The sequence below is a fragment of the Medicago sativa genome, chromosome 6 (assembly GCF_051527215.1).
Source record: "Medicago sativa cultivar Bolivia chromosome 6, Bolivia_mono, whole genome shotgun sequence".
Lineage (NCBI taxonomy): Eukaryota > Viridiplantae > Streptophyta > Magnoliopsida > Fabales > Fabaceae > Medicago > Medicago sativa.
Genome location: NC_140754.1, coordinates 65,506,108 through 65,578,196, shown reverse-complemented (window position 1 = coordinate 65,578,196; position 72,089 = coordinate 65,506,108). Strand labels below are relative to the sequence as shown.

General features: G+C 35.2%; 3 protein-coding genes, 1 non-coding gene and 1 pseudogene across 17 annotated transcripts in view; 2 read left to right on the top strand and 3 right to left on the bottom strand.

The window, feature by feature from the left end:
- Positions 1–21,878: 21,878 nt before the first annotated feature.
- LOC146916377 (factor of DNA methylation 4-like) lies at positions 21,879–25,332 on the top strand (annotated as a pseudogene).
- A 1,631-nt stretch (positions 25,333–26,963) lies between these two features.
- TRNAS-GCU (transfer RNA serine (anticodon GCU)) lies at positions 26,964–27,054 on the bottom strand. The gene has a single exon. It is a non-coding gene; the product is annotated as a tRNA-Ser (tRNA).
- Positions 27,055–61,019: 33,965 nt separating this feature from the next.
- LOC146916375 (uncharacterized) lies at positions 61,020–62,942 on the bottom strand. Its single transcript, XM_085718518.1, has one exon. The coding sequence runs from the start codon at positions 62,819–62,821 to the stop codon at positions 61,184–61,186; it is 1,638 nt and encodes a 545-aa protein (XP_085574644.1). The 5' UTR covers positions 62,822–62,942; the 3' UTR covers positions 61,020–61,183.
- A 4,337-nt stretch (positions 62,943–67,279) lies between these two features.
- LOC146916374 (uncharacterized) lies at positions 67,280–68,159 on the bottom strand. The gene is made up of 2 exons (XM_085721610.1): positions 67,935–68,159; positions 67,280–67,834 (listed from the first exon to the last, which is right to left on the bottom strand). Exons 1-2 carry the CDS (start codon positions 68,157–68,159, stop codon positions 67,280–67,282), a joined length of 780 nt encoding a protein of 259 aa, XP_085577736.1.
- A 1,414-nt stretch (positions 68,160–69,573) lies between these two features.
- Positions 69,574–72,089, top strand: part of LOC146916373 (protein SEMI-ROLLED LEAF 2-like) — a 3,199-nt gene continuing 683 nt past the window's right edge. For 3 of the 14 annotated variants that reach the window (XR_015015023.1, XR_015015021.1, XR_015015022.1), the window contains exons 1-4: positions 69,574–69,744; positions 70,215–70,299; positions 70,415–70,539; positions 71,821–71,944. Coding sequence is in view for 8 of the 14 variants with exons in the window: in XM_085718510.1 (XP_085574636.1) it covers positions 69,607–69,744; positions 70,215–70,299; positions 70,415–70,539; positions 71,852–71,995 (492 nt within the window). In the remaining 6 variants the exon portion in view is untranslated. Of the gene's footprint in view, positions 69,745–70,214; positions 70,300–70,414; positions 70,540–71,441 lie in introns of all 14 variants that reach the window. The other 11 variants (XR_015015020.1, XR_015015018.1, XR_015015019.1 and 8 more) reach the window with 7 other exon arrangements.

The following is a 72,089-nucleotide window of genomic DNA, read 5'->3' as shown; positions in this document are numbered from 1 at the left end:
TGCAACGAATTCTCTAAGTTAATGCAGGATGAATTCGAAATGAGCATGATGGGAGAGCTGAAGTTCTTCCTTGGCATTCAAATCAATCAATGCAAAGATGGAGTTTATGTTCATCAATCAAAGTATACAAAGGAGCTTCTGAAGAAGTTCAAGCTTAAAGATTGTAAAGTGATGAACACTCCAATGCATCCTAGGTGCATCTTAAGTAAAGAGGATGAAGGAGCTAAAGTAGATCAGAAGTTGTAAAGAGGTATGATTGGTTCTTTGTTATACCTCACTGCATCTACGCCAGATATTTTATTCAGTGTATGCTTGTGTGCAAGGTTCCAATCAGATCCTAGAGAATCTCATATGACTGCTGTCAAGAGAATCTTCAGGTATTTGAAGGGAACAACTAATCTTGGACTCCTTTATAGGAAATCCTTAGATTATAAGCTAATTGGATTCTGTGATGCTGACTATGCTGGTGATAGGATTGAAAGAAATTCAACCAGTGGCAATTGTCAATTTCTGGGTGATAATCTTATATAGCAAAAGACAAACAACTATTGTTATGTCTACAGCAGAAGCAGAATACATTTCAGCTGCAAGTTGTTGTACACAACTACTTTGGATGAAACATCAGTTGGAAGACTATCAGATAATTGTTAATAGTATTCCCATTTATTGTGATAATACTGCTGCTATTTGTTTGTCTAAAAATCCAATTTTGCATTCAAGAGCTAAGCATATTGAAATCAAACATCATTTTATCAGAGACTATGTTCAAAAAGGAATTTTAGATATACAATTCATTGATACTGAGAGTCAATGGGCTGATATATTTACTAAGCCATTAACTGCTGAAAGATTTGATTTTATAAAGAAAAATTTGAACATGCACTTTGAGTCTGATTAAATGCTCGCTTGCTCCTGAATAGGATTTTAGGTTCTAAAGTTCGTTCAGAAGTTATGGTCCATCAGAAGCTCTTTATTGAGGTTCTGAGGAAAATACGCTTCTGATGATGATGTCAGCATCTGAAATTCAGAAGCTGGATTTTATGCTCCTGAATAGTGGAGTTAGTGGAAACGCTGGAAGTTACTTTTGTAGTAACACTGGCCCATTAACTTGGCAGTTACTCTGAGAACTTCTGACGTGGCTTATCTGTATTGGTGTATAACTTAAAAGGGCAATGATGATTTAATAGCTTTGAAAAGTACTTTCACATGCCCCCAATGTCATTAATGTTATGTTTGTTTGTCTCTTTTGAATTGCAATCGTTTTTACTCTTAACACTTTGTCAATTCACACACTACTCACTCACAACAAACACTTCTTCTTTCAAACCTCTTGCGAAGTAAGCGCAATCTTCAAAACCCTAGAACCCTAAATCTTCTTCATCATCATCAATGGCATCCTCAAGCTCGAATCAACAAGATATTCCAGAATCCACTGCATAAGAGGCCCCTTCCTATGATATCAAAGGAAGAACCATGCAACTAGAAGAATGGGATTTAATGGTTCAAATAGAGAATCCTGTAGATTTTGCATCTCTAGCTTTTCATAAGTGTTGGATCAGAAGTTACTACGAAGAACAAGGTCTTATACCATATTTCAGTATGTTGAATGGACCAACATACGAAGCCTTGGTTAGGCACTTCTGGGTGAGAGCATCAGTTTATGACAAAGCTGCATCAATAGCTGAAGAGAGGGAGAAGGTGTTACTTTATCCGAGTCTAAAAGGGAAGACCAGAAAAGAAATGGGTCTTAAACCATTTACTTGCACAGAAATCAGGTCAAGCATCTATAGTATTCCAGTTGTCATTGTTGAATGGCAGATAGCTTCTATACTTGGAGTAGAAGCTTCTGGGAAATATTCAGGGATTGATATTTCAAGTTCTGAAGAAGGCTTCTGGAAAGAAAAAGTGAACCTGGCTATGTACAACTCCACGCGGGCAGGAAAGTATGCTGACTTAAGCATTGACAAGAAGCTGCTTCTGAAGATTCAGAATGAGAATTTGCTTCCAAAAGGTGGAGGTGATAAACCTGCATTGGCACAGAAAGTTCTTCTTCAGCACTTCATCAAGAAAGAAAAGGTGAATATGCCCAAATACATGTTCAAGTATTTGATTGATAATCTGAAAAAGAGTCAGTTGCAAAAGAGACCCTGGGTACCTTATGGAAGGCTCTTATCAGAAATGTTCTATCAACGAGGGATTTTGGACCGACTTAGTAATGTTGGAACCTACACAGATGAACTGCTTGACACTAAGACTGGGAAGTTCATTAATGCTCATACACTCAAGCATATGAAGCTGATCACCTCTGTCACCAAACTTGAAACTGACTTGAGTGAATCCAGAGCTAAGTCTGATCTCGTGAAGGACTTTCCACCCATCTGCAAAAAGGATCCTCTTGATGTGCAGATGTATTTCATCAAGGATCCTTTTGAAGCAACTAATAAGGTCATCAGGTTGGAAGATGTACCTGAGGAAATGTATGGTGGTGCTCTGCCACTTGCTAGAGGGAGAAAATCCAAGAGGAAATTGACTGCAGAAGAATACTTGGAAGCTGAAAAACCTGCAAAGAAGGCAAAAGCTGCTTCTGACAAGCTTAAGATTGGTGGTTCTGCAATGCCATCTATTGAAGAAGCGGCTACTTCCTTAGTTGCTCCTGATCAACCTACAATACCAAAGAAGAAGAGGAAGCCAGCAGTAAGGAAAATCAAGGCATCTCCTCATGATATTAAGGAAGTAGAAGCTACTGCTGCTACATCTGGAGTTGTTGGAGCAGCTGAAAAAGTTTTGGAGATCGCTACTGAACTACAAGAAACTGTAATGTCAGAAGCTTCACAACTTATTATGACTCTTGGTACTGCTGAAGATGGTCAGAAGAGAACAACTGATTGCTCAGAAGCTTTTACAACAGGTAATGTTTCCTCTCACATAGAACCCGTAATACATGAGATATCCAGCAACTCTTCATCAACCTCTTCATCATCATCATCATCATCATCATCATCTGATTCTGATGATGATAAACCCATAGGTCATCGCTACCCTAATCTAGTAAAAAGCCATCCAACATCAACCAAAACCCACAAAAAGCCCTTTCAAACAAACTCCTATGAGCCGGTTGGTCATGTGATTAATCAAAAGTTAGAAGAAATTTCTGAGAGAAGAAACCTATTCATTGATAGAATTCTCCTCCATCACCCTTAACCTCTAAACATCCAACCCCTCAACATGATTGTATCTGATAATGTTGAGTTTGACTTACAAACAACCTCTGAAATGGCTCATGAAGCATCTGCTTCTGAAAAGGTCATTTCAGAAAGCCCCCAACACCATGCACTTGAACCAGAAAACGCCTCTTCACCACAACAACAATCATCAATACACAATCTGAACCACAAACGACCTCTTCACCACAACATCCACCAACTGTTCCTGAACCAACTGTTCCTGAACAAACCAGCACAAAACACAATGTTCCTGAACCTACTGTTCCTGAACATAACACACCTGAACCAGTTGCTCCTGAACAACCTGTTCCTGGGCCAACCTTTTCATCTACCATTCCTTTACCTGTATAAATAGTCAAGGTAACCCACTATGATGTTGTGTCTGATATGGACTTCGACTCTGAGGATGATCAAGATGATCATGCCTCTGATATGGTTATAGACACTGACTCTGTCCAACCATCAACCAGTCAACCTTTAACTACAAATGGCCAATCACCAACAAACCTAGCCATTGTTCCCACAGCCCCACCTAAACCCTCTAGACAACCTTCACCACCCACCATTTTCCTGGATTCTCAGATTTTACAAGATGTGTGGGAATACATTGCTTCTGAGGTACTCAAGCTGATAGGAGGAAGAAGTGACTTGGGTCACAAGGTCAGTTATCAGAAGCAGTGGAGGAGGCTGAAGGAGAGAGTAATCAATCTTATTACAGCTCTGCATGATTCCTGTATTGAAGCTCAAGAGCAAGCTAAGCAGAAGCTGGAAGACTGGCTGAATGGTGTGGACGAAATCCGTAATGAAGTAGAGGTCCTTGGTACCTGGGTGAAGAATCCATTGAGTATAAGAGGAAGAGAACCTGAGGACTTCCTTCGTAAATTTATTCACCCCAAGGATCTAGACTTGACATTCCTTTCCAAAGTGAATCTGAGCAATGTTGCACCTGATCTGGCTCTAGTTCAGAAAAACAAGGTGTTAGAGGAAAGGAACAAGGAATTGGAACAATAGCTACAAGAGCAGAAATTGAAGCTGATCAAGTTTGAAGCTGAAATGAAAGAAGCAAGAATCAGAGAAGAGCAGTACAAGTGAGAGATGGACCGGAAATTTGCAGAAACACAAGAGAAGCTAAAGCAGATCTTAGAGAACCAAAACAAGCCCAACCCTTAGTTGCACACCTATAGCTTGATTGTGTTATTTATGTTTCTAATATATTATCTTGCTTCTGACTTAGCTCTTGCTTCTGACTTAGTTTTTGCTTCTGATTGTCATTTGGTTCTGAACCCTGTGTATATTGTTTATATTATTTAGTTTTTGCTCTGATAATCTTGATTGATTTTTATGCTCTGTTTTTTTTTTTTAGTTTATATGCTTATATAATGCTCTGAACCTTTATTCTATGTTTTTCTCATCTCTTCTTTTTGTTTATTTCTTTTTGTTAATGACAAAAGGGGGAGCAAAAGTGCTCCTGAAGGTGATATCATACAAAGGTTCTGAATAAGCAAATAAAGAGCAAAAGAAATCAACGAAATTGAAGCTTAGATGCTCCTGAAGGCAAAGTGCTCCTGAAGACTAAAGCGCTCCTGAAGGAAAAAGTGCTCCCGAAGACTAAAGCGCTACTGAAGTCAAAGTGCTCCTGAAGATTAGTGCTCCTGAAGACTAGAAGTCCTGAAACGCCACGTCATCAGAAGCTATATCATCAGAAGCTGCCTCATCAGAAGCCATTTCACCAGAAGCTAAAGATCAACTGGATTTGCAAAATTCAAGGATTCAAGAGTTGTTTCATGGATCGAAATTCATCTAAAGACAGCAGAAGACTAGTGCAATTTTGCGACGGTCATTTCAAAGGTGTTTGAAGGCATGTGCTTGCAAAAAGAATGAAAGCGTTGACATTGTACTTTTTACGAACTGTACAACCACCTTCTCCACTACTCTGTTTTGTGTCCAAGCTACAAGACAAGAAAACAGCTCTAGAATACGGCTATGCCTGCAAATATGTTCCTTCACAATGGGAATGGATTTCAAATTGGTTCTTCATAGGACAACAACCAAATCATGCAAATGATCATTTGTGAAAGATCAAGCTTCAAGAACGACTCTTTTGATGTGCTGGCAATTTCACAACGTCTCTTTCACACCTCTATATAAAGGAGTGAAGACATAGATATTGGCATACGACTCTACTACAATTTACAAGCGCTAAACCTCTGCTTGAATTGTTTTGCTATCAAAGTCACTTAGAATTTCTGTTTTCAAGTTCTTATCTTAGAAATTCTTAAGTCTTAGAGTCTGTATCTGATTGTATTGTGAGCACCTCTGATTGTATATCAAGTGTTCATCCTCATACATTATTCTTTGTAATCTTGTTTGTTTTAGAAGTCTCTTGCAGTTGTGCTTGAGCATAGAAGTCTCTTGATTGTTTTCTTGAGCATAGGACGACTCTGGCAAAGTGTGCTTGAGCAAAGGAAGTCTCTTGCTGTGTGCTTGAGCAATTGTAAATAGATATTACATTTTAGTGAAATCTCCTTAGGAGTGCAAGGGGGACTGGACTACTTCCGGATTGTGGAAGGAACCAGTATAATTGCTTTGTGTCTTTCTTCTTCTTCTTCTCTCTCTCTCTCTCTCTCTGTTTTATTCCGCTGCATTTAGAATCTGTTTATCACTTCAGAAGCTGTCTCACTTAGCTTCTGATCAGTGTGTTCAGTTTTTAGGAGAAACGAAGAATTTTTCAAAACACAATTCAACCCCCCTTCTTGTGTTTTTCTCACCTTCAGTTGGGCTTCAGAAATAAATCGGTAACAAATATAGCAACTGCTAAAAGGTAGGAACATCTTTAGGAACCGCCAAACAAACCACTAAAGATTTCTAAAATATTGTCTATATTTTAGAAACAAATCTCCCAGTTGATTTTGGACAAAAAAGCGTTGCTTGGCCAACAAGAAATAAGGTGTGGATTCCTCAATAAGATAAAGCGTGTGTACAGCTAAACACATAAACAAGGCACACTGAATCGTGCCATGATGTTGGAACATTATTGAAGTAGATAAAATAGTCACAAGAAAGGGGGGGTTTGAATTGTGACCCTTTAAAAACTATCCTGAAACTTAAAATTTATTCTCAAGTAGTTTACTTGGAATAGTTAAGTTAACTTTCTGAACTCAGAACGTTCTGAAGTTCATACACAGAAACTAAAGTAAATGTGTTGGTGTGTGTTGTGTATACTGAAATTAAAGAGTATAAGGAAGAAAGAAAGAACACACAGAGATTTATAGAGGTTCACCCAATGAGGGCTAGTCCTCTCCTCACAATCTTGTGAGAGTTTCCACTATGATGCTTGAGATATCCTCTCAAGTCCTGCACCTTAGAATCTTTGTTCACCTGAACAATTACAATTCTGTATTCTCTAAGCCTCAGCAGGCTTGCACCTTCTTGCTAAGTTACCCACTTAGACTTTTACAACCTTTGCTCAAACTAACACTTTAGTACCCCTAAAGCTAGATGCGACTTAGTTACAATTTGTATGGAAGTTGAATGTTTGTGAATCAAACAGAGGAGAAAGAAGAGAAAGAAGTTATCTTAGAGATAACAGAGAGTATTGATTTGCACTAAGTAATGAAAGCCTTAGAGATTGATCAATTTCAGTTTGCAAGAGCTTCAAACAAAATCAAAGTTGTTTTCTCGTATGCTTTGCAATGGTGCAAGTAATGCTGAGCCTTTGAACTGTATTTATAGAGTCCTTGGGCTCATATAGCCGTTGTGGGGTGTCCAATGGTGTTATGCCATGTGTCCTGGGTCCCACAAGCTTTTACTTGAAATTCTAGGCAAACATTCTGATCTCTGATGAACTTCAGAATGTTGTTGCGTTCATGATGATCTTCATCTGGGTTCATCATGTTCTTCATCTGGGTTCATCATGTATGAATGAACATATGAAGTTCTGGGCGTGTCATATGCTTTTCATATGAGTTTCTGGGCAATAACCAAAGTATAGACTTTTCTTCATACTTCAGAAAGTTCATTTCCCAGATATGCCTTGGAACTTGGTGCAGGAGGATATAGTGGGATTCTGCATCTTCATACACATGCTTTGAGAGATTGTGTGGTCCTTGTACTGTACCAACTCTCATGCGTGTCTGTCTCTCATTGAGCAAAACAGATTTGCTTTGCTTTGGCTTTTTGCTTTTTACCTACTGTACTGTTCATGAGGTAAGCATGTGCTGAGCTGAACATTCTGATCATCAGAATGTTCCATTTGTTTCACTTAGGATGATTTGTAAGACTACTATTTGATGTAATCAAATCCTAATAGTGAAACACAATGAAGAGCAGTGAATATAACATCTAGGATGATATTCCTCTTTGGAATATTCCTAGGACTTTAATGTTCATAGTCTTAAATGAACATAAAGTATCCTTTTTGACATAATCCTTGTATATGCCTTTATTGCTTGATTGATCCATGCAGAAGTACTTCTCATGACATTTATTTATGTCACATGTGCCTTGCATGATCTCGATCCATGTTCTTGAGATTCTGGGCTTGTATAGAAGCAACCTTCTGATCTCTTGTGCGAACATTCTGATCTCTGAGCAACATTCTGATCTAACTTTCTGATCTTAGTGTTAGAACTTGAATTCAAATGTCCTTTGATTTCTTGATTCTTGGTATGATTTAAACCTTGTTCCTGTCTTAGTAAAACACTCAAGAGCACAAGTTAAATACCAAGGAAATAATCAAAGTCCATTAATTCTTTAATCATATTGGTTTATTATCTTTAAAATTAATTAGGGATTTTGCCTCAACAATTATATCCAACATCATACTAGATGCCAATATGTTGGAACAACATATCCAACATCGTACATGAGTATTGGTTTTAGCAATAATGAAGCCAATACACAAATACCCAACACAAATGTTCCCATCAATTATGCACAATGAAACATTTGTAGATTTTAAAGAGTTGTTCCCCTATATTTAAAAAGTTTTAAGTTTGTCTCTTTTGTTGATGTAATCATATTTCATCTCTAAAATGGTTTTAGAAGCCACAAGCCAACATCAGAATTCCTTGAATTCAGTTATATACCCATTAAAAAGTCATAAGACTCTCTCCTAACATTAGGAAATAAATAGAGCTTAAATAAGATATAAAAAATGTCTATACCCTTTTCGAAGACCATGATGAAGGCAGGGATGGCAATGGATATCCTATAGATAGGGTTCTACAATGCCCTTCCACATACCCGCGTTTGTAAAAAAATACTCATACCCGACACAAAGGCTCCCCTAATTGTCCATTCTCACAATACCGTTCTTATTGAAGATTCTTCCAATATAATTCAAAACACCTTTTAAACTATAATAACATTGGTTCAATAAATAATGTGAAGCTTGAACATGACTAATATTATTGCATCTAAATGGAAGGTGTATCATAGAGGAACAAGATCCTCTGATGAATGGCATGAACATTTAAAGCATCAGATTCAAGAGTGGTGCTTTCATGCCTGAAGATGTATATGCTCAAAGTTGATGGATAATGGACATCATTAGGTTGAGTAGGCTTCATGGGTGAGGATGATATACTGGTCTCTAATTTTGAGTTTAAAGCCAAATTGTATTTACATAATGTTGTTGGGTTCATCACATTACTAATTTTGATTGTTACAATGTGGATTAGCATTGTCTTTTTCCACTTTGAATGATCTTTTTGCGCTTAGAAACCGTTGCAATTTAGCAAGTTTATCTACACAAACAATGTTTCATAATAAAATTTAAATGGAATAAGAAATACTAATATAATGCCCGTAAATATCCATTAAACTTGAGACTCTTACCACCTTGTGTATTACTCACAATGTCATGTTCTTGCTCTTGTTGCCTCATTACGTCATTCTTCTTTGACTTTGCACCTACTTCCGCTTCCACATCTCCAGTTCTGCTACTTCTAATCATTTTCACAGCCTCATGTTCTTCCTCATGTTCTATAATCTTAAAAAAATAATCACAATCTTCCTTACACAGTCCCATATTTGAAGTATTTTGATTGAACTGCATCTTCACTTTTCAAAACACATGAATGGTCAGTCCAATTACTCTTTTGGGTCACCAAAATGTAAGATAGTTATCATAACAATGCAATACAACTTAAGTTTATTTTGAATTATCTTATAAACTTATATGATAGCTTCTAAATAGATCCAATTATTATCTTTAATTTTGGGAAAATTAATTGTACTGAGAGAAATTAGAATGGAATAGAATCATGAAATGTGATAAAATTTAAAGAACGTATAAAAACCAACACACAATCAATTTTTTTTAACAAAAGAGATAATATTGGGCTTTAAGAATTTGTGCCCTGTTACACTCAGATCAACATAATATTGGTAATGATAACAATGTAAAATATTATTTGAAGCAATGAGCTAGAAGAGAACGTATAATAATGACAAATAAAAACAAGAAATTAAAACAGAAAACTTAAAGTAATGACAAGGAAAAAGGTATTGATGATCAATACATCAACGATGTTAGATCCAATACTTTTATTCCTAAGCTTTTTTTCATAAACTCAAAGTTAACCTGATAATTGAATAGATAATTGAATAGAGAATATGAAGCAAAATAAGCATTAAAAACAATATAATCATATAGTTGTCCCTTCGAGCACATCCAATAAAATCACAACGATGCAAGGATATAATCATACAATATGAATCATATGAACGTATATTATTGATGGTATACCTTTGGTAATTCTTCGATTTGATTATGTGATTTGTGAATTCATTTCTTTGAACATCTTCTTGATCTACACATTTACCTTCATCCATTAATACTAAAATCAAATTTGCGCAACCGATCTGCAAAGTTTGAACAAAAACTAAACATTTAGTAGAGTTCATGATCAAGCTATTAGATCGAGAATTAACTGGTTGTAAAACAAATTGAACAGACAACAAGATTTGTTTTGAGAGAAAGTTGACAACAAGATTTATGAACTTACTAGAGAAATTTAAGAACTAATCAACTTTGGATTTAAAGAGGCAGGGAGATCTAGAAAATGATTAATAAATAAAAAATATCAAAGAACACAAGAAAGTAAAAACATATTATATGAATAATCACTAAAGAAACTGGAGAACAAAGACAAAGGAAAGAAGAAGCGCTATTGAAAAGAATAAGAGGAAATGAATGAGAAAAATTATTGTCGATTCGACCACATTTATATTGGATGAGTATCAAGAGAGAATGGGCCTTCAGATTTATGGACAATGGGCTTGGTTCAATGTATGTTAGATACTACATCAACCAAGGAAAATTGCTTTTCTCCCTTTTGTTTATGCTCATTCCCACCTCAAACTTCCTAAAATAACCCCAACGCGAGTTAACACATGCTCGCTAGACCCAACGTGATTTAACTCACGTTGACCCCCAACATGAGATAACTTGCGCTGGTTTTAGGTAAGCTAACAAAGCAACAATTCGTGACAGATATGTTTTTTTAAGCCCCTAAACGTGCATTTTCTTACAATATCCATCATTGGCTATCACCACGTTCATTTATCACATTCATTCATTCTCTATACCTTATGTTAATTTTTTTAGTTCCCAATCATTCACTATTTTTTTTAAAAACATTCATTTGCTCAATGGTAAGTATGTCTTAGAAATATGAATTCATTCATTTTCAAAATAAATCCTAACTAAAAATACAAAAGTATGCAAAATAGATTCCAAAATGATAGAATACGACAAATTTATTTAGTTTTAATTTTATCTCCGTTCAAATCGGACAATAAATGAAGCATTACATTACATTACATTCTCCATAAAGATGTGGTATCATCATGTTGTTGGATTTAAATTATATTCAAGAAAGTTTGCCGAAAATGTTGGCATTGAAGTGTCTTATACTTAGTGTAAAAATTTGCAAATCTCATTGAAAACTCAAAAGAATGAAGAGAACACATTTTGTATTCTACAAAATCAACTATACATGTTCTCACATCGAATTCCTTCATATAAGATGAGTAGTGACGAACATGAATGCATTCCAATATATTAATTTCAAATTAATCCTAATGTCTTGTCAACTGACAAGTTTCAATTGACAGAGGAGTATGATCAAGCTCAAAACAACATCTTAAAAATGCATTTCCGCTTGTCACACACATCTTATTTTATGTCATAGTTATAGGCATGACTGTTTTTGAGAAGAGAAAAATAAGGATTGAACCTGTGAGTGATTGTAGTTCCTGGTCTTATTAAGAATGAAAGGTATGTGCATAATAAAATAGGGATACTATATTTATTTATTTTTAAGGCAAAAAGAGACAATATATTGTTGAATAAAAAATAAGTTTTGACCGAGCAAAAGTAAGCTTAATCAAAAAGGACATGGTCAAATAATCATGTGCACCACATTTCACATCAACTTAATTTTAAGGTATAATTAATTTTTAGGTTTTGTTTTTGTTCTCTAATTAATAAAAATTACGTTTTGGTCCATTAAATAACATTCTGTCAGTCATTTTAGTCCATCTCTGTTAATTTTAAATTAAAATGTCTTAGGTGGACCAACATTGTAGGTGGTCCACTGTAGACCTTATTAATTTATTTAATTTATTTAATTTTAGCATTTTGATCATTTTAAAACAAAATAAACTTTTGGATCATGCAAGACCATTTGATCTAATAATGAATCACCAACACATGATTTTTCTTTCCTTTTCTTCATGAGTTTCGTTCTATTTCTTCTTCATCATCAACATCTTCATCCATATTCATAAACGTTAAAGCCCAGAAGAAGAAAAACGAAAAAAAAAACTCAAATTCATTTTTAAATCTTCATATCTTCTTATTCCAAAACTCATAAATGCCCGGTTATATCTTCCAAATGAACTACCATTACTTCAATTTTCTCGCACTAGCTGACTTTTATTTACTTGCTTCTAGTAGGATAATTCAATTTACTTTTTTCTGTTATCTCTTCCGAATTAAATTCTAATCTCTTCCATCACCATAATGTTTAATCTCTTCTAAAATGGTTGACAACAAAAGCATGTCTGAGGGACCAAAACGTAAATTTTATTAATTAGGGGACCAAAACGAAACTTGCAAATTAATTAAGGGATCAAATGTCCAGTTAAGCCTAATTTTAATTAGCTTTTGAAATATTAAAGCGTTCAATATGGCTATTGTTGGTAAGCAAGCTTGGAATTAATAACAAGTGTGATGCCTACAGCATTGGCTGCGTAATCAAGCACATCTCATGCCTACAGCAAAACTACACATCATGTGGAGTGAGCTTACGGTATCAAAATTTTTGCAGCCAAAGACAAATCAGTGGAGCATGGCCTTTATAAACTATGTTTTTGATAAGGATACAGAAGAACATATATACAATAAGCTGATGTTGTCTTCGGTTCAACAACTCGATATGGCTACCTTGAGGGTCGAGAAAAATGGTCAGTACACAGTTCATGGCACATACCGTGATATCATCAATAACGATAATGCTACAATTCAGCATTGTGTAACAGGGTATTGGAGCATTATTTGGAATCTCAAACTCCCACCAAAAGTCAAAAACTTTTTATGGACACCCATTACGACATTTAAATACTTCCAATCAATCTAATTGTACACCTTTTTAAAATCAAATTTAAACAATAATAATTCCCTTTTCAGCTTATGTGCTTCATCCAGCACTTCGTTAGCCATAAAAATTCCATCTAGTATCTGCCTCCCTTTGATAAAATAGACTGAGAATCATAGATCACGTTGCCATTGCCAATAACATTTGTTAATCTTTTGGCTAAAACCTTGACCAACACTTTGTACAAACAATTGATAATATAAATGGGTCTAAAACTTTGTGTTGCTAATTTTCTTTGCCTTTTGCTTGACGACAATCAAGGATTCAAGCATTTGGGAATTTGATAAGTGGTAGTTTATGGTGTTTTAACATTTAAATTCAATAAAATTTAGGTTGTTTTAGTTTTATTTTAGATTTATTTTACTTCAAATAAATTGTTTTTGTTTTTAGAATAAAAAATATGAAGAACAATGACCTGGATCATGAGTGAGGACAAAGAGCCAAGAAAGAGAAGAAAAATCAATGAAAAAGGCATAAAATTGCAGCACAGTCGTTCTCACTTTTAGCAAGGTCGTGCGATCCTTGTTGTAGGTCGATCGAGGAACATCAAACCAACATACACATATGACCGTGCACCTCACAAGCACGGTTGTGCACCCTTCCCCAATGTAGGCAAGCATGACCGTGCGCCTCACAAGCACCACCGTGCCCCCTGTGCAGAGAAAAATAGTTGTTACAAACTTTTGCAATTATTTAGTTTAATGCTTGAAATTCGGATTTAATGTCTTGTCTATGATTCTAGGCTATAAATAGACCTCATTTGTAAGGCAAAATGACATCTTACTCACTTGTAATTTTGCTACAAAGAGGAAATCAAAGTTCTTACATTTTGCTTAGATTTTTGTTCTTTGCTTTCAGTTCTTTAGATTCTTGCATTTTATTTTCTTGTTCTTTACATCTCCAGATATTTATCTTTATGTCTTTTACTTTCTTGTCTTTATATTTTAATCCATTGTTTACTATGATCATGTGTGAGTAGACTATTCTAGTATTTAAATTGTTGGAATAATCTAATGATTGAATCTTAATGTCCCCAAGTCTAAATTCTATTTTATAAGAATCTATTTTTTAATCTAATCTCATCGTTATTAAATTTTATAACAAATGTCAAACAAAAAACCGAGATGTGAAGTTTGATATTGTTATTTAATCATATCTCAAATATCAAATGAAGGACCAAGAAGTGAAGTTTGATGAGATTAGACAAGATAAACAAAACATGAGATTAGTTTTGAGTCTTGGGACAATAAGGTTGCACTCAAAGCTCAATGGTAATCCACCATGAGAATAGGCTTGATTATTGTTGAGATACATTCATGTATTCTGAGAGGAAAAATGAAACACCAAAGAACACACTGTCCTTAGAAATAAATTCCTTATAGAATAGAATAGATAAATAGATATGGAATGTCTAGGATTTAACATTATAATGAAAACCTCAATCCTATGATGCTTTTTAATATCTGAATATTAATCTAAAAACAACCATTTCTCTTAACCAAAATATTCATTTTCAACTAATCTAAACTAAAAATTAGATTGATAATCATTTTAACTCCATGTGGATATATATTTTTACTACTCAATAGAACCATGAACTTGAGGAACTTATCAACTAATACTAGTATGGATACCCGTGTCAAGCACGAGCTAGAATATAGTCATACGCGAGGGAGAAAATGTTGTGATGTGATCAAGTGTCAGTTACATTCCAACATTGAATAGAAGAGTGAAGGTTAAACAATATATAAGTGGGAAGACTCGAATATTTCATACTATAAATATACAGCGAAAATGTGGTATCACTCTCACTTAGATGATTGCTCTAGATCCAATGGATCGATCCACACCATTGTTAGCTCCCCCATAAATCACAATGCTCGTAGCATAACCCGGTTCGACTTTGTGGGGGAAGATCCTTAAAATATCAATTATTTGCTACTTTTAATTTTAAAATTTATTGGTTATTATAGTTTAAAAGTTATAAATTTAATATATTAAATTAAGAATAAATATATTCTATAAAACAAAGACTTTTTTTAATGACAAATGTTAGTAATTAGTTATTTGATTAATTTTTTTTCTTTTTAAAAAAATAAATTTTTTTCTTCTTCGCCCAGTTTTGAACCAAGAACCTCTAACATCAGGGAAAAATACAATCAAGGGAAACCAATAAATATGTTAAATGGGACAATTGATATTATTAAATGCTAACATGATTTTCAATATTTTGTAGAAAAATAAAATGAGACTACTCATAGCATTATAATTAAATCAACTGTATAATCTAGCATTTTTTTGGATCCGATTTTTATCATTACAAATTGACCAGAAATAATTTGTATTAATTAAATTTTAGAAGCAATTCAATGGTCCTTGCAATGACAACGGCTTTTTAAAATAAAAATTAATAAATAGTGTACAAATCAAATGAAGTACTTGTAACAAAAAAAAATGAAGTACTTGAGTACAAAAAGAAATTAAATTAAATGCAAGAAACTTTTCAAAACAAATAGTTATACTATAGATTAAATTCACAAACTTAATTTAACTTACCAAAATTTACTGAAATGGTTGTTTCATAGTAAAAAAATATATGCATGAATATGAGTATATGATACAAAACCATGAGTATATTTTGATTTGGTCAAGGTTTTATTGAAGATAATGTAATAACATTTTCTTAAAAACGTTAGTTTATGACACATTCTTTATCGAGCAAGAAACCGTGATTATGTGCCTTGAAAAACCGTGATTATTGCTTAATGGTTTACTGAAGCTTTGGATACGTACAATTAAAGAAAACGTTATAAGTGAAAAACCGTCATATTAAATCATAATGACAAAAGCCAAAGCTCCAAAATACAATCACCAACTTGCACCCGAACCTAAAGGATGCCAAAACAGAAAACTACATTGCCCCTCAAACTAGAGTTTTTTTTTTTTTTTTTCATCACCCGCTATCACTTTCTATCATCCAATAACAATTTGTACATGTCAATGAGGTTTTTGATCCAATGATACTTTTATTAAACTAGTAAATACAAAACCAAAATCCAATAAAAAATCGAAAATATTATGGCAACAAAATTGACATTTAAAATTGGACAAACATTTGATTAAAAACATAAACCTTAATTGGGATATAGGAATAATACTCATTCAGAAGAAACAGTTCAACTGAAATGAAACTTGTGAACTTTCTGAACGTCTTAGTTTTTTCCTCGCTTTCTTACATAGGAGTTGCGCGCTAACAATTTCTGCCTGGAAGTGAATCAGTCACCCTTGCACATGGATGCTGCCGACTCAGATTCCAGAGTTTGCACTGGAAGATGCCCAAGCGACTCGAAAGAATCAAGGGCTTCCAAAGTCAGCTGCCAGCCACAACGAGCTGCAGGACCCATGTCCACTGCAGGACCCATGTCAGAAGTGGAACATGAGGAACAAGGACTATCACAGCCAGCAGCCGCAACATGGACATGGGTCCTGCAGCTCGTTGTGGCTGGCAGCTGACTTTGGAAGCCCTTGATTCTTTCGAGTCGCTTGGGCATCTTCCAGTGCAAACTCTGGAATCTGAGTCGGCAGCATCCATGTGCAAGGGTGACTGATTCACTTCCAGGCAGAAATTGTTAGCGCGCAACTCCTATGTAAGAAAGCGAGGAAAAAACTAAGACGTTCAGAAAGTTCACAAGTTTCATTTCAGTTGAACTGTTTCTTCTGAATGAGTATTATTCCTATATCCCAATTAAGGTTTATGTTTTTAATCAAATGTTTGTCCAATTTTAAATGTCAATTTTGTTGCCATAATATTTTCGATTTTTTATTGGATTTTGGTTTTGTATTTACTAGTTTAATAAAAGTATCATTGGATCAAAAACCTCATTGACATGTACAAATTGTTATTGGATGATAGAAAGTGATAGCGGGTGATGAAAAAAAAAAAAAAAACTCTAGTTTGAGGGGCAATGTAGTTTTCTGTTTTGGCATCCTTTAGGTTCGGGTGCAAGTTGGTGATTGTATTTTGGAGCTTTGGCTTTTGTCATTATGATTTAATATGACGGTTTTTCACTTATAACGTTTTCTTTAATTGTACGTATCCAAAGCTTCAGTAAACCATTAAGCAATAATCACGGTTTTTCAAGGCACATAATCACGGTTTCTTGCTCGATAAAGAATGTGTCATAAACTAACGTTTTTAAGAAAATGTTATTACATTATCTTCAATAAAACCTTGACCAAATCAAAATATACTCATGGTTTTGTATCATATACTCATATTCATGCATATATTTTTTTACTATGAAACAACCATTTCAGTAAATTTTGGTAAGTTAAATTAAGTTTGTGAATTTAATCTATAGTATAACTATTTGTTTTGAAAAGTTTCTTGCATTTAATTTAATTTCTTTTTGTACTCAAGTACTTCATTTTTTTTTGTTACAAGTACTTCATTTGATTTGTACACTATTTATTAATTTTTATTTTAAAAAGCCGTTGTCATTGCAAGGACCATTGAATTGCTTCTAAAATTTAATTAATACAAATTATTTCTGGTCAATTTGTAATGATAAAAATCGGATCCAAAAAAATGCTAGATTATACAGTTGATTTAATTATAATGCTATGAGTAGTCTCATTTTATTTTTCTACAAAATATTGAAAATCATGTTAGCATTTAATAATATCAATTGTCCCATTTAACATATTTATTGGTTTCCCTTGATTGTATTTTTCCCTGATGTTAGAGGTTCTTGGTTCAAAACTGGGCGAAGAAGAAAAAAATTTATTTTTTTAAAAAGAAAAAAAATTAATCAAATAACTAATTACTAACATTTGTCATTAAAAAAAGTCTTTGTTTTATAGAATATATTTATTCTTAATTTAATATATTAAATTTATAACTTTTAAACTATAATAACCAATAAATTTTAAAATTAAAAGTAGCAAATAATTGATATTTTAAGGATCTTCCCCCACAAAGTCGAACCGGGTTATGCTACGAGCATTGTGATTTATGGGGGAGCTAACAATGGTGTGGATCGATCCATTGGATCTAGAGCAATCATCTAAGTGAGAGTGATACCACATTTTCGCTGTATATTTATAGTATGAAATATTCGAGTCTTCCCACTTATATATTGTTTAACCTTCACTCTTCTATTCAATGTTGGAATGTAACTGACACTTGATCACATCACAACATTTTCTCCCTCGCGTATGACTATATTCTAGCTCGTGCTTGACACGGGTATCCATACTAGTATTAGTTGATAAGTTCCTCAAGTTCATGGTTCTATTGAGTAGTAAAAATATATATCCACATGGAGTTAAAATGATTATCAATCTAATTTTTAGTTTAGATTAGTTGAAAATGAATATTTTGGTTAAGAGAAATGGTTGTTTTTAGATTAATATTCAGATATTAAAAAGCATCATAGGATTGAGGTTTTCATTATAATGTTAAATCCTAGACATTCCATATCTATTTATCTATTCTATTCTATAAGGAATTTATTTCTAAGGACAGTGTGTTCTTTGGTGTTTCATTTTTCCTCTCAGAATACATGAATGTATCTCAACAATAATCAAGCCTATTCTCATGGTGGATTACCATTGAGCTTTGAGTGCAACCTTATTGTCCCAAGACTCAAAACTAATCTCATGTTTTGTTTATCTTGTCTAATCTCATCAAACTTCACTTCTTGGTCCTTCATTTGATATTTGAGATATGATTAAATAACAATATCAAACTTCACATCTCGGTTTTTTGTTTGACATTTGTTATAAAATTTAATAACGATGAGATTAGATTAAAAAATAGATTCTTATAAAATAGAATTTAGACTTGGGGACATTAAGATTCAATCATTAGATTATTCCAACAATTTAAATACTAGAATAGTCTACTCACACATGATCATAGTAAACAATGGATTAAAATATAAAGACAAGAAAGTAAAAGACATAAAGATAAATATCTGGAGATGTAAAGAACAAGAAAATAAAATGCAAGAATCTAAAGAACTGAAAGCAAAGAACAAAAATCTAAGCAAAATGTAAGAACTTTGATTTCCTCTTTGTAGCAAAATTACAAGTGAGTAAGATGTCATTTTGCCTTACAAATGAGGTCTATTTATAGCCTAGAATCATAGACAAGACATTAAATCCGAATTTCAAGCATTAAACTAAATAATTGCAAAAGTTTGTAACAACTATTTTTCTCTGCACAGGGGGCACGGTGGTGCTTGTGAGGCGCACGGTCATGCTTGCCTACATTGGGGAAGGGTGCACAACCGTGCTTGTGAGGTGCACGGTCATATGTGTATGTTGGTTTGATGTTCCTCGATCGACCTACAACAAGGATCGCACGACCTTGCTAAAAGTGAGAACGACTGTGCTGCAATTTTATGCCTTTTTCATTGATTTTTCTTCTCTTTCTTGGCTCTTTGTCCTCACTCATGATCCAGGTCATTGTTCTTCATATTTTTTATTCTAAAAACAAAAACAATTTATTTGAAGTAAAATAAATCTAAAATAAAACTAAAACAACCTAAATTTTATTGAATTTAAATGTTAAAACACCATAAACTACCACTTATCAAATTCCCAAATGCTTGAATCCTTGATTGTCGTCAAGCAAAAGGCAAAGAAAATTAGCAACACAAAGTTTTAGACCCATTTATATTATCAATTGTTTGTACAAAGTGTTGGTCAAGGTTTTAGCCAAAAGATTAACAAATGTTATTGGCAATGGCAACGTGATCTATGATTCTCAGTCTATTTTATCAAAGGGAGGCAGATACTAGATGGAATTTTTATGGCTAACGAAGTGCTGGATGAAGCACATAAGCTGAAAAGGGAATTATTATTGTTTAAATTTGATTTTAAAAAGGTGTACAATTAGATTGATTGGAAGTATTTAAATGTCGTAATGGGGAAGATGAATTTCCCCGTGTTTCACAAATATAATATGGAAGTGCGAGTACCGCAGCAAAATCAGTTCTTGTGAATGATAACCCGACTGATCAATTTTATTTAGAAAGAGGTTTTCGCCACGATGGTTCACTATCTCATTATCTTTTTGGTTTGATGTTGAATGGTTGAACATTATGTCGAACGCTATAGTGCAGGCAAGTTTATTTTCTAGTTATAAGGTTGATCAGTCAAATGTGGTGTGTATATCTCATTTATAATTTGATGATGATATCTTGGGAGAAAAAAGTTGGGCAAACATCAGAGTCTTGAAAACTAATTTCATTTTCTTTAAGGGAATTTTGGGGCTGAAGGAGAATTTTAATTTTAATAAAAGGATGTTGATAGGGTGAACGTGTCTAAATCTTGGTTGAACATTTTTGGTGTTGAATTGTTGATGGTGTGAACGTGTCTGATTCTTGGTTCAGCATTTTTGTACCACGGTATTCCAATAGGCAGTGACTCTCGCCTATTAGTCTTCTGGTATCCGTTGATTGAGCACATTAAAAAAAATATGTATGTGAGAAAACATGAATCTATCTATGAGAGTCGCTTGGTAGTTTTAATACAACAATACAATGCTTCATGGTAGTTTTAATAAAATTCATTATGTATTATTAGATAGAAAAATAAACTATACCTCACCAAATACAACAATAACATGAACAACAATGCTACATTGATATATCAAGCATATTTTTATTCACGAGCTGCTCATGAAAGCACACTGCTGATAGTGTTAAATTTTAAAACCACTATACCTTTGAATTTGGCGGAAATGATGGCTGATATGTGTGATAATAAGCCAATCACAAAGTGTCAACTTATGTCGTGAAATTATCGTGAAATGGTTCTTCGCTTGATCTAGCATTTTCCTAACACGAATAATGTGATCCAATTGCTTTTAATATTTTAATTTACACGTGTCATATTCTGATTCGAGAATTTCATGCACATTACCATAAGAACAACATAGAATAATAGTTGTGTATTCGTTCATACTTCATAGTGTACGAGTGAGTTTGAAACAAAAAGTTGGCTGGGTCACCATGACGTTTCTCTGCTCTGCGCACACAAACACATGCAGAGAAAATGCACCAATTCGTCATTTGTATTCGTACAACACAAATGATGACAAATTCAAAAACCCTCTCATTCTTTTTTCTCATTCCTCCTCACCCAAACGACACCATTTTCTTCTTTCTATTTGTGTACGAGTTTTTCTTTATATTAGTACTAACAAATACCAATCACAAAAAGAAAAAAATCATTCTCATTTCACGCGCTTTTTCATTTCTTCGAGATATTTCTTAGGGTTTCCACATTCTTCATCTTCTCTCACACATTCAATCCATTTTCTCCATCAAATTCTCGCTGTCAACACATTCTTCTAGCACAAGGTAACTCCAAAATTTATCATGTTTCATTCTTTATTCTGCTTGGTAATAGCTTTTTCTCTTCAGCTTAATAATCATCTACTTCAAAATCACTTATTTCATAGTAAGATTTTCATCTAAATAATATCTACTTTTACTTTGAGCTTATTTTTAGTTATTATTGGTATCTCTTTGTTAGTGTATCCCCTTCTTTCAAGTTGATTTTATGATTCTCATTATTTACTGTTTGCATTCAAACACGATGGTTTTAATTCATAATGTTTCACATTTTAGGTAAGAATCAGTAGAATCAGGCGAGGTCTATGAAAGGAATAGATTTTCTTTGTTAATTTCTCATATCGTTTCATACTGGTTCATAATTTATACTGATTATTGTGTACTTAATTATTTATGTTCTGATTTTCTTCATAATCGATTTATTTCTTTTTTAGTATAGCTTCGAGTGTCTGAACAAAAATCATAAGGACAATGATAATATTATCGCTGTAATCATAAACTCGTAATAATTAAATCATCTATTCTATACTTTACTTTTTCATGGCTTCATTTTAGTCGATTTATGTAGCAGCTATTTGTTTAGCAACTTCTTTGGAATTGATTTTATGATTTTTCATTTTCAGATGTACCAAAATTTAGAATATACTCGTGAATCTGATTTGGAGTACTACAAACGCATATATTACAAAGACTTGAAAGATGATTACTACAAGGACAAACTCAAAATATCTGATTCAACCTATCGTTGCCCATTTTGCTACAACAAGGACTACTACTCTTTGAGTGAGCTATTGAGACACACGTCCACAATTGTGGGTGATTTGCGTGAGACGGTTAAAGATATTGCTAAGCATTCAGCTCTTGAAATGTATATTGAAAAAAGCTACGGTGATGTTAAAGTTGGTAAAGATAAGTCTCCTGTTGTTTGTAATGATAAGTCACCTGGTGTTAGTACTGCTAGTGATAAGTCAGTTAATTTTAGTATCACTAACGAGAAGTCACTTGTTATGAATGTTGCTAAGGCTTCGTTGGTTAATGTGAATTTGGGTGACGATGATGAGTTGTTTGTATATCCATGGATGGTCATTTTGAAAAATATTGTTACTAGTTTTAACCCAAAAAGCAGAAAGTATGTTGGGAAGGATCCAACGAAAATTAAGGAGGAGCTGATTATGAAAGGGTTTCATCCGATGAAAGTTACTGCACTGTGGAACCTTCATGGACAATTACCCTTTGCAATTGTTGAATTTGGAAGCGAGTGGGATGGTTTCCACAATGCTATGAAGTTAGAAAGGAGCTTCCTAGCAGAGCACTGTGGTAAGCGGGATTACTTGGGTTTACGGAAACAGGAGCGAGGACATAGCCTATTTGGCTGGATGGCACGTCGTGATGACTATGATATGAAGGATATAGTTGGAAAACACCTCCAGGAAAAAGGGGATTTGAAAACAATTTCTGGAAAAGAAGCCGAGGACAATAGGAAAGCAAATGTGCTTGTCTCTGGTTTGGCAAATACCTTAAAGCTGAAGACCGATGAATTGGAACAGACAACAAGCAAACATCATGAGGCGAAAGTGTCCCTAAGGAAAGTGATGGAGCAAAAAGAGAAGATGCTTGAACATTTCAATAAGGGTATGTTGATAATTAAATTGAATTGATCCAATTAATATTGGTATTCCTTCTCATTGATTTAATGGTGAAGCACTATCAGTTTTACTAATATATCTATGATTTTAGTTAGCTTACATTCTATTGCATTTTTGAATTATTTATAGTTGATATGATATTTTAATATTTCATGGTAGCTGAGTCTGTTTCATATTGTTCCATTAGAAATCAGCAAGATGCGGTAGGCTGAACGAGAGTATCAGGAGAAAGTATCTAAGGATCATGAAAAAGCCAGGCTAGAACTGGAAGCTCGGAGGAATAAACTTATATGCCGTGAAAAGGATCTGCAAAAGCGTCAAGAAGATAATCATAATGAGAGAACCAAGCTATATTTTGAGAAGAAGCAGGTAATGTATTTTGGCTTTTTGAATTTATTGTAGCAAAGCTAGATAAATAATTCTTACTTTTTAACCCTCTCTTGAACACACTTTTTTTGATAGTGTGTTTCTAAAATGTTAACACATTTCTTTGAAAGTGATCAATTTACATGAGAACTAAATTGGCTTCTTTAAAAATGGACCAATCACAAAGAGTGTTGTTAGCATTCCTTACTCTATGGACCATTTGGTCTTTTGTATCAAATTACGTACACCAATCCCCCCTTATTTTTTAATAACTTATGACGAATTAAATTCGTTCTTCATTTTGTTGTTTACAGAATGAGATGGCAATAGTAGAGCAAAACGAGGCCCGTGAAAAAATGATGTATTTGTCTGAAGAACATAAGGCACATAGTTCATTTTCCTATTATCTAGAGTTTTTAATTCAATTACATGTATATACTTGAGTTTTGAGGACTCTTTTGGTTGGATGTTGCAGAAAGAAAAAGAGAAACTTCACAAGAAAATTCATGACCTGGAGAGAGGACTGGATGCAAAACAAGCATTGGAATTGGAGATAGAACAGCTGAAAGGAGCTTTCCAGGTAATGAATCACATTAGAGATACTGATCTAGATGAGAAGAAAAAATTGGAAGCAATCAGAATGGAGCTGCAGGAAAAGGAAGAGGAATTACAGGGGGTGGAAGATCTTCAACAAACACTGGTTGTTCAGGAGCGCAAAACTAATGACGAATTGCAAGATGCCCGCAAAAAGTTAATAAGTGTATGTATCTAATACTCTCAAAATCAACTTTAAAATGTCTTCCGTAACTAATCTTTTACAAAATCGGGATAGATTTTTTATTTGTAAAAATTTCCTTGTCAAATTTAAGCAGAAACGTAGGATAAGTTATATTTTTTAATTGACAAACAATTGTTTATATAATACTTATAGAATAGTGTCCTGTTTTGCAAACATTCAAATCATGTTGTTGGAATCTTATTTAAGTTGCTTGGAAGACAGTGTCTTGTTCACATGTATTTACAATAGCCAATGAAAAACGTTCGGTGTTTTCATCCTAGTTTCTATATCTAAGGAATTAAATTTTCCAACGCAACATCCTTTTCACTTGAATCACATGGTTGCTTGTTTCAACTATCTAGTTGTTTGTGTCTAAAGATGATGATTTTAATACATAAAGTTTTACATTTTAGGTGAAAATTGGTAGAATCGGGTCAAGTTTATGAAAAGAGCATATTTTCTTCGTACATTTTTAGTTAACTTGTCATGATTTCATTGTTTGTTTTGTCCAAGTAATTATTTTTCCTTGTTCACAGTGGATTGGCTGCCCAAAGAACACCACTCAAGCTATAATTTCTGTGAAAAGGATGGGTGAACTTGATATTAAGCCATTTCTCGAAGAAGCTAAGAGAAAATTTTCTAATGAGAAAACGGCAACTAAGACTAAGAGAAAACTTTCAGAGGCAGAGAAAATAAAAGCAATCGAGTGGTGCTCGAAGTGGGAAGACTGTGTTAAAGATCCAAGTTGGCATCCGTTCAAAGTTGTAACTGATAAAGAAGGAAACTCCAAGGTACAATAACTTCGTGAATTATGTTTTTTTCGTTAAAGTTAATATTTTTTTCTCAACATTTCTATTAAGACAATGTTGGATATATTTATCCCCTAAAGCATATAATGCAGCATTTCTTAATAATTAGAAAGAATAGTAATTGGTACTGTGTAGGGATCTATTTACTGAAGCTTGCTGTTGTTAGCACTTATTTGGTTTTATTTGTTTCCCTTCTATGAATTGCATAAAATATGATCTAATATATGTTAGATATATTTCACAGGAAATTTTAGACGGAGAAGATGAAAAGCTGAAAAGTTTGAAGGATGAGTTCGGGGATGAGGTGCATGATGCAGTAGCTACAACTCTGAAGGAGTTAAATGAGTACAGCCCTAGTGGTCGGTACCCAATACCGGAACTCTGGAATTTTAAAGAAGGAAGGAAGGCTTCGTTGAAGGAGGGTGTTTCCCATTTAATTAAACAATGGAAATCAAATAAGGGAAAGAAAACTTATTGATGCTTCGTTTCGGAAGTAAGAACTTATCCAAGAAATTTAGTTGAAATTCTAGCTCGAACAGACTTTTATTGAGGCATCATTTCGGCAGTAAGAACTTATCCAAGAAATTTAGTTGAAATTCTAGCTCGAACAGACTTTGGTATAACTCAGTCTTATTGCCAATGGTTGGTACCTTGGTGGTGATACTTTGTATGGTTCTTATATACAATTACTGATATCATGTAGGAGATTTCCTCCAAAAAGATAAAGAAAAATCATGTACGAGCACTTTGTTAAGGGGATAATTCATATGACTTTTGAGTTAAAACTCTGAAACGAGTTGAAGTTTTTTGAAATTGTTGATGATTACATAAACATACGTCGAAAGTAATCGAGGTGAAACATTTAAGTTAAATTCATTTAAAAATAAATCATTATATCATTTCCGTACAATAAAAAAATATTATATTCTTGATTTGGTTTTTTCTCAAAAAAAATAATTATCTTGATTTAGTTTGAACTGTTATATGTTGATGCTCTATACACCAGTGCAATCCTCTAAAGTATTTCCATAATCTTATTGTTGGTAATTCCACCTTAATTGCGATCTGTCCCTAGTTGCCTTATATTGGCTTGTCATTAAGGGGGTGGATTTAGTTCCTCATCGGTTAGATAAGAAGCTTGATCAAAGTTTATAAAGAGGAGGTACTCCTAACCTTACAAACCGGTTTTGTAAGGACTGATAATGCCCCAATTTTCAACATGGTAAACTTAAACTATGAAAAAAGATATTAAAATTAATGTAATCTCCAATAATAGTAGATCCAATATAGATGGGATATTGTCGATGAGTGTTCACCAACCCCTTCCGCATAGCTAAAGCTTCTGCTACCTCCGAATCTAATTTTTATATTAATGTTAAATGTTGTATTTTAGCCATGTCATTGCGATAACTTCAAGAGTTATCGTATCCCTGCATATGTGTAATATTAATATTAAGCTAACTAGTTATCCTAAAATGAATGGAAGCATACACCTCTATGTACATTTATGCAAAGAAAAATTAAAATAAAATAAAAAAGTTCTGTTATTCTATCAAATTTATAAAGACATAACACAGAAGCATATCAAATTTATATGGACACATATAACAATGGAATTTTTTGCTCTTACCAGAAACAAAAACCTTTTTTGTCACCTTTAAACTTCAATTGGTAGTGGGAATCTTTCGGCTGCAGAGTTCCTGAAACCTTTCCTGATGGTCAGCACTAAAGAACCTGTGCTCATCATAGGGCCTAGAAGCTTCAACAGTTTCAGATTGTTTCCTTTTTCCCTTAGCGGAAGATGATGCCTTTTGAGAATTTTTAGGAGCCATACCTGTAAGACAACACAACCAGGAAACCCATACAATTCACAGGATAAAAGATTAGAAAGAATTATAGTCAAAGCAGAATAAAAAAAAATTCCGTTGTTAAAAAGATTAACATTAAATAAAAATTAATTAACAGTTGGGTATAAATATCAATTAATGTATTTTTTTTTTGTTTAAGCAAGGTGGAATTTAATAAGAGTACAAAAAATATATGGTAAAGTTACATACATAGTAACCAAAAAAAAAGTACATACATTAAAAGTAAAAAGACAAAAAGAATCGTCACCTGAGAGGAGATTCGAACTCTCGCTCTCGCAGGGAAACCCCATGTACTTAGCAGGCACACGCCTTAACCACTCGGCCAAAGTGACATTGTTTACTTCTTTTTTAATGTTTTCTTTTGATATTGTTTACTATCTTCATATTATATTGGTTTGATGTTGTTCATTAAATTAAATGTTATATATTTCATAATAATCATGTAAAAATTCCTGTAAAAAAAAAAGTAATGTTAATTATATTAAGATTATCACTACCAAAAATGTTAGGTTCTAGAAGGTGCTTCCCACTACCTTTACGGGAAGCACCTTGATAAATATAATTAACATTAGGTCATTGCTTCCCACTACCTTTAAACCTTTTATTTAATGTTAATACAGACGCATGCGTGGAAATAAAGACTAAGCGTAACTCTCGAATCTCCCCAGTGAAGTCGCCAGCTGTTTTATCTTGGTTTTTGGGTGTCAAACATTGATTACGTTTGGACCTTTTTAACCTTTGATATCTTATTTTTTCTTGGGAAGGGAAAAAGTAAGCAAAACCCTTGAGAATCGAGGTCCGGGAGTTGTTTTCGCTACGGGAAGGTGTTAGGCACCCATAACGACTATAGTATCCTATAGGAACCGTCTTTAATTTCTACGCGCGCGCTTTATTTTTAAATGCTATTTGAAAATGTTATTTACACCTAAAAGTTACTAAATGAAGAATTGGAGGGAGAAGAATGTGTTTGGATTTTTATTTTATTTGAATTGAAGGAATTTTGTTCCTTGCCTACGTACCCGTTTAAGGGATCAAATCCACCGTAGTTCTCTTCCAAAAATGTTTTTGTTTTTGTTGGTTGATTTTAAGTTGGAAAATAGGATTTTGAAGAATAGAAAGAGGCCTTTAAAGGCATGAGATTATGAAAAGAGTGAGGTTTGATTAGTCATTTTGCAAAAGAAGTCAAAGTTGGATTATTTTTCATTGAAATTTGATTAAGAAAATGAAAAAGGAAAATTCAATGGGATTTTGATCCCAAGGTTTATTATGAAAAATGTTTAAGTGATGTTATTCATATTTTTTGGAAAATTGATTTTTTCTAAGTATAAAGCCTAAACATTCATCTAAACATACAATCCTAAACATACATCTAAACATGCATATTCTAGCTATATCTAAAGTGATGTGTGTGCATGTGTCGGTGCTTGTGTCGGTGTACATCATTAGAGTCCATTGTCCTTTACATCATACCCTAGATACATTATATGGCCTCTTTGCCAAGAAATTAAAAGTGCATAAAGGAAAATATTACAAAACTCCTAAGTGTTTACATTCTAACTTTTGTATGGAATTGAAACTTAAAGTGCAAGATATAAGATGGATATGGAATGACATGAGAATGCTTATGGGAAATATGAGACATGAAACAAGAAAATGTTAGTAGCATAGGGTGAAATAATGCAAGCAAAATGTCATGATAAAAGCATGGAAAAAAAGAAACTAAACAAGTGTAAAACTATGCCAAAATTTACTCATAAAAATGCAAGAATCATGCAACCTATAATTCTTATATTCCAATGGAAATTTTTAAGATTTGGAATTAGATTTTAATACAAGAATTAAAGGCACATGATGATCTCACATTTACAAAGTAAACCTAGGTGTTTCTTGCATTTATTCATACACAAAAGTAACTTGTAAAGCAAGTAAACAATTAAAAGTCACACACATGCAGCAAGACAGTAGCAAAATATTCACAAAATCAATCAGCATATATCATCAACATATCAAGAATTTGAAATAGAATTTTAGCCTATTTTCCATGAGAATTTTCACACAAAATCAAGAAATAATGCAAGAAAATACAAGAATATTTTTTATCAACATTTTCAATAAACAAAATGCATAAAAACATCACAAAAATTAACAAGAACATGTACAAAAATTTATAGAATTTTTCAAGTAATTTTGATCATAAACAGAGGTGTAAAAAGCAAAACAGTGTTAGGAAATAGCAAAGATGCATGAGAAAGACGAAATCTGCAGAAACACAAGCCCAGGCCCAAAGTCTTGATGGATATGGACTATCCAAACGCATCAGGAGCGTTGGATTGATCCAGATCCATCAAAACCCTAGATCTGAGGGTCCAGGACAAGCAGCGCATGATAAGGCAAAGCAGGCACACCGTAACATCAGATCTCAGGCAAACACATGGCATGAACGGCCAGGATGAGAGGAGGAGGAGCTGAACTGAAGTGAACCGGCCGGTTCAAATGTCTATAAAAGCGAAGGGAGGCCGGTTCACCTCATTTCCTTCCCTTCACTCTCTCTCTAGGTTTTAACTTAGAGAGAGAGACTCTCCCTTCTCTCTTCCTCGTCGTTCACTTCTCTGCCGGTTTCTGGAATGAAACGGCCGGAGAAGATGAAGATTCATCGGAATCTTCATCAACTCCGCCGTGAATTCCAGATTCCGGCGAGCTTTGAACTCCGATTCACATGAAATCAAACCCTAATCTATACCACTTTTCGCACTGAGTTCGAATTTGTGCTTAGATTTTGCAAACAAACGGTGAATCTTCGTAGATCTACATTTTAAACTTCGGTTTCGAAAATTTTTCCTTTAAATCTTTTCAAGAACGAGTTCAAAAACTCCGATCTACTTGTTTTCACCGTTTATTTTCTCAGAAAAACCTTCGATGAAGCTTTGAAATGAAAACTAGAAGGCTTTGAGTTTGTTACCTGAGTTTGATCGGAGATTTGAACGGAGGAGCTTGAAGTAGAGCTTCGTTGTTTGTTTCTGATGAACGTTTCCTTCGTTGCTTCGAACAGATGAACGTGTTCCTCTTCTTCTCTTGTTCGGTTTCGAATCTGATCTTTCTTCTCCTATTGTTCAGTTTCGAATTCGATCCTTCTTCTCCTCCTCTCTCTTGAAATCTTTCTTGTGATCACCTCACGGTTGGAATTGCAGGAAGGATACGAAGATTCGATGATGATGATTCCTTCGAATCTCTGAGAATCTCTGAAATTCGAAACGATTTTGTGAGTTTGTTGTTGGATTTGATCTGTTTGTGGCTAAACCGATGCGAATTTGTGAAGAATTGATCTTGATTTGAGCTCAAGAAATTCGGTTAGGGTTTGGAAGGGGATGAATGTTCATAGTGTTCATGTGGTTTCTGGAATTTTCTGGTGTTTGATCTGTTCTTACTGGAAAATGGAAACGAAATTGTGTTTGTGGTGATTTGTGATGAGTTGTTGAAATCTGAGTGGCATGGCAATGATTGGAGCCTTTTATAGGCTGCCAAGTGTATTCCTGGACCAATTGCAACCTGACACCTGTATCTGGGCTTGTTTGGCTCGGCCTTGGGCTATTTTTGGACTTTTGGGACCTTCTTGCAATTTTGGGAAATAAAAGGACCATTCTGCAATATAAAAAAACTAAAAACAAAATCTGGCACTAATGAGGACTGTTCTGTAATTGTTAAAAAGAGACTAAGAAGAAAAAAGATAATAAAAGGGACTAGAATGCAAATGTTAGAATTTGAAGGACTAAAGTGCAAAAACTAAAAAAAATAAAATTGAATTAAAAATTGGTAAACTTGACTAAACGTAAAGTGAAACAATTAAAATTGACAAAACGGACTAAAACGAACCAATGGCCTAAATGAGGTACTTTAAAGTAACCTCTCTCTGCCGAAATTTCGTGTGAAATGACCAAAATGCCCCTGGGGCTAAAACAACTGAAAATGACTCAGATACAAATTTTAAAATGGATTTTTTACAAGAAATTAAAGCAAAGACTCATACAAGCAAAATTAAAAGACTCAGAGACAATTTTAAGAGTTTAAACAGAGCTTTGACACTTGAAAAGACTAAAATGCCCCTAGGGGCAAAACTGACTCAAAATGACTTCAAAGGCAGTTTTTAAAATGGGTTTTGACATACAATGAAATGAAGACTTATTCAAACTACTTGACAGGACTCAAACAACACTTTAAAAGACTTGGAAGAAAATTTGACATGGGAAATGACTAAAATACCCTTGCATGTGAATTTTGCAAATAACATTGGAATAGAATACAGAGAAGGATGCAGTTGATCAGAGACAGTTCAAATGGCTTGAAATGCAAGAAAGGAAAGATTGATTAGTATTTTTAGGTCCAAAATTAGGGTATAACAGCTGCCCCTATTTAAGTTTCTTTGTCCGGAGAGTCAAGAGACGAAGTCTTAGAGTTGACAGGACGAAGATACTTAAATATTAACATTTGCACTGCTTTTGGACATAAAAATACGTTTTCAGATTTTCAAAAATGTGAATGCCATGCAATACTTTGATTATGAATGCAAGACAAACAACTGGAGTCTATGGAACCTGTCATGTCACTGGGGACTCCGATGGACATTGACAGGGTAGACACACCGGGGGGGAGAAAAAGGGTACAAGTTGTTCTCTGGGTCGAACTAGCCACTTGACCAAGGAATACGAAACAAGAGATGGGTGCAAGCTGTTCTTGGGATTGAACTTGGCACTTGACCGGAAACATAGACATATAGGCAGATACAAGTTGTTCTTTGGATCGAACTTGACACTTGGTTGAAGATACAAACAGATAGGCAGACACAAACTGTTCTGTTGGATTGAACTGGCTGTTTGGCTGGAGACATAGACAAAAGGGTTGATACAAGCTGTTTCTTTGGATCGAACTTGCTTGTTGGATTATCACCACATCATGTGGGAAGGTGCAGACTGTTCTCTTAGATCGAACTTGTCATTTGACCGATAACAAAGCATAAGCTGGGTACAAACTGTTCTTCAGATTGAACTTGCCGTCTGACTGATAACAAAGCATGAGCTGGGTACAAACTGTTCTTTTTAGATCGAACTTGTCATTTGTCCGGAAGCATAGGTATATAGGCAGGTACAAGTGGTTCTTTCTTGGATCGAACCTGGCACTTGACCAGTAACGGAATACAAATTGAAAGTTTGGTTTAACAAGATACCAATTGAGGGTAAATTGTCATTGACTCGATTTGAAAATAGACATGACCATTTTTGTTGGCCCAAAAGCAAATTGAGAGTGAATTGACATTGATTTGAATTGAAAGTTGACATTGAAAGAGAGATTGAAAGTTGAGATTGAACAGAGACATAGCCATTGGATTGGAGAGTTGCAATTGACATTGAGATTGGATTGGAATTGAATTGAAAATTGACATTGACATTGGACATTGACATTGAAATTGACATTGAAATTGTCATTGAAATTGACATTGGATATTGACATCGGAAATTGTCATTAAAATTGGAATTGAAATTGGAGATTGGAAATTGCTTCGAATTGACATTGAATTGGAATTGGAATTGAGATTGCTTCGAATTTGACAGTTGACATGATTGGAATTGAGATTGGAAAGTTGAGATTGCGTCGAATTTGACAGTTGAAATTGAATTGAATTTGACATTGGAATTGGAATTGAAATTGGAATTGAACTTGACAGTTGACAGTTGGATATGCAACATGTATGTATGGTATAGCAAGATTATTGGATGTATAAGCACATAGAATGCATGATTATGCATGTATGAATGCTTGAAATGCATGATTGATTGGCAGTTGGACAGAGAAATTTCACAAAGGCAGACGAAACATTGGAAGATTGGGCACGTAGCGGCTCGTGCTGCAGCATATTCACAGGGGGAGAACCTCTTTGGAGAGACCGTCGTTTGAGAGACGTATCAAAACCATGGCTGAGGGCAGTAAAACTTGTAAAGGAGGACCCTTGGAAGGTTCTTGGATACAGGTCGCCGTTGCTAGGCGTGTCAGTGCTGGGTAAACATTGGATGTTCGCATCTGTGGTCAATGCTTTTCAATTTTCATTCTTTCATTTTCAAACCCCATTTTTGCCTGAACCGCCCTTTCGGGTTTTCGATTCACCGGGGAATAGATTCTTTTCATTGCCCCATTTTTGCCTGAATTGCCTTCATAGGTTGTCAATCAGCGGGGTGCTCATTTTTGCCTAAGCTGCCCTTTCGGGTTTTCAACTTAGCGAGCTTTTTTTTTATTTTCATTTTTTCATTTTTTTTTCATTTTCATTTTCATTCTGTTTTTTTCATTCTTGCCATTGACCACAGATCATCCTGGGGAGTAACCTGCTTGTAACATGTATTGAAATAGACATTGACATTCATTTATTCATGCATGTTTCATTGAAATGCACCTTATTGCTCAGGTTTGTTTTCAAAATAGACAGGAAAAGATGTTTTAATTTTCAAAAATGTTTGTTTCAGGCATTGACATTATCAAATAGAAAGAAAATATTTTGTATAAAGCATTGAAAGTAGAAAGAAAAATAGAGTTTCAAACAAATAGCACAGTCTCAAATTGATGTAGAAGAGTGAGGGTCAGCCAAAGGCATGACTTCACGGATTTACAAAGCTTGGAAAATGGTAATTTTATTGGTTGGTGATACATTGAACACGATGACCGCTACATTTCATAGAAATTTTGAATTCACAAGTACAGAAGCCTCTGATGAAGAAGATCATTGACAGTTGCAGATGCCCCAAGGGGAGATTGTGATTTGCCGGATATAGTTACTTGTCTTTTATTGTCAACCTCATTTTTGCATGAACCGCCCTTTCATCGAGGCGCTCATTCTTGCCTGAGTTGCGTACAATCTCAGCGAGCTCTTTCATATTCATTTTTTTTTTGTCCCTAACTTTTGCCTGGATCGCCCTTTCGGGTTTTCGATCCACCGGGAAGCGCATTTTTTCCTAGGCCGCCCTTTCGGGTTTTCGACCTACCACGCTGTTCTTTTCTTTCTAGACAAAGTATTTCTTGACTATATCGGCATTAACAGGATTTGGAAGCTCAACACCATCCATGTGTGTAAGAATCAAAGCACCACCAGAGAAAGCCTTCTTGACAACATAAGGACCTTCATAGTTAGGTGTCCACTTGCCCCTTGGGTCGGGTTGCTGACTTATTCTTCTTTTCAATACAAGTTCGCCTTCTTTGAACTCTCGAGGTCGGACTTTCTTGTCAAAAGCATTCTTCATACGCACTTGATACAACTGTCCATGAGTCATAGCATCCATACGTTTCTCTTCAATGATTCTGCAAGAATTGTTTGATGTTGTGATACCAAGGCTTTTTGTTATTCACATCCTTATCAGCTTGATCCGGCATATTTTCAATAGTAAACACATGAGCGGGTCTATCAAGACGTTGTACTTTGATTACGGGCACATCATTCCAGTGATTGACACGAAACATGGAAGACAAAGTAGCAAGAGCGTCAGCCATCTGATTTTCATCCCGAGGGATATGGTGCAGCTCGACCTTGGTAAAGTATGTCAACAGACGTCTTGCATAGTCACGGTAAGGTATCAGCTTCTCATGATGAGTCTCCCATTCACCCTTTATCTGATTAATAACAAGTGCAGAATCTCCGTAGATGTCAAGGTGCTTAATTCTCAAGTCTAGGGCTTCTTCAATGCCCAAGATGCATGCTTCATATTCAGCTATGTTGTTTGTGCATTCAAAAGTTATTCGAGCGGTGAAAGGAATGTGGTGCCCCTGTGGAGTTACAATGATGGCTCCAATTCCTTTACCATAAGCATTAACAGCACCATCAAATACTAATCCCCACTTGCTATTGGGGTCCGGCCCTTCATTGATCAGTGGTTCTTCACAGTCTTTCGCTTTCAAATACATGATCTCTTCATCAGGGAAATCAAACTTAATTGGCTGGTAATCATCAAGAGGTTGACAAGCAAGATGCTCAGCGAGGACACTTCCTTTGATTGCTTTCTGAGCTTTGTACACAATATCATATTCAGACAACAACATTTGCCAACGTGCAATCTTTCCAGTAACCGCAGGCTTTTCAAAGATGTACTTGATTGGATCCATTCGGGATATCAACCAAGTTGTATGATTCACCATATAATGACGCAGGCGTTTGGCAGCCCAAGCTAAAGCAGAACAAGTCTTTTCAAGCATTGTGTACCGAGTCTCACAGTCGGTGAACTTCTTGCTCAGATAGTAGATAGCATGTTCTCTCTTACCAGTCTCATCCTGTTGACCGAGGACACAACCCACTGAATCATCCAACACTGACAGATACATAATCAAAGGCCTTCCTTCCACTGGCGGGACAAGGATAGGTGGTTCTAACAGATATTCTTTAATGCTATCAAAAGCTTTCTGGCATTCGTCATTCCATACAACAGGCTGATTCTTTCTGAGCAATTTGAAAATTGGTCCACAGGTAGTAGTCATGTGAGATATGAATCTTGAAATATAGTTCCGGCGTCCGAGGAAACCTCTGACTTGCTTCTCAGTTTGAGGGGCCGGCATCTCTCTGATGGCTCAGACTTTATCAGGATCAACTTCAATGCCTCTTTGACTGACAATGAAGCCAAGCAACTTTCCAGATCGTACACCGAATGTACATTTATTAGGATTCAACCGCAGCTTGTACTTTCTTAATCTTTCAAACATCTTTTTCAAATACACAACATGCTGCTCTTCATCACTTGACTTCACAATCATATCATCAACTTATACTTCAATTTCTTTGTGAACCATATCATGAAATAGAGTTGTCATACCTCTTTGGTAGGTAGCACCGGCATTTATTAAGCCAAACGGCATCACTTTATAACAGAACGTTCCCCACGGAGTGATGAAGGACGTCTTTTCTCTATCTTCAGGTGACATTCGTATCTGATTATAACCAGAGAAACCATCCATGAAGGAGAACACCTTGGATTGAGCAGTGCTGTCAACAAGCACATCAATATGAGGCAATGGGAAATTATCTTTTGGACTGGCTTTGTTCAGATCTCTGTAATCAACACACATTCGAACTTTCCCATCTTTCTTTGGTACTGGTACGATGTTGGCAATCCACTCAGGGTATTCGGCTGTCATGAGGAAACCTGCATCAATCTGCTTCTGCACCTCAGCTTTGATCTTAAGAGCCATGTCTGGACGAGACCTTCTCAATTTCTGTTTGACAGGAGGACATTCAGGTCTTGTCGGTATCCGATGTTCCACAATCTTGGGATCTAGACCCGGCATATCTTCATAGGACCATGCAAAGACATCTGGATAATCATGGAGAAGCTGAGTAATCTTCTTTTTCACCTCTGGCTCAAGTGCGGCACCAATCTTGATCTCTCGCTTGTTCTCTTCAGTACCCAGGTTGATGAGTTCAATCTCTTCCTGGTGAGGCTGAATGGCTCTTCTTTCTTGCTCAAGCAGTCGAGTGATCTCATACGGTATCTCTTCATCATCATCCTCATCTTCAGCTTCATATACAGGGAATTCAAAATTTGGAGGAACCATAGGGTCACCGTGTTCAACGGGTTTATTGTGGTTCAATCTGCATAATGTGATTGGGATGATTTTTAGAAAAATGTTTTTCATGCAGATTTTTGAAATTAATAAGAAAACATAGATGTTTTGGTTTTTTCTGGCATTACCATTATTTCCAAGAGAAAGGCACTAAAAAGTAAAAAACGAAGAGTCGTGAGAAAGACGACAACTTTTATTGATAACGGCAATGCCAAAACAAACACGCCCTTACAATGATATCACTTTCGCCTTGGGCAGAGCGAAAGGATTGTTATTTTGAAAACAAAGAAAACATGAGCAACAAGACACATTACATGGAAGCATGCATGACTAAGGGAACATCAATGGCCTCCCAATTTCTCACAGTGCCTCCTGGTATAACAAATGTAGGCACGTAACTACTTCCAGCAGTATCTTCAGTAATAGCATTGATGAACCCAGCACTGTAGAAAGTTCCCGTTGAAACACCAGAGGTTGGGGAGAATCCAAGGCCCTCTTTACGCTTGTTTTCCAGAATCTGAATCACTTTGCCCCAGCCAGCAGCTTGCCCTTCTTGAACAGCCTTCTGGGCGTCTCTCAATGAAGCCATGCTAGCACCAGCCCTCCGGGGTTCTGCACCCTCAACAGTCAAGCCTGGCACAATCACACATACATCACTGGCAATCAAGTGTTTGTCATCCATCAGGCTCTGAATATCATTTTGCACCACACAACAGCCCATAGGATTTTGGAGACACTCCGAACAAGAAGCATGATCATGATTGAACAAAGAAGCCTGACATTGCTTGACATGTAGCGGCACCAAGGGAGTAACAACATTGCGGACATCCAACATGGGCTCATCTTGAGTAACGGGGATTCCTTCGAAGGCCTCGATCATGTTAACAGCAGCATGGTTTGGAAGCGGATTTTTAAGAACATGAGGAACGCTATTCTCAAAAGTCAACCGTCCTTTTTCTATCAGGTCTTTAACAATATATTTCAGAGCAAAGCAACCTTCCACATCATGACCTTGAGCACCCTGGTGGAATTCACATGTTAGGTCTTGACGGAACCTGGGAGGTAATGGATTAGGCGGAGGCTTGCCTGGTCTGGTGACACAGTGTCCCTTAGCCAATAGAGTTGGGAGCAGCTCACCATACCGCATTGGTATTGGTGGAAAAGAAGGTTTGGGTCGGGGACCCTGTTGTTGCTGTTGAGCAGGAGGCTGTTGTTGTACTTGCTGAGCAATGGCATTGACGGGCACTGGTGGTTGACCCGGTGGCAGAGGATATTGCTTGTAGAATGGTGGGAAGAAAGGATGTTGAGAGTACTGCATGTAGTGATAGGGCAGAGGTAATTGTGTAGCAGCTGCAGATGGGTTACCAGATACCATCCCTACCTCGGATTCTTTCCTCTTATGGTGACCATTACCGTACTTCTTTGGTGCACTGGCTGAAGATTCACCCTTCTCAAGGACAATAATACCCTCTCGGACAGCCTCCTCTAGACGAGTTCCCATTGTAACCATATCAGAGAAGTTGTTCGGAGCAGAGACTATCATTCTCTCCTTATATTCCTTCTTCAGAGTCTTCAGGAATGTCTATGTTAATTCTTCCTCATCTAGTCGAGGAGAAACACGGGCAGCTGCCCCTCTCCACCTCTGAGCATATTCACGGAAGGTTTCATCTGATTTCTGAGATAGAGCCTTAAGAGAGTCCCTATTCGGCTTCAGACGGGTATTAAATTCATAATGGCTTTCAAAGGCAGTAGCAAGTTCCTCAAAAGTATGGATGTTATCTTTGCTCAAACTAGTGTACCAATCTGCTGCATCATCTGTCAAGCTACTCTGGAAGCAATGAATCATCAGCGCATCATTATCTGCGTAATTAGCCATCTTTCGGACATACCGGATGACATGGTTGTGTGGGCAAGAAGTCCCATTGTATTTGTCAAATTCTGGCTCTTTGAATTTCTTAGGAACCTCAAATCGGGATACCAAGCATAGATCACGAGTTTTAGCAGGAGCACCGTTGTTTCCCCGGCTAGCCTTGACTTCACGGAGTTCTCCAGCCAACTCCCTCAACTGTCTTTTCATAGATTCCATTGCGGGATCTTGTCCACGCGGAGTATCAACATCAATCACCTGTTTCACGGTGTGGACAATAGGGTCGGTAACAACAGTAGTCACCTGAGGCATAGCAGTAGACACAGGAATCTGTCCTTGACCAGCAAAACCAGAGACACCAGCAGCAGTATTAGGAGAATAGAAAGGTGGGAGTCCATAAGGACGGCCGTTGGGCATAACAAACCGAGCATCAGTAGCCACAGTAGACAGTGGGATAGAGGGAATCACCTCAGCAGTAACTGGAACGGAAGTGGCTGGTTGTTCCTGTGCAGCCATCATAGCGGACATAGCGTCATGAGCCTTAGCCAAGTCTTCTTTCATAGCAGCCAATTCGGCACGGAGCTGAGCATTTTCTTCTTTAAAGTTAGCCATAATTCTTCTCTTGTGAAATCTTGTCTGATGAATTCTATCTGGTTGGTAGACTTTGCGAACACGAGCCACTTTTCAGACTGCGGCGGACAAAACCAGGAGGCAATGAGCACGAGAGAAGTTTTTTGTGACCAATGAATGCATGAAATGTGTTGATGCATATGCGAAAAGACTCTTTTTTGTTTTGTCAGAAGACTTGTCAAAGTGGTTGTGAACATCACGGAGAAACACGGTTTTATTTGAAGATCTTAAGCAAAACTAGAAGTTTAGTTGAGATGGTATCACTTGGTGTTCACATCCGTGATGTTCAAAGGATGACTTGTCTAAATCCTCCGATAAATGCATGGAAAAAAGTTTATGCATGTATGCATGAATGCATGATTATGTTCAAGTTCGGAGAAAACATGGTGGGTTGAAGTTCAAAGTCGAGGAGTCATGGGTGGACACGGTGTCCGGTGAAACTAGGGCTTTAGGATAATAGTAACCGGGTTCTAAAAATGGTTCCCAAGTTGCAACCTCTCCGACGTATATCATGGTGTCACGAGACAACACTCGCTCCATGATTATTCGTGGAAGGTCTAACTTGAGTGTAGTATCGCGTGACGACTAAAACTCGAGACAACACTCGGTTTAGCCTCCGCACTACATCCTAGAAAATGGCCATGGATGGGTTTGGTTATCTACGGTTCATAGCGTCATAGAACAATTAGAAGTAAAGTGCCTAAACGCGACAACACGCGCCGACAACATCACCCCCAAAATGCCTCAGCTATGTGGGATTGATCGCATAATCCAAAACACGAGGCAACCCCCGGAATGAATTGTCGATTATATCCCCCCTAAATCCTAAGTTCACTCAACCCGGGTGCAGGACTTTTGATATTCTCACCCCACACGTTTGCAAGAAATTAAACATTTATTCACATAGGAAAGCAAGTAAAAGCAACAAGTAAAAATACAGACGCATGCGTGGAAATAAAGACTAGGCGTAACTCTCGAATCTCCCCAGTGAAGTCGCCAGTTGTTTTATCTTGGTTTTCGGGTGTCAAACATTGATTACGTTTGGACCTTTTTAACCTTTGATATCTTATTTTTTCTTGGGAAGGGAAAAAGTAAGCAAAACCCTTGAGAATCGAGGTCCGGGAGTTGTTTTCGCTACGGGAAGGTGTTAGGCACCCATAACGACTATAGTATCCTATAGGAACCGTCTTTAATTTCTACGCGCGCGCTTTATTTTTAAATGCTATTTGAAAATGTTATTTACACCTAAAAGTTACTAAATGAAGAATTGGAGGGAGAAGAATGTGTTTGGATTTTTATTTTATTTGAATTGAAGGAATTTTGTTCCTTGCCTACGTACCCGTTTAAGGGATCAAATCCACCGTAGTTCTCTTCCAAAAATGTTTTTGTTTTTGTTGGTTGATTTTAAGTTGGAAAATAGGATTTTGAAGAATAGAAAGAGGCCTTTAAAGGCATGAGATTATGAAAAGAGTGAGGTTTGATTAGTCATTTTGCAAAAGAAGTCAAAGTTGGATTATTTTTCATTGAAATTTGATTAAGAAAATGAAAAAGGAAAATTCAATGGGATTTTAATCCCAAGGTTTATTATGAAAAATGTTTAAGTGATGTTATTCATATTTTTTGGAAAATTGATTTTTTCTAAGTATAAAGCCTAAACATTCATCTAAACATACAATCCTAAACATACATCTAAACATGCATATTCTAGCTATATCTAAAGTGATGTGTGTGCATGTGTCGGTGCTTGTGTCGGTGTACATCATTAGAGTCCATTGTCCTTTACATCATACCCTAGATACATTCTATGGCCTCTTTGCCAAGAAATTAAAAGTGCATAAAGGAAAATATTACAAAACTCCTAAGTGTTTACATTCTAACTTTTGTATGGAATTGAAACTTAAAGTGCAAGATATAAGATGGATATGGAATGACATGAGAATGCTTATGGGAAATATGAGACATGAAACAAGAAAATGTTAGTAGCATAGGGTGAAATAATGCAAGCAAAATGTCATGATAAAAGCATGGAAAAAAAGAAACTAAACAAGTGTAAAACTATGCCAAAATTTACTCATAAAAATGCAAGAATCATGCAACCTATAATTCTTATATTCCAATGGAAATTTTTAAGATTTGGAATTAGATTTTAATACAAGAATTAAAGGCACATGATGATCTCACATTTACAAAGTAAACCTAGGTGTTTCTTGCATTTATTCATACACAAAAGTAACTTGTAAAGCAAGTAAACAATTAAAAGTCACACACATGCAGCAAGACAGTAGCAAAATATTCACAAAATCAATCAGCATATATCATCAACATATCAAGAATTTGAAATAGAATTTTAGCCTATTTTCCATGAGAATTTTCACACAAAATCAAGAAATAATGCAAGAAAATACAAGAATATTTTTTATCAACATTTTCAATAAACAAAATGCATAAAAACATCACAAAAATTAACAAGAACATGTACAAAAATTTATAGAATTTTTCAAGTAATTTTGATCATAAACAGAGGTGTAAAAAGCAAAACAGTGTTAGGAAATAGCAAAGATGCATGAGAAAGACGAAATCTGCAGAAACACAAGCCCAGGCCCAAAGTCTTGATGGATATGGACTATCCAAACGCATCAGGAGCGTTGGATTGATCCAGATCCATCAAAACCCTAGATCTGAGGGTCCAGGACAAGCAGCGCATGATAAGGCAAAGCAGGCACACCGTAACATCAGATCTCAGGCAAACACATGGCATGAACGGCCAGGATGAGAGGAGGAGGAGCTGAACTGAAGTGAACCGGCCGGTTCAAATGTCTATAAAAGCGAAGGGAGGCCGGTTCACCTCATTTCCTTCCCTTCACTCTCTCTCTAGGTTTTAACTTAGAGAGAGAGACTCTCCCTTCTCTCTTCCTCGTCGTTCACTTCTCTGCCGGTTTCTGGAATGAAACGGCCGGAGAAGATGAAGATTCATCGGAATCTTCATCAACTCCGCCGTGAATTCCAGATTCCGGCGAGCTTTGAACTCCGATTCACATGAAATCAAACCCTAATCTATACCACTTTTCGCACTGAGTTCGAATTTGTGCTTAGATTTTGCAAACAAACGGTGAATCTTCGTAGATCTATATTTTAAACTTCGGTTTCGAAAATTTTTCCTTTAAATCTTTTCAAGAACGAGTTCAAAAACTCCGATCTACTTGTTTTCACCGTTTATTTTCTCAGAAAAACCTTCGATGAAGCTTTGAAATGAAAACTAGAAGGCTTTGAGTTTGTTACCTGAGTTTGATCGGAGATTTGAACGGAGGAGCTTGAAGTAGAGCTTCGTTGTTTGTTTTTGATGAACGTTTCCTTCGTTGCTTCGAACAGATGAACGTGTTCCTCTTCTTCTCTTGTTCGGTTTCGAATCTGATCTTTCTTCTCCTATTGTTCAGTTTCGAATTCGATCCTTCTTCTCCTCCTCTCTCTTGAAATCTTTCTTGTGATCACCTCACGGTTGGAATTGCAGGAAGGATACGAAGATTCGATGATGATGATTCCTTCGAATCTCTGAGAATCTCTGAAATTCGAAACGATTTTGTGAGTTTGTTGTTGGATTTGATCTGTTTGTGGCTAAACCGATGCGAATTTGTGAAGAATTGATCTTGATTTGAGCTCAAGAAATTCGGTTAGGGTTTGGAAGGGGATGAATGTTCATAGTGTTCATGTGGTTTCTGGAATTTTCTGGTGTTTGATCTGTTCTTACTGGAAAATGGAAACGAAATTGTGTTTGTGGTGATTTGTGATGAGTTGTTGAAATCTGAGTGGCATGGCAATGATTGGAGCCTTTTATAGGCTGCCAAGTGTATTCCTGGACCAATTGCAACCTGACACCTGTATCTGGGCTTGTTTGGCTCGGCCTTGGGCTATTTTTGGACTTTTGGGACCTTCTTGCAATTTTGGGAAATAAAAGGACCATTCTGCAATATAAAAAAACTAAAAACAAAATCTGGCACTAATGAGGACTGTTCTGTAATTGTTAAAAAGAGACTAAGAAGAAAAAAGATAATAAAAGGGACTAGAATGCAAATGTTAGAATTTGAAGGACTAAAGTGCAAAAACTAAAAAAAATAAAATTGAATTAAAAATTGGTAAACTTGACTAAACGTAAAGTGAAACAATTAAAATTGACAAAACGGACTAAAACGAACCAATGGCCTAAATGAGGTACTTTAAAGTAACCTCTCTCTGCCGAAATTTCGTGTGAAATGACCAAAATGCCCCTGGGGCTAAAACGACTGAAAATGACTCAGATACAAATTTTAAAATGGATTTTTTACAAGAAATTGAAGCAAAGACTCATACAAGCAAAATTAAAAGACTCAGAGACAATTTTAAGAGTTTAAACAGAGCTTTGACACTTGAAAAGACTAAAATGCCCCTAGGGGCAAAACTGACTCAAAATGACTTCAAAGGCAGTTTTTAAAATGGGTTTTGACATAGAATGAAATGAAGACTTATTCAAACTACTTGACAGGACTCAAACAACACTTTAAAAGACTTGGAAGAAAATTTGACATGGGAAATGACTAAAATACCCTTGCATGTGAATTTTGCAAATAACATTGGAATAGAATACAGAGAAGGATGCAGTTGATCAGAGACAGTTCAAATGGCTTGAAATGCAAGAAAGGAAAGATTGATTAGTATTTTTAGGTCCAAAATTAGGGTATAACAGCTGCCCCTATTTAAGTTTCTTTGTCCGGAGAGTCAAGAGACGAAGTCTTAGAGTTGACAGGACGAAGATACTTAAATATTAACATTTGCACTGCTTTTGGACATAAAAATACGTTTTCAGATTTTCAAAAATGTGAATGCCATGCAATACTTTGATTATGAATGCAAGACAAACAACTGGAGTCTATGGAACCTGTCATGTCACTGGGGACTCCGGTGGACATTGACAGGGTAGACACACCGGGGGGGAGAAAAAGGGTACAAGTTGTTCTCTGGGTCGAACTAGCCACTTGACCAAGGAATACGAAACAAGAGATGGGTGCAAGCTGTTCTTGGGATTGAACTTGGCACTTGACCGGAAACATAGACATATAGGCAGATACAAGTTGTTCTTTGGATCGAACTTGACACTTGGTTGAAGATACAAACAGATAGGCAGACACAAACTGTTCTGTTGGATTGAACTGGCTGTTTGGTTGGAGACATAGACAAAAGGGTTGATACAAGCTGTTTCTTTGGATCGAACTTGCTTGTTGGATTATCACCACATCATGTGGGAAGGTGCAGACTGTTCTCTTAGATCGAACTTGTCGTTTGACCGATAACAAAGCATAAGCTGGGTACAAACTGTTCTTCAGATTGAACTTGCCGTCTGACTGATAACAAAGCATGAGCTGGGTACAAACTGTTCTTTTTAGATCGAACTTGTCATTTGTCCGGAAGCATAGGTATATAGGCAGGTACAAGTGGTTCTTTCTTGGATCGAACCTGGCACTTGACCAGTAACGGAATACAAATTGAAAGTTTGGTTTAACAAGATACCAATTGAGGGTAAATTGTCATTGACTCGATTTGAAAATAGACATGACCATTTTTGTTGGCCCAAAAGCAAATTGAGAGTGAATTGACATTGATTTGAATTGAAAGTTGACATTGAAAGAGAGATTGAAAGTTGAGATTGAACAGAGACATAGCCATTGGATTGGAGAGTTGCAATTGACATTGAGATTGGATTGGAATTGAATTGAAAATTGACATTGACATTGGACATTGACATTGAAATTGACATTGAAATTGTCATTGAAATTGACATTGGATATTGACATCGGAAATTGTCATTAAAATTGGAATTGAAATTGGAGATTGGAAATTGCTTCGAATTGACATTGAATTGGAATTGGAATTGAGATTGCTTCGAATTTGACAGTTGACATGATTGGAATTGAGATTGGAAAGTTGAGATTGCGTCGAATTTGACAGTTGAAATTGAATTGAATTTGACATTGGAATTGGAATTGAAATTGGAATTGAACTTGACAGTTGACAGTTGGATATGCAACATGTATGTATGGTATAGCAAGATTATTGGATGTATGAGCACATAGAATGCATGATTATGCATGTATGAATGCTTGAAATGCATGATTGATTGGCAGTTGGACAGAGAAATTTCACAAAGGCAGACGAAACATTGGAAGATTGGGCACGTAGCGGCTCGTGCTGCAGCATATTCACAGGGGGAGAACCTCTTTGGAGAGACCGTCGTTTGAGAGACGTATCAAAACCATGGCTGAGGGCAGTAAAACTTGTAAAGGAGGACCCTTGGAAGGTTCTTGGATACAGGTCGCCGTTGCTAGGCGTGTCAGTGCTGGGTAAACATTGGATGTTCGCATCTGTGGTCAATGCTTTTCAATTTTCATTCTTTCATTTTCAAACCCCATTTTTGCCTGAACCGCCCTTTCGGGTTTTCGATTCACCGGGGAATAGATTCTTTTCATTGCCCCATTTTTGCCTGAATTGCCTTCATAGGTTGTCAATCAGCGGGGTGCTCATTTTTGCCTAAGCTGCCCTTTCGGGTTTTCAACTTAGCGAGCTTTTTTTTTATTTTCATTTTTTCATTTTTTTTTCATTTTCATTTTCATTCTGTTTTTTTCATTCTTGCCATTGACCACAAATCATCCTGGGGAGTAACCTGCTTGTAACATGTATTGAAATAGACATTGACATTCATTTATTCATGCATGTTTCATTGAAATGCACCTTATTGCTCAGGTTTGTTTTCAAAATAGACAGGAAAAGATGTTTTAATTTTCAAAAATGTTTGTTTCAGGCATTGACATTATCAAATAGAAAGAAAATATTTTGTATAAAGCATTGAAAGTAGAAAGAAAAATAGAGTTTCAAACAAATAGCACAGTCTCAAATTGATGTAGAAGAGTGAGGGTCAGCCAAAGGCATGACTTCACGGATTTACAAAGCTTGGAAAATGGTAATTTTATTGGTTGGTGATACATTGAACACGATGACCGCTACATTTCATAGAAATTTTGAATTCACAAGTACAGAAGCCTCTGATGAAGAAGATCATTGACAGTTGCAGATGCCCCAAGGGGAGATTGTGATTTGCCGGATATAGTTACTTGTCTTTTATTGTCAACCTCATTTTTGCATGAACCGCCCTTTCGGGTTTTCGGCTCATCGAGGCGCTCATTCTTGCCTGAGTTGCGTACAATCTCAGCGAGCTCTTTCATATTCATTTTTTTTTGTCCCTAACTTTTGCCTGGATCGCCCTTTCGGGTTTTCGATCCACCGGGAAGCGCATTTTTGCCTAGGCCGCCCTTTCGGGTTTTCGACCTACCACGCTGTTCTTTTCTTTCTAGACAAAGTATTTCTTGACTATATCGGCATTAACAGGATTTGGAAGCTCAACACCATCCATGTGTGTAAGAATCAAAGCACCACCAGAGAAAGCCTTCTTGACAACATAAGGACCTTCATAGTTAGGTGTCCACTTGCCCCTTGGGTCGGGTTGCTGACTTATTCTTCTTTTCAATACAAGTTCGCCTTCTTTGAACTCTCGAGGTCGGACTTTCTTGTCAAAAGCATTCTTCATACGCACTTGATACAACTGTCCATGAGTCATAGCATCCATACGTTTCTCTTCAATGATTCTACAAGAATTGTTTGATGTTGTGATACCAAGGCTTTTTGTTATTCACATCCTTATCAGCTTGATCTGGCATATTTTCAATAGTAAACACATGAGCGGGTCTATCAAGACGTTGTACTTTGATTACGGGCACATCATTCCAGTGATTGACACGAAACATGGAAGACAAAGTAGCAAGAGCGTCAGCCATCTGATTTTCATCCCGAGGGATATGGTGCAGCTCGACCTTGGTAAAGTATGTCAACAGACGTCTTGCATAGTCACGGTAAGGGATCAGCTTCTCATGATGAGTCTCCCATTCACCCTTTATCTGATTAATAACAAGTGCAGAATCTCCGTAGATGTCAAGGTGCTTAATTCTCAAGTCTAGGGCTTCTTCAATGCCCAAGATGCATGCTTCATATTCAGCTATGTTGTTTGTGCATTCAAAAGTTATTCGAGCGGTGAAAGGAATGTGGTGCCCCTGTGGAGTTACAATGATGGCTCCAATTCCTTTACCATAAGCATTAACAGCACCATCAAATACTAATCCCCACTTGCTATTGGGGTCCGGCCCTTCATTGATCAGTGGTTCTTCACAGTCTTTCGCTTTCAAATACATGATCTCTTCATCAGGGAAATCAAACTTAATTGGCTGGTAATCATCAAGAGGTTGACAAGCAAGATGCTCAGCGAGGACACTTCCTTTGATTGCTTTCTGAGCTTTGTACACAATATCATATTCAGACAACAACATTTGCCAACGTGCAATCTTTCCAGTAACCGCAGGCTTTTCAAAGATGTACTTGATTGGATCCATTCGGGATATCAACCAAGTTGTATGATTCACCATATAATGACGCAGGCGTTTGGCAGCCCAAGCTAAAGCAGAACAAGTCTTTTCAAGCATTGTGTACCGAGTCTCACAGTCGGTGAACTTCTTGCTCAGATAGTAGATAGCATGTTCTCTCTTACCAGTCTCATCCTGTTGACCGAGGACACAACCCACTGAATCATCCAACACTGACAGATACATAATCAAAGGCCTTCCTTCCACTGGCGGGACAAGGATAGGTGGTTCTAACAGATATTCTTTAATGCTATCAAAAGCTTTCTGGCATTCGTCATTCCATACAACAGGCTGATTCTTTCTGAGCAATTTGAAAATTGGTCCACAGGTAGTAGTCATGTGAGATATGAATCTTGAAATATAGTTCCGGCGTCCGAGGAAACCTCTGACTTGCTTCTCAGTTTGAGGGGCCGGCATCTCTCTGATGGCTCAGACTTTATCAGGATCAACTTCAATGCCTCTTTGACTGACAATGAAGCCAAGCAACTTTCCAGATCGTACACCGAATGTGCATTTATTAGGATTCAACCGCAGCTTGTACTTTCTTAATCTTTCAAACATCTTTTTCAAATACACAACATGCTGCTCTTCATCACTTGACTTCACAATCATATCATCAACTTATACTTCAATTTCTTTGTGAACCATATCATGAAATAGAGTTGTCATACCTCTTTGGTAGGTAGCACCGGCATTTATTAAGCCAAACGGCATCACTTTATAACAGAACGTTCCCCACGGAGTGATGAAGGACGTCTTTTCTCTATCTTCAGGTGACATTCGTATCTGATTATAACCAGAGAAACCATCCATGAAGGAGAACACCTTGGATTGAGCAGTGCTGTCAACAAGCACATCAATATGAGGCAATGGGAAATTATCTTTTGGACTGGCTTTGTTCAGATCTCTGTAATCAACACACATTCGAACTTTCCCATCTTTCTTTGGTACTGGTACGATGTTGGCAATCCACTCAGGGTATTCGGCTGTCATGAGGAAACCTGCATCAATCTGCTTCTGCACCTCAGCTTTGATCTTAAGAGCCATGTCTGGACGAGACCTTCTCAATTTCTGTTTGACAGGAGGACATTCAGGTCTTGTCGGTATCCGATGTTCCACAATCTTGGGATCTAGACCCGGCATATCTTCATAGGACCATGCAAAGACATCTGGATAATCATGGAGAAGCTGAGTAATCTTCTTTTTCACCTCTGGCTCAAGTGCGGCACCAATCTTGATCTCTCGCTTGTTCTCTTCAGTACCCAGGTTGATGAGTTCAATCTCTTCCTGGTGAGGCTGAATGGCTCTTCTTTCTTGCTCAAGCAGTCGAGTGATCTCATACGGTATCTCTTCATCATCATCCTCATCTTCAGCTTCATATACAGGGAATTCAAAATTTGGAGGAACCATAGGGTCACCGTGTTCAACGGGTTTATTGTGGTTCAATCTGCATAATGTGATTGGGATGATTTTTAGAAAAATGTTTTTCATGCAGATTTTTGAAATTAATAAGAAAACATAGATGTTTTGGTTTTTTCTGGCATTACCATTATTTCCAAGAGAAAGGCACTAAAAAGTAAAAAACGAAGAGTCGTGAGAAAGACGACAACTTTTATTGATAACGGCAATGCCGAAACAAACACGCCCTTACAATGATATCACTTTCTCCTTGGGCAGAGCGAAAGGATTGTTATTTTGAAAACAAAGAAAACATGAGCAACAAGACACATTACATGGAAGCATGCATGACTAAGGGAACATCAATGGCCTCCCAATTTCTCACAATGCCTCCTGGTATAACAAATGTAGGCACGTAACTACTTCCAGCAGTATCTTCAGTAATAGCATTGATGAACCCAGCACTGTAGAAAGTTCCCGTTGAAACACCAGAGGTTGGGGAGAAGATGAAGATTCATCGGAATCTTCATCAACTCCGCCGTGAATTCCAGATTCCGGCGAGCTTTGAACTCCGATTCACATGAAATCAAACCCTAATCTATACCACTTTTCGCACTGAGTTCGAATTTGTGCTTAGATTTTGCAAACAAACGGTGAATCTTCGTAGATCTACATTTTAAACTTCGGTTTCGAAAATTTTTCCTTTAAATCTTTTCAAGAACGAGTTCAAAAACTCCGATCTACTTGTTTTCACCGTTTATTTTCTCAGAAAAACCTTCGATGAAGCTTTGAAATGAAAACTAGAAGGCTTTGAGTTTGTTACCTGAGTTTGATCGGAGATTTGAACGGAGGAGCTTGAAGTAGAGCTTCGTTGTTTGTTTTTGATGAACGTTTCCTTCGTTGCTTCGAACAGATGAACGTGTTCCTCTTCTTCTCTTGTTCGGTTTCGAATCTGATCTTTCTTCTCCTATTGTTCAGTTTCGAATTCGATCCTTCTTCTCCTCCTCTCTCTTGAAATCTTTCTTGTGATCACCTCACGGTTGGAATTGCAGGAAGGATACGAAGATTCGATGATGATGATTCCTTCGAATCTCTGAGAATCTCTGAAATTCGAAACGATTTTGTGAGTTTGTTGTTGGATTTGATCTGTTTGTGGCTAAACCGATGCGAATTTGTGAAGAATTGATCTTGATTTGAGCTCAAGAAATTCGGTTAGGGTTTGGAAGGGGATGAATGTTCATAGTGTTCATGTGGTTTCTGGAATTTTCTGGTGTTTGATCTGTTCTTACTGGAAAATGGAAACGAAATTGTGTTTGTGGTGATTTGTGATGAGTTGTTGAAATCTGAGTGGCATGGCAATGATTGGAGCCTTTTATAGGCTGCCAAGTGTATTCCTGGACCAATTGCAACCTGACACCTGTATCTGGGCTTGTTTGGCTCGGCCTTGGGCTATTTTTGGACTTTTGGGACCTTCTTGCAATTTTGGGAAATAAAAGGACCATTCTGCAATATAAAAAAACTAAAAACAAAATCTGGCACTAATGAGGACTGTTCTGTAATTGTTAAAAAGAGACTAAGAAGAAAAAAGATAATAAAAGGGACTAGAATGCAAATGTTAGAATTTGAAGGACTAAAGTGCAAAAACTAAAAAAAATAAAATTGAATTAAAAATTGGTAAACTTGACTAAACGTAAAGTGAAACAATTAAAATTGACAAAACGGACTAAAACGAACCAATGGCCTAAATGAGGTACTTTAAAGTAACCTCTCTCTGCCGAAATTTCGTGTGAAATGACCAAAATGCCCCTGGGGCTAAAACGACTGAAAATGACTCAGATACAAATTTTAAAATGGATTTTTTACAAGAAATTGAAGCAAAGACTCATACAAGCAAAATTAAAAGACTCAGAGACAATTTTAAGAGTTTAAACAGAGCTTTGACACTTGAAAAGACTAAAATGCCCCTAGGGGCAAAACTGACTCAAAATGACTTCAAAGGCAGTTTTTAAAATGGGTTTTGACATAGAATGAAATGAAGACTTATTCAAACTACTTGACAGGACTCAAACAACACTTTAAAAGACTTGGAAGAAAATTTGACATGGGAAATGACTAAAATACCCTTGCATGTGAATTTTGCAAATAACATTGGAATAGAATACAGAGAAGGATGCAGTTGATCAGAGACAGTTCAAATGGCTTGAAATGCAAGAAAGGAAAGTTTGATTAGTATTTTTAGGTCCAAAATTAGGGTATAACAATCTTCAATTGTTTTTGCGCCAATGCATCTAAGATATCCACCACGATCAAGCATTGGTTTGAGAAGATTAGCAGAATCCATTAATCCTTGAATTCTCCTAGCACCAAGAACTAGATGGATTTTGATGAAAAGAATTACCTTTCCTTCAGCTTCTTCCACTTCTTTCAAAACTTCCTTCAACCTCTCTTCAAAATCTCACCTGCCCTTAGCACCAGTAAATAATGCGCCCTTATCTAAAGCAATTATCCTTGCATTAGCAAGATTTCCAATATTTGTTTTACCATTTTCAAGATCTTTTTTTACCTCTACCTATCCTTTGAGCCAACCCTTCAACAACAGCAGTTTATCCAAAACCTGGCTCTCCTACAAGAATAGGATTGTTCTTTTAACGCCCCAGATTTTGCTCCAAGGTATTACGCCTACTATTATTTTCTTATTAGAAAATCACTACTATTTTTTTCTTTTAATCGTCAATGGTAAATTCTTATTAAAAACCTATACAAAAATTCTTAACATAAATATCCTTCAAATTACTTTTAAAATTATAATTCAATCAAAAACCCAATTTGTCCCCGTACGCACTTCAAGCAAAACTTCAAAGCATACGTATCTCTTCTTTGGTACCTAAAAATGTTGGTGTAAGGGGTCAACTTCCAACCACAACAAACCAAAACTAAACAGGGAATTAAAAATCAGAAAATTTACATATATTACCCTTCTGCCAAAAATTAGATTGTTTTCATAGAACTTTAGAGAGTAAAATAAATAAATATAACAGATACAGAAGAATTTTACCTTGTGTTATTTATATGGCCTTAAGCAAAAACAGAATAAAAAGGAAGTGAAACTACTGAAATTAAATATCAAGGTTATTCATCAGAATTGTCAAAATAAAAACATTACTCACCACACTAAATTTGTATAGCTTGCTTACATATATAAATAAAAATAGCATGATTAAGCTTTAATTCCTGTTGCATTATTATTTTCTTTTCTTTTGCAGCGGCGCATAATTTCTCCAAGAAGATGACCCAATCTTCATGAACTTTTATGGAATGCATATGTGTATGCATGCTCCTAAAATTATATCTTCCTATATGATCAGCCCGCCACTAAGGCACCACAGAATATAATTGTAACCCACCACTAATGCACCACACAGATGCATATGTCATGTCATGATAATGAAAATAAATGCAATTCCCGCCACTTAGGCAACCACACAGAAAGTGATGACACATTATCATGCAAACGACCAAAGAGTTCTTCCACAAGAGTCTTATTTCTCTTCTCATTATTTTATCTCCATAATAGTCTCAAATTTATGTTCAACAGCCCGAATCATATACCCTCACATAGAAATTAAATCAAAATTTTATCCAGAGTCCATATAATAAGTTTTACCCACACATATATTTTCATGAATAATAAGCAAATTTCATTCTTCATCAACTACATTCATCCTAACTGTGTTAGCTACAATAATTAATTAACTATACCTATACTACCAATTTAGCTTGTTACAAATCTTTTTAACCGTATTGGAAAATAAAATAAGACTTAAGCATTTTTCTCCAAGAAATATAGTCACATATATATGCTCCACATTGAACTTACATTAATCTATTCACCGTAAAGTAAAGAAAATATCACTGTTGGCATTGTTCTCCAGGAAAGGAAGTAATATATTCACGTACATACTAAAGTAATAAGAATTTTATTAATTCATTCAAGGATTTCAGGTACTATATTATTATTTTTAAAATTAATATATTTTTCTTTTTAGCATACAAATAGCATATAGTAATAAGAATTTTATTAATTCATTCAAGGATTTCAGGTACTATATTATTATTTTTAAAATTAATATATTTTTCTTTTTAGCATACAAATAGCATATAAATACTTTAGAGACTTACAAACAGCATATAAATACTTTAGAGACTTACAAACAGCATATAAATACTTTACAGACTTCTAATCCAATGTCTAATTTTGAGTTGTATAGGGAAGTGCCCTTACCTTGTGTGTTTTCCGTTCTAAGCCACGATTCTAAACCGTCTCAAAGCCGCTCTCATATGAAGAAGGATCGAGAGTTTCAGGATAAACCAAAATTGACAGAAACAGATACCATGAATTGCGCGATAAATTGAGAAAATTGTTTTGAGTTGGATAATTAATGAGGAGAGGGAGCCGTGATTACTTTTGAAAAGTGAGAGGCTGGTTTGTGAGAATTCTATAGGATTGGGAAGGATGGAGAAAATCATTCAAAATAGGTAGTTGGTATCCAAGATACAAGGATCAATAAGCCTAATTTGCAACTCAGGCTACTACCGTTAGAGAGAAAGAGAAAGAACTATAAACTTGGTAAACCAATTGGACTTGGCCACTCTCCCCACAACTAATGATCATACATTAAGTTTTCCTCAGTTTATTTTAAAGTGCCACTCATAACATGAATATAGAGAAATTGAAACATGGAAGGTGAATTCCTTATATTTAGCAAGGCATACTAGGTCAACAAAAGTGAACATGACTAATCAGAGAGATGTGTCCTTGACTCAGCAAACAAAAGGGAAACTCACGGTTAAATAAGTAACAATAATTTGAGTGAAAATAGGCATTGACTAAGCACAAAATAACCACGTACCAAACAAAAGAGAAAGAGTTTTGGATAACCTTTAAAGTATCTAAAGATTAGGGGTGTTCGCGGTGCGATTTGGTTCGGTTTTGAACAAAAAAGTCATCCAAACAGCGAGATAAAAAACATGCGGTTTGGTTTGGTTCAGTTGATTTTTAAAAAGTCATCCAAACCAAACCAAACCAAACCAATGCGGTTTGGATTGGTTCGGTTTGTGTGGTTTATCGCGAGATGAAAAAATATTACATTAACTCTAATATTGCCAAGTTGTTACAAAATAAACATAGGACATTTTATTTTGATGTTTATATGATAAAATATTGGGAAATGTTAACTAGTGCCCCCGGGGCACTGGTTAAGGAATCAAATATAGAAAGTCTTGTCTCGGAACTTGTGTTGTCAACTCATCAAAAGCTTAAAAAGTGTTATTTTTACTTTGAATTTTCCTTTTTTAGTTTCCTTAACCAGTGCCCATGACCCTAAAGTATTAGGTAAAACTTATATCAAAATAGGTAAAATTAAGAAGAAACATAAGCATGAAACAAATTATTGGGAAGTAAAGAAAACAAATTCATCACTGGAAATGAATTGAAAGAGATGGAAAGGAATTATAATCGAACCTGATGGTACAACAATGGAAAAAATCGAATCAAAAGAGATCATTCTTGAGCTATGTAATTGGGCTAGTACATATTTAAGTAATATTCATTATTCTTGCGGTTTGGTTTGGTTTGGTTGCTGAGACGCAAACCGCAAACCGAACCGAACCGCGCGGTTCAGTGCAAAAGTCATCCGAATTCATCCGAATAAGGAATCGTCTAATTACTTTACATCTATTTTAGATAGTGTTGTTACATAGCTAACTATTACCGACAGCCGTAACTAATGACAGTAAATAGTTAGCTAGAGATGTTACAATGAAGTGACTGAAGCTGAAATTGTTTGCAGTAATATTGAAAATGAAGATTGCTGACAGATCAAACAAAAAGCTTGTATGTGTGAACTTTCATTGACAAAAGATCTTGCACCGCACAAATAACATGAAAATCAATGGAGCCATACATACATAGCCAACATCCTCATTATAAGTACATATTAATCAATCAGAACTAAATGGATGATCTTTCAACGTTGAGATTGTCCTGGTTCTAGTGTCTAAGTTATTGTAACCACATCACCTTATCAAGTGAGTTATGTTTGCATAAATATGTTGTGTTTTTATTACTATTACTAATAAAACCGAAGTTGAGTTGGTTCTTTTAATGTGCATAGGCCACCATTTAAGGATTTAAGGGAAACAGATTTTATGATGAAAAAGCTGAAAACATTCTCAGAAGGTGCAGCATGTGGTGCATACTCTTAGAATGGTGAAAACATCTCTAGTTCTTTATTGCATCTCACATGTTTTTCCCCTACAATCATTGTGTAAATAAACTTAAGTAAACTCAAGTCACAGACGGTGCAGCTAGTGGCTGCTTTATGCAGAAGATGACAGGTACATTTTGTATCATTTCAAATTCTCCATTTCTTTATTTATTATTTGTTTTACTGCAGTCTAGTTGATATTTTTGAAGGAAATGTAGTATCTGATTCTGAAGCTGAGGCTACTTTATGCTTAAAACTTGAATCTGGTTTATCTTAGGCTAGTTTATCATATTGAGTGAGGTTAGTAAGTTATGAGGTACAATAGTATTGCTCAACTTGACTACTTTTAACATCAATTTGATTTGATTATTGACTAGATAATGCTTTGTTCTCTTTGCTGCTGAATTTCATTTGAATCATCATATTCAATTGGATCACATCTCTTTTGTTTTTTGAGGTTATTAAGAGAAAAAATATATATATTTTATTATTATCACTTCAACCATGAGTCATTTACAATATGACCAATTCAATCGTTAGTACTTGTCCGATTAAGAAAACATTGGATAGAGTTTGAGACATCTATTATTTAAAAAATTTAACTCCTATGGTAATAAATTATTTTGATCTGTCCAAAATATTTTTCCTTGGTGGCATTCAAAATATTAACCGCCGGCGGGACCACCATTAAGAACCAAAACAGACTAGGAAGTTCTGTATGTATGAGTAAACAATTAGTCATGCATATTACATGCTCCAACAAGTTTACATACTAGAACGCTGCAAAGTGCAAACTCATTATATGTGCAAAGTGAAAGAGCGATAGCACATCAAAATACCTTAGTGTGAGTGTAGATGGACTCAAATTCCTTAAGCAAGTCTCGAATTTGAATATCGTGAATAGAAAAACCATGGTTGGAAAGAAGAGACCCCACTAAAGATGGTCAGTCAGGTTTTCTGACGAAAATTAGTCATCAAGAAAGCCTGTCAATAAAATGGTTAACAAATAAAGATTTATAATTAGATATATTTTCATAGCAAAAAATAAAAAAGGAAAAGTTAAGATGAGCTTAAAACGAGTACAAAGAAAATTAAGCACACCACTTTTGTAACTGTTTTCTGGAGAGTTTTTAACTGCCAGTCACATACTAAGGATTCAGTCCCCGATGCTATTATCATGTCCCTCATTTTCAGATTTGCATATGGCTTGCCTACAATTAGACATTTTGATGAATTTTGAGGTCACTATCCAAGGACTATATTTAACTAAAGTGTCTAAGTGGCAAAATATAGTATTTCATGCTTCACATAAATGCACGCCCTTGAGAAGTGTTTATCGGTATAGCTTAACATTCTACATATCTATTTTTTTCACATTCACTACCATCATAGATATAGGACATAAACAATATGTGACCTCAACTTGACTACACATGACAAATACTATAACTTCAGTCTGTCTCGGTCTAACTTTGCTAGCCAAGCAAGGTTTCAATTTCCAGTTCAACAAGAAAAACTAACAAAATAAAATTAAAGTGAGGCATAACCCATGAGAAGGCAATACTATCATATATGTTGTTGAATTATAATATATAAGTAAAAAGAGCATATTGCATACTGTTTGTTTAGTAATTAGTGAGCAAGAACCACAACTGCATTGAACCTCAAAAAAGCCTTATTATTATTGGCAACTTCCATCTCATCCAATGAAACGATGCAAAGTCCAATAGAACACTCAAATGTGCTTTACAGAGATCAACTGCAGACGAAACACCAAATCAATTTTACTCCAAATTTGAAACGATTTCCTAGTAATTATCTCAGCAGTTTGAACAGGAATCCCTCAAGAAAACAGTCCCTTGGATCCTACTGTTTGAGGTGTGAAAAACTTCTTATACGTGAAAAATAGTAATCACCACTAAATCTCTGATTCGAGTACCATATATAATAAAACCATGAAGAAGAAAAAGGTGCAAGCTGAGTACCTGTGCCATTAGTTTTTTTTTACTTGCCTTCTATTAACGGTTGGAGAGGATATTCAATCATGTGCTCGGACTAAATGGAAGAGACAATACATCAAAAATATGATTTATATTTATAAATGTGGAGTAGCAGACCAAAAATTACATTACATAAATAACCTATTTTAGTGAGCAAAACTAGATTAAATACCATATAAATGAAATATAACCATTATCAACAAAATTGAAAGGATAAAGACCAGACTCATCTGCAGTTACTAAGAGAAGACAGCATTTCTCACGCAATCAAATTTCAAAATAATTCAATATGAATCATATCCAAACTTTAACCATTGCACAGCTCTACATCACATGCTTTAATACATCCTCTATTAACAATATCCCAATCCTATACTATCCTCTCTTATAGTCATGATAGAAACAAGAAAATAGAGAACAAGCACCAGACAAAATAATGCAAAGCATACCCTATAAAATCAGATAGAAAACTATCATACACAATTAGAACTTTACTGCAATATTGAAGGATGAAGCCAATTACTCAATCTACATCAATATCTGAGTATCCTCTGCAGCATCAATCATCTCTTTTCTGCACAATACCCCTTTCAGCTCTCTTTTCAAAAATATAGCATCTCATATTCATATTATCCACGTACCTTCATTTGATGCTTCTTTTGCCAACGAGGTGGAAAAATCATTAACATGAAAATCATACATCAGTCCAACATCTCATTCTTCTTAAAATTCAACAAATTATTAACTTGAATGATTAATAATTCTAAATACGCATCAAATATAAAAAGTTGCATGCCAGATGTTTAAACTGATTCAAGCTGAAATGTTCGACATGACCTGAATGGCTAGATGTCATATAGTATAAACCCAATTCTGTTTTGAGACAAAACATTTCAACTTGAATCAGTTCAAATGTATTTCAGATGTGGATTCTTCATATGTACATTATCTAGTAATTCCAAGTTGCAATATGGTTCAATTTGCAAAATTAAGTGGAATTCATCAAAATATATATATTGATTACACCAATTCATAAAAATACCAGATTCAAGATAGCAGTATAGCACCTGAGCAAGACAGTGTATCTGACCCAACCTACTAACAACAGAGAAGAACCCCATAAAGAAACGAATTCTGAGGAGTATTCTAACTCAAACAAAATTTGAGAACAAGGACAAGGCAAAAAGAATAAAACTATAGCACGAGGAGTACAAAAGTGTCCTAGTCTCAAACACTGGAGAATACAAAATTCCAAATTCGACCTTGCTAGCCAAGAATTGTTTCAATTTCACGTGCAAAAAAATTAAATATAACTAACAGAATAAAATGAAATTGGGGCATAATCCATGAGAATACAATACTATCATATAGGCATAATTAGCAACAAAGCCTTGTATGAGTCTGCATATTGAATCTTTATCAGAAAAATTCACATATTGGGGCCATTGGAGTATGTGAATCCTTTTTGTTCAGCAGCAACTTTAGCTCAAACCGCCGTAGCAAGTAGAAAAGTAATCACAAAATTTGCTTTTAGTGAAATAGTAAGAGTTACCGAGGTTGGAAATTAGAGCAGAATGTTATATAGAAGAATGGAAGTGATGTCACCAACCAAACCTTGAGAAAGATCTACATGCCTTGCTTAATGTGATCTTTTCGACCCTAAGAATAACTGTGGGATCTAAATGTGAGATTAAAGACATCTTATAATGGCCACAAAGTAAGCCCCTTTGTCCCGAATGGTACTTTTCCATGCCTTGGAATAGGTTGCATGAACCAACCATTGATTATTTATCATGATTATACCAAATTAAAAGGCCTACTAGGACTATGCTTAGAGGAAGTTTTCTTTTGATCATGCAAAACAAGTCGACCTTTAATCACTGTATAAATTGGATTCCAATAGTTAATGAAAGAACCACAAATTACAAGCTATACCAAAATAAAATAACAAAGAAGAAGAATATATAGTAAAAGAAGCCCAGAATACAATCAGCAGCATACCTGTTTTTCAATTTTCAACCTATTCTACACACAAATGGCAGAAACTCAAATGAAAACAGAACCAGTCATACATAACAAAACCTCAAAAATCACAACAACAAAAAAACTGAACCACAATTGGACCTCTCCAAATGGAAGGTAATGAGCAATGAAAAAAAGCTCCTACCTTCGCAGATTGGTTTGTGATTTGACTCACTAAAAATGAGCGATGAATGAAAATATCCTTAAAAGTAAATGAAGTTGATCGACAGTACCTTGCAAAGAAAATGGATAACCATATGAAGATAAAAAGTAAATAAAAAATCAACCATTGACACCAGTGTAATATGGTGGCTGAAACAATATGAGGACCATATGAGGACCTACCTTCTCCTTCCCTTTTGCTACCATGTTTATTTTTCCATTTTTCAAAACCGGCTTAAGCAAAACAAAGAGAATTGGTTCTTCTAACCAATCATTGTAAATCCGGCTTGTAAGGTGAGAATTTTTACTCTTCATAAACTCTTTTCAGTACTTATCTATTTTTCAATGTAGGACTTGGATTTTTCATAATATACATCCTCACGTTCTACACTAGTGGGGTTGGTATATGGATAATTTAGTGGGTGAATCAATAGGTTTTAACTTTTAATACCATAATTAAGATAACAAAAGCAGAGATAATTGGAAAACTGAATTCTCATATATACATTGAATTGAAATACTGAAATTTAGGGTTCAGATTACAAGTATTTATACAATGTTTATCCTTCACTCCGGTTGATGTTAACCTACACTCACTCTAACAAACTCTAAGACAGTTTGTAACTATCAAAATAATCTAGCGTCAGGTGTCACAGTATAGGGTGGCACTGAAAATTTCTCTTGCACAATTCATTCCCCACTTCTCTCTTCTTACTCTTAGTCATGTGAATGTTTCCATTCTGCCTTATCAGGTCACCGTGCCATTTGGGATCATATCAGAAAGGAAACGAGTTATAGGGTATAACCTTAGCTAAAGTGCTACAAAAGCCACATTTACTAATTCTTATCATAGAAATTTTAAAAATAAAAAAGCAATGCATTATAGAGCAATAATAATTTTTTCAATAGTTAAAAGGTAACAAAGTAATAAAGCCTTGTTTATTTATATAGAAATTAGTAAAATTTCATTTTGTCTTGGTATGGCAACATCAGCATGAAGCAACTTCTACCTGAATGAACTACTTTCAGAACTTTCCCTACCCTTGTAGAACCTAAAAAAAAGGTTGACATGATTTATATACATAACAAGACCAGAACATTCAGAAGAGAGCACATAAATCATGTTTAAAGACAAACCATGTGCATCTAAATCCTTCTGAGATTCTATATTAACATCATAGTTCAAGTTAATTGCAGTAATACAATTAACAAACTCGTTGATAGAAACTCAAAGTATACACGATAATAAAAAGGTTCCAATACACCTCAAGTACTCACAAATATAAAGATGTATATTATTTTTGTCACCTTGAATTCAATAATCAACTGAATCTTCTATCAAATTTATTGTTCCTTGTGGTCAATCTCTAATAAAATTCTTTTAAACTTGCAATAACATACAACTAAGATTATCCAACCTAGTGGGAGATTCTCCCCCTGAGTTCCCTTCAATTTTCCAACTTTTTCTTACATTTTCTCACTTGCTCAAACTCAAATTATAAAGCCAGGGCGAGAGAGAGGGAATATGACAAACCTGGAACCTTAACTGTTATCTACTTTCAAGTTCTGAATTTGGCTTCTTCAATTACTTACTCCAACTTAATATTTCTTTGCTGAAAATTGCATCAAGTTACTTGAAAACTTTGTTAATATAACTGGAAACTATAAAATCTGTCAAACCTTCTTACTTTCAGTTTTGCAGTAAGGCGTAAGGCAATCCGGAAAACTGATAACAAGAAAGAATAGTGTGTTATACATTGATTAGAAAAAACTGATGAGAAGTTCATAGCACAACACAAATACATTGTTCAACTCTCAGCATTAATAAACTGTTGGTATGGTTAAAATATCAAAATGAACATAACAACACATGAATTTAAAGAAAAACTAAATTGATAGTGAGTATATTTTGTAGTACATCATCCTCTGTAAATGCAATTAAAAGTAAATAAATTAACAAATAAAAAAGATTAGATGACTTTCGTCAAAATTCAAAATAACCTAACATGTAACAATATATCGCCTTAAATAGTCTTCTCTTATAGTAGACCTCTAGCAATCATTTCACGCAGGAGTTTCTCTGCCCTTTCGTTCTTATCATTTTCAAAGAGAGCACGAATAATTATTTCACAAGTTACAGCATCAGGAACGCATCCATTGTCTTCCATTTTTGATAGCAGGGCCTCAGCTTCATCAAGCAACCCCTCTAAACAAAGACCATTGATCATAATAGTATATGTCCAAACTGTTAAATTGTAGCCTTTAATCAAAAGATCCTGAAAAATCACTTGTGCATCCTTAAGCCTTCCTTGTTTGCATAGTCCATCGATAAGTATATTGTATGTGTACATATCTAGTTGAATGCCTTGGTCTTTAATTTTCTTGACTAATACAATTGCTTTGTCAACATGATGGTTTTTGCATAAAGCATCTATTAACGAATTGTAAGTGAATATGTCGGCTGGTATACCATTATCATGCATCTGATCAACAAACTCCCAAGCACAGGGGATTCTCCTTGCTTTGCACAAACCATCAATGAGAGAATTGTAAGTTACCTGATCAGGAATAATTCCTTTGCAACGCATTTCATTAAAGAGATTCAAGGCTTCATCGATCATTTTAATCTTACACAATCCATTAATCATGACATTATAGCTTTGAATATCAGGAGCCGCTCCCATTTGAGAAATAATGTTTAGCACATGTTTGGCTTCGTACACTTCATTAACTAGGCAATAACCATCCATTAATGAATTGTACGTAACAACATCAGGTTCCATGCCTTCTTTCATCATCACAGCTATCACATTTTTAGCTTCTTTGATCTTTCCTTCCTTACATAGAACATCAACCAATATGTTAAAAGTATAAATATCTGGGTTGATGTTTTTCAATACCATTTGATGGAACAAACCAAATGCATCTTTCAATTGACCAACATTGCAAAATCCATATATTAGACAATTGAAAGTGACAACATCAGGAGAAATTTTCTTTGCAATCATTTCAGAATACAACTCATAAGCATCGTTTACAAGCTTATCTTTACACAAACCATCAATGATTGTGTTATACATTACTACATCGGAGTTGACCAATTTTCCTTCAATTTGTCTCAACAACTGTAATGCGGCTCTTGTTTCCCCCATTTTACACAAGCCATTGATCAAGGTCGCATAAGTAACTTGGTTCAATTGAAATCCAAGTGCAAGCACATGGTCGTGAAAGTGTAGAGCTTCCTTCACCTTATGGTTTAAACACAAACCTTTGATTAGAGTAGTCAAGGTAATGGTATCGGGCTGATAACCCATCTTGAGAATTTTGGCGAATATAGAAAAGGCAAAAGGCATTTGACGAACATGACAGTAGCAATTAATGATAATGTTCAAAGTAACAATATCTTGCCTAATTTCCAATCTTTTAGAAAGGGAAATAACAGTGGGGTAATGGTTAAACTTAACAAGTGAGGTTAAAATTTTGTTAAATTGAATGATGGATGGGGTAGGATTCACACGGAGCATGTGATTGAATGAAGAAATAGCATTATCAACAACAGTATTGGGAACAAATCTAGAGTGATAATAGTTTTGTGTTGTTGTTAAGAAGGGAATAATAAGAAAAGTGGGTTTAGAAGAAGAAAGACGAAACCTGAAGCATGATGAAAATGGCGACATTCGAGCGATTGAAAGGAGAGATGCGTTGAAACTACCTACGGAGATTGATAAACTAGAACAAGTAGCTGAAACTGGAACAAGCAGCACAAGCAGTGTCTCAAGCTGGAAGCACAATCTTTAATTATTTCTTCTGAATTCCAGCAATGTTTATAATTTAAGGATTTTTTTTTTTGGTGAAACATTGAAATTGAGTAAATCACGTCCCTTTCTTTGTATCAAATTTTTAAATTGGTCCCTATGAATAGCTCAAAATTGTCTTTGTCAAACATTTTTTAAATTGGTCCCCGACTCTGTTTTGTATTTTAAGTTATTAATATACCAAATAAGATCCAAAAGGCATTATACCATTAACCACTAAAGAATATCCAAAAGATATTGAACTATTTTTTTTTGTTTTGAAAATTCGGTATCCGATAGAATCGACTAATCTGAAGGGACCAATTCCACCGCCTACTTGCGGGGGGGCCCGTTTAAAGCCAGAGCAAGCTCTGTATGGACTTAGCCCACCGAAATTGACACCAGAGGGAATCGAACATGAGACTTTTGAATGAGCAAACTCCAAGATCCTAGGCCAACCTCAAATGGGTTAAAGACATTGAACTATTAACACTCAAAATACAAAACAACTAATAAAGTGGACCAATCTGAGAAACATTTGATAAAGAGAGGGCCCATTTGAAGTTATTAATAGAGTCAAAGACCAATTTGAAAATCCGGTACAAAGAAAGAGACCAATTTGATGATTTACTCAATTGAAATTTGTACATTTTTTTTTGGAAGAATGAAATTTGTAAAAATTGTCAACTTGTTTAAATATATCTAATCAAATTACAAAATTCAAAAGTTTGTGAAGATATTTTAAGACAAGAATCCTACCAAGTGGATCAACGTAATTTTATTCTTTTTGTTTTCAAAAAACTATTAAATTTTTTGTCAAAAATAAACTATTAAATTTTGTTCTTTCATATAAGAGATTTATGAGAACGTAGTTTTGTTTCTACCCTAAGTAAAAACCGTTTTATTTATAAGAAAAGTGTGAAAATGTTATGAATATAAGTAAACAAAGAGAGAAATAGAGATAAGCAGAAGAAGAGAGAATAAGGAGAAGTATTCTTATTCACTGATGTCCTTCTGAATGTTACAATGAGCTCTATTTATAGGGAAATAGAGTAGCATATGAACTAAGTCCAATAACCTAGTGGTATGACCCATTAACCAATTTGCTATTTGGACATCCACTATTAATATTTATAACACTCCTCTTTGGATGTCCATTCAGGATATGTCTCATTAAAACCTTACTAAAATAAAAACTCAGTGGGAAAAAAATTCTAGTGAAGGAAAAAGAGTACAATATCCTTTTGAGTTTGATAATCTGCCTCGTTAAAAACCTTATGAGGAGGGCCTAAGGCCGTCTTTTGTACCAAAAAAAAAAAAAACCTTATCAGGAAAACCCAATGGGATAAAACCATGATTAAGGGAAAAAGAGTGCAGAACACATTTATGTCTCCCCCTCATAAACACAATCGTATATGAGACAAAGAAAGTCATTTAGTCTTCTATGCTAGTTACTCAAAAGCTTTATTTGGCGGTGACTTTGAAGAGAGATCTGATTTATCTCCATACCCTTCTCCAAATGAGCAGTGCTTGAGATATTATCTTCATATTGAGTTGTTGAAAGAACATTCTCCAATTCCTTGATCATGTTGTTTCTCTTAGGTACAAAATGTATGCTTGACTTTGTTCCGATATCTATATTTACTAATATTGAAAAGAAAAAAAAAGAAAATACCACAATACATATAATTAACAAAATACATTAAAATGGACATATGATGTCATTTCTTCAATATCTCACGAAAAGTAATTCTATCAGAGAGTTTCATATACTCATCACTATCACGTGAGTTATACAACTATATTGCAACACATCTTTCATATAAATTGAGCCTTTCAAGTGATGCTAAACTTAATCAAGCAAGAAAAAAAAATATTGAATTCACTTCAGGTGAATATGTCTCTTAAACATAAACATTAAACATATATCATCTCACTTCTGGTGAACATATCCAACTCTATACATATGTATTTTATCAATATAATTCTCTTTCGCGCTAAAAATTGTGTATATCTAATTAACTTCACATCTTCAAGTGTGCGGACTACAAGTCCAAAAAATTTAGCTTTGCAAAGCGAGTTTAATTTCACAGGAATTTTCTATTTCCATCTGTAGATATTTTCTTTTAGGGTTAAATATGTTTTTGGTCCCTATAAAATGGCGACCTTCTAAGTTTAGTCCTTACTTAATTTTAATAGCTTTTTTGATCCCTACAAAAAAAAAATTTACTTATAATTTTAGTCCCTGCAAAAATAAATTTTGTTTAATTATCCTTAAACTCTTAAATTTTTTAACGATTCTTTTTATACAAGTTTAGAACACTATGAAAGGTTCATTTACTAAAATCTATAATTTTTTAACATGAAATAAATTAAATATGAATTTTTTAGAACGACAAAAGTTTAAGATATAAGTAACCAAAATATGGACGTAGAAATCAAATTTTTGCGAGATTATTTTTGGAGGATCTTTTAATAACGTTCTTAACACGCCTTTAAAAAATTGATGAAAAACTTAAGAGTTTAAGCATAAATTAAACAAATTTGGATTGAGTAAGGACTAATATTGAGTGCAGAAATTTTTTGTAGGGATTAAAAATGCTATTAAAATTAAGTAAGGACTAAACTTACAAGGTCGTAATTTTGTAGGGACTAAAAACATAATTAACCCTTTCTTTTATAGACTTTAATTCATGATCCTCATTATCATTTATCACATATAGCGCTATATTATATGCAAAACATCGTCAACGTTGACTTATATTTTGGTCCACCTTATTCCATTCGTGACATAATTTATCGAGGTCTCTTTCTTTTCCAAAAATTTCAGATACCTGGTCAGTTCTTCTGGAACAAAAATATCAATTATGTCATATGACTCTTTTAGAGTTTACATGTCCTCACTTGGGTTATCTTTCCTTTTAGCTCCTTTTCTTGTTTGGGGATTTTATATGTGGAACTGATTGGTCTACCATGCTTCATGCAAGGTTGGGACTCATTTGCAATAATCCGACATGGACATCTACTTCGTTTGGAGCATTAGCAGATGTTATTTTAATTGTTTAACTTTGCAAATGAGTTGTATTTTGAGGATCAAGATGAGACAATAATATTTCCTTTCAAATAATTCATTTGAACTTCAGGTTCACATTTTCAGTTGCTTATTCTCTCCCCCTAATATTGGGAAAACTAATCAATTTATTGATAATCAACCCACTGGGCTGTAAACAAGTTGGCTCAATACAATTTATAATAGATGAATATTCATATCAAATATACTTTCCCAATATTCTTTCAAGATCTATCTAACTGCATTATATTGGAGCAACTGTGATAGACACAACACATCCAAAAATTTACTTAGATAAGAAATATTAAGTTCTTAACCAAAATATAAATTAAGGGGAGGACGTATGGTAACTTGTTGGCCTGATGCGAATCAATATATCAACATACATGATTGTTGACTCCCAAAGTAGAGTTTAGAAGGTATGGCCTCATAAGTATCAATTATACAATTAACTTTAGACGTCTAAAGAGCGGATCTTCAAGTCCATTTTATGAGCATATGCTACAAGCTGTTTAATTTCAATTGATAATTGATACTTTTCAAATGCTTTATGAAAAGCTCGTAAAACAAACTCTTGGTCAACTTAGTTGAGAAAACAATTCCACAAACTTCTGGTTGTGAGTTGACAACAAACATACATGTGATCATTTCGTTGATGCATCAATTAAAGTCATAAAACATCGAAGGGATCCACATGATCGATGTATTGATTTACAATATCACCTTATATAAGTTCTATCAAATTGTCAACTTTCTTTGGGAACCAATGACACATGAGAACCAATAACACACAAATATTTTTGGTTTTAAGAATCTTTTGGTTCTTTAATAAATGTCCATAGAAATTGTTTACTATTTTCGCATCATAATAGATCCGGGATAACCCTACCGGTCTTGCCAACGAAAAACTTAATATAATATGTAAACTTCTGATTTACATTAATATATGTTTTATTTATTCTAATCCATTTGAATCAATAGTGATCAAAAACAAAATTATATCTAAATGAAACTATATAATGAATATTCTAGAACCTTGATTTATATTAGACACATACTTTCTCAAACAAAAATAAGAATAGATTAACAACAAGAATAAGAATGAACTTAAAGAAATCACCATGATAAGTAATTATTTAAACAACAAAGAAATAAAATTATTATCATAAAGACATAAAATGCGATTGTCATAACATTGGAAAATTCAAAACAATGGGAAAATCAAAACATACTTAAACATAAGACTTGATTATAAAGCTAGTAAAAAGAAATCATTTCTTGACGGTTTCATCTCCAATAAGGTGATCAATTTTTCCATTTGGATCCTCAAAGAAATCACCAATATCTAAATGAGTAGGATCCATGTCACCATAACCATCATATTCGTCACAATCACCATAATGAGTTTCAACTATTTTCTCTTTGTTTTTGATTGATTGTTGATAAAGGTCAACAAGATGCCTTGGTGTACGACAGGTACGAGACCAATGACTTTTGCCTCCACATCGATAACAAATATTCTCACCAGCTTTGCCACTTTGTCCACTTTTACCTTCATTCTTTCCATTATTTTTCCACTTCTGGTGAAAAGATGAATTTTTGAAATTTTCATTATAACCACGACCACGACCCTGGACGTTGCCACGACCACGGCCACGTGCTTGTCCAAAATGATTGTGTTGTGCTGCATTCACTTCTGGGAATGGAGCAACACCAATTGGGCGAGCTTCATGATTTTTCATTAATAGCTCATTATTCTGTTCAGCAACTAGAAGACAAGAAATTAATTCAGAGTATTTTTGAAACCCCATTTCACGGAATTGCTGCTGCAGGAGCATATTGGATGCATGAAAGGTTGAAAATGTTTTCTCTAACAGATTTGCATCTGTTACCTTTTCACCACACAACTCTAGTAATTTTGTATACTTCAGAATTATAGGCAATTACAGATTTAAAGTCCTGTAAGCGCAAGTACATCCAATCATACCTAGCTTTTGGGAGGATAATGGCTTTCAAGTGCTCGTATCTTTCTTTTCGTTTATTCCAGAGCACAAGTGGATCTTTCACAGTGAGGTATTCATTCTTAAGTGCTTCATTAATATAGTGACGAAGGAATATCAATGCTTTTGCTTTTTGTTGCTCGGATGCCATATTTCCTTCTTGAATTTTGCTCTCCACCCAACACATTTTGCTCGCACCCCGCAGCGATGCCAAAATTGCCCTTGCGCATGTTAAGTCACGTAGCGTGACTTAACTAACGCACGTTGTAACCTATGCGTGAGTTAACTCATGCATATTCTGTTTTTGCATTTTCACAATTTTAAAAACTAACCAACAAATATGTATACTATATTTTCTTGTGTACTTCCAACTGCAGTGTCCTTTTCATTACACGTCGTGAACAGTTGTCATGAATTAATAGAAACATTGTTATGTCCAACTTTGCATACGTGATGATGATGTTTCATGTACCCAAATAAAATAGAAACATTGTTATGTCCAACATGTTTAAGAATAAAACCAGGACATGGTGTACTTTGCATACGTGGTGATGATGTTCATGTACCCAACTAAATCTAGTACTTACATTGTGAAAATGCAAAAACAGAACATGCGTGAGTTAACTCACGCATGTGTTAATTCCTGCGTGAGTTAACTCACGCTGCGTGACTTAAGTCACACATGTGTAAAACTAGCGAAAACAGGAACACTGCGTGAGTTAACTTGCGCGGCGTTACTTAACTTGAGCAGCGTGAGTTAACTTGCGCAGCGTTACTTAACATGCGCAAGGGCAATTTTGGCATGACTGCAGGGTGCGAGCAAAATGTGCTGGGTGGAGAGCAAAATTCTTCCTTCTTTTATGGCATCTCCATTTCCTTCAGCAGCTAAGTACATTTCAGCATCTACGGCCCAAGTCAAATAGTTGTCTCCAGAAATGTTAAGGGCCTCAAAGTGGAGTTTTGAGAGATTTGACATTCTTACTACTATCATCAAATTATAAGATTAATCAAGTTAGTTAAAATATAATGAGTACACACTAGTACAAAAAACACTTATTAAATCAGACATTTTAAATGGGTTGCTATCCACTTGATTTAAAAAGAAGAAAAGGCATAAGGTTTTTATTTTGAAAGAATTTAAATGGGGTAACCTGATTTAAAAAGTTCTTTAACTAAATTAAAACAAAACTAAAACGAAAATTGTTGGCTCATGTTTATCTCTGAAACTCAACTCTGTAGCTATCTCTCTCAAGTTCATCTCTCTCTCAAACCCTAACAAGTTTGCCTTCCACCTCTCTCTTCCGACCACCGCATGTTTCACCCAGACCCTCCCTCAACTCGCGACCCTCCCTCATTTCGAGATCCATCCTTAAGCTTGCAACGAGTTTCTATCCCTCCAGATTCATCAAATCTATCAGATCCAGAATCATCATATTCCTATCGATGATTCCTTTAAAGATAGGGCTACAGGATCTCAAAGTTTGACTGATGTGGTGAGTAGCTGAATTGATCTGTCGGTAGATCTTATTAATTGAAATTTTTCTTGATAAAGATTTACTATATTTTGATATTGAATTGGGTTTCTGGAACCATATGTTATGAAGCTAAGTGAAGATCAAATGGGCCAGCTTCTTTCTGCCTTTTGGATTCAAGCCAATGTTCCTGATAACTTGCCTTCAAATATTGAAGCTATAGCTCATTCATTCATATTAACGCTAATTGTTTTACGCATAAAGGTAGTTTTGTCGGGGCACATTCACATTATCTTTAATTGCTTTTTGAATCCGAGTGGTTTCACCTTTACTGCTTAATCTACTTTTGTGCTTGTAGACTAATCATGGAAAAGTAAATTGAATATTTGTAATATTGTATGTTTGAGTTGCTAATAAAATTGATTCTTCAAAATAGAAAACAAGCAATTTAGTGGAGTTAATGTTTTCTGAATTGAATTCTGCGTGATTTTGTCAAAAAAAAAAAATACCATGTTCTAGGAAGCAACTATATAAATTTGTTGATCTATGTCATCTTAAATTGTAATCTCTTCAACTTCGGTCTAGTTCTATTTGTATTAATTATTATATTCACGTTGACTGGCTATAACTTATAACCAAATGTCAATGTCATTGTGAATTTGACTGCACTTTTTGTTCTTTACTTTTGTAATCATCATTTTGATTGTTTTAATCTTTAAAATGCAATGTTGCAGAACCTAAAAGACAGAGATAACCTGGTGATCCGTTTCTTCCAGCTTCCTCTGTCTCTCTGGACTATGATGTTGGACTCAAGTAATGGTATGACCTATATAGACTATCATAACGTGAACTTTTTAATTTCATAAAAACCCAAACTATTCCTTTTTATTGTATCAAAAAAGAATGCAAAATTGATATACTCTTCCTCTGGCAGGAACGTTGCCCCCTGCGTGTCAAAGGTCTATCTTTGTATTATCTGTTAGGATGCTGGTATTTGCCTGCAAAATATATCAGATTCATGATCTGAATGATGTGCTCACATCATTAGCAAAATTTGAAGTGAGGAACTGATCTTTTGTATGAAAGTCGTGTTTTATGCTTTCTTCAAAAATACATCTTAACAACTTTCTGCTTCCATATAATCAGGTTACCCTGATTTTTGAAGATTCTATGTGGATATGTTTGTGTTACTATCAAATTAGTCTAGATATTAGGTCAAGGAAATTCTCACTATTGTAGCAGATGTTAATTGTCTTTAGTTCTTTCACCTGTTGCTTTTGATTCAGTGGAGTTTCTTCTTCAGCTAGTTTTTTTTAGTATCTGTCTTTGTGGGTTTCAGTGATATGTACTGACTTGTTTAAATGTAGAAGTGAGTATTGATACTGTGATGAAGCACACGGAGGGAAATACTGTATTGTTTTGTTTATGTGATGTTATTCTACATCGTGTTTTTAGCCTCTGTTTATTTTTGCTTGTGTTTGTTGATTGTATGGTGCTCTAGCGCTTGCGATTTTGTGTTTGATATCACTGACACTACTTTATGACTTATATTTGTTTATGTTTTTGATTGTTTTGATTGGTTACATGTAATTAATTATGAAGCATATAAGGAAAAAATGAAGCTTGTTGATATTAGTGAAGTTGTTAACAACTGCACATCTCTACAAGCAAAAAGATGTTAAAACTCTTTCTTTATATTTTCATTTTACTATTTTCAATTGATTGTCTACAGTCTTATTTTTCTGAATTAGCTCATCTCATCTTATAATTGTGTTGAAGATGAACTATGCAAGGCAGTTGCTCAAAATAAACTTCTCTAAAGTGATTATGTTTATGAAAGAAATTCCTAAGTTTTATCCTTCTGAAATTGATTTTTCTTTTTCTGTTGTGTGAAAATTAGGTATTTCTTTATGTGATTTTGGATTTGTTTACTTATGAAATCATCAACTTTGTGCTATTAGGTACACTCAACAACAGATCAGATGCTAATGACGGTGACGGTGTCGGTGCCAGCGCCGAGGGATCTGAATTCACCAAATAGGAAGTAGAAGCTCTCTTGAAATCCACGTTAGTTGAAAATCAAGCATGTGTGTTTGTCTCTATGTTTGTGTCTTTATTTGAAGTTTTATTTCTTCTTTTCAATATGCGGAAAGTTTAATCATCAGTTGCATTTTTAGATGAGCATGTTAGATTTTGTTGGTAGAATAATACATTCTACCTCTATCATTCGAATTTTATCATACAGTATATATTTGATTTTGGCGTTGATTGATTTATGTAGCCGACTCCACACAGTGGGATAAGCTTGGTTATTGTTGTTGTTGTATATATTTGATTCAGATAAAGCTATTGATTTACCTGATTTGGATAGTTGTTCGCTGATGCATCATCAATGCCTGAATCAAGCAAAGAACCGTGTATGCTCGACCGCCCAGATGGATCTACCAATGAATGTGTACCAAAGGTATATCTGAATGTTATATTGTTATTTTCATTTTCATTGCGAGTCTCATAATAAGCATTTTAGAAGCCATAGAGCAATAGCTTAATCATTGGTGAAGCAGGAATATTTATTTCATGTGGACAGCTTAATTAAGAATGCTATTATT

Excerpts from the sequence above, each read along its gene's own strand:
- LOC146916375 (XM_085718518.1), bottom strand. The coding sequence starts at position 62,821 with ATGTCGCCATTTTCATCATGCTTCAGGTTTCGTCTTTCTTCTTCTAAA.
- LOC146916374 (XM_085721610.1), bottom strand. The coding sequence starts at position 68,159 with ATGGCATCCGAGCAACAAAAAGCAAAAGCATTGATATTCCTTCGTCAC. Across the intron at positions 67,835-67,934 it reads TAATTGCCTATAATTCTGAA|CAGCAATTCCGTGAAATGGG; the intron begins GTATACAAAATT and ends ATGCTCCTGCAG.